This window comes from Hevea brasiliensis, unplaced genomic scaffold, assembly GCF_030052815.1.
Source record: "Hevea brasiliensis isolate MT/VB/25A 57/8 unplaced genomic scaffold, ASM3005281v1 Scaf110, whole genome shotgun sequence".
Lineage (NCBI taxonomy): Eukaryota > Viridiplantae > Streptophyta > Magnoliopsida > Malpighiales > Euphorbiaceae > Hevea > Hevea brasiliensis.
Genome location: NW_026614598.1, coordinates 101,990 through 174,078, shown reverse-complemented (window position 1 = coordinate 174,078; position 72,089 = coordinate 101,990). Strand labels below are relative to the sequence as shown.

Sequence of the window (72,089 nt, the reverse complement as noted above, 5' to 3'; positions counted from 1 at the left end):
AAAACGATTCCAAAATTATTAGACTACGAAAACTTTTTTCAGTTTCAAAGCAATAATCATAACTTCCAAAAATCTCGGCATGGAAATCTTCTTATACTATTTAGACATGTGAGCCTCTGAATGAGTCCACTTTAAATTTTGTAATCTACTTCTTTTCGTTTTTTTCTTCTTTCCAAGAAAGAAAAAACAACAAATGAAGTAGACAAATGTGATATTATTACTATAAGATTATGCAATGAGCTAGCTCATTGGATAATGTGATCTTGGATTTATAAATAAAGAAGTGAAACTCACTGGAGTCGATGCTGTGAATTTTGTGCCCCTTTTTTTCGCTTATAAAAAAAAATCCAAAAAGAAAGAAAAAAAAAAAAAGTTGAAACACTTAACTTTGGTTGTCTAAAGAGAGCAGGTGTAACCAGGAGGAGGTGTCTTGCCACAGGTAACTAGGAGTTGAAGAGCAAGGGGGACAAAGATATTAAGGTTGAGAAGCTTGAGCTTGAGAGTGGTGCACAAGCAGACTGCAGCTTCAAGCTCCACAAGTCCTTGAAGAACTGGGCAGCACTCGTTCACAACTGGGTCGCCAAGGCCAATGTGCACTAACCCACCTAGAAGATCCACGCAGGCACCCAGTTTCACGGTATCAATTGGGCATGTAGCCTTAGCTCCTGGTGGTGGTGGGCATGGAGTACTACCTCCCTTTGGTGGCTTAGTGACCACTGGAGGAACAGTGATAGGAGGAACAGTCACCGGCGGCTTCACAATGGGAGGGATGGTGATTGGTGGCTTGACAATAGGAGGGATGACTGGTGGCAAGTTGATCGGAGGCTTAACAATGGGAGGAATGGTAATGGGACCCCTAGGAGATTTTCCCTTGTGGCCCTTGCGCTTTGGTTTTGGCTTGCCGCAAGAACCACAGCCAAAAATTGGGGTGGCAGAGGAAATGAAGAGCATGCAAATGAGGAGGAGAGCTGAGATCTTGGAGGAGTCCATAACTTCTTGCTTTTTTGTTGGAAGAGAAGAAGAAGAAGTTAGTGACAATAGAGTTTGTGTAGAGTAGTGAAGTGTTATATAGAAAGTTATACAATGATGAAAAAAAAAAAAAGGAAGAAACCTAGAGCACACCACGTGAAGAATGGCTAGGATTAAAAGGCAGCTGCCAAAGTTTGCTAGTTGGCAACTACCTTCCAAATAATACATGAATCCATATCAAACCCCAATATTCTTAATTTATTTATCTCTTACTGCTACCATTAGTTATTTATGGGAGTGGCGAAAAACATAGAAGGTTAGTAATACTAGCTAGCTAGAATGTTTTCTCCATGGTTACCAAGAAAATTTCGAAAAAATCTAGTTGAGCGTATATAAATTAATATTGACTAACCACTAATATATAATATCACTTATAACAATATTGGACAACATTTTTTACTGAATTGTTCGCGTGCTACATGATACCACCCTCCCAAAATAACGTCAGAAAGTCGAAGATATTTTTAACATGGTTAGTCAAAGTAAGAAATACTTTCAAATGTGGCAAACCTGAACAAAGACCCAACGAGCTGAACAAAAAATGACCGAACAATAGTTTTATTCACCCAAAATGGCAAACAGAACTCTTACTTAGCAAACACCCAGTAACGGATATAACCCGAATTCCTCAGACCAAGCAATAATCTCTCATATAATCTGGTAAAAGCATATATTGAGGAGATCCATAAATATCCAACCATAATCACCGCCTTAAATAGAGCAATGACTATTTCCTTTAAAAGTCTATAAATACCAGCCAAAAGGGAGACTGAGGTACATTTTACTATTTGCATTACTCTTTGTTACAAAAGATTTCTCTAGTCTTTCTCTAAAAAGATCAAGATCATTGACCTGAGCGGTGGAGTGGCCCATGAGAAGGCCATCTACCTCATCATTTTTTCTCATTGCAGGTCCACGTTGTCATTTGGGTCAAGATAAAAAACACTACTGGCAACTTGAAGCCTAGAAAATTGTACAAAGATCAGCAAGATACAACATTCTCGATGGATGTTTATACAGACGATCCTGCCTCCAACCGTGGTTAAAATGCATTAGCAGAGAAGACAGACCATTAGTACTCTAGAAATCCATGAAGGATTATGTAGCGCCCACGAAGAAGCAAGAACAATCGCTAAGAAAGCAATCAGACAAAGATATTTTTAGCCCACTGCAGTACAAGATGCCAAGAAATTAGTCCAAAAATGTCAGAAATGCCAACCACACAGTAATATCCCTCGACAACCAGCAGAGTTACTGTCAGCCATCAGTAGCCCCTGGCCCTTCTATCAATGGGGCATAGACATACTTGGCCCATTTCCTAAAGCATTAGGATCACACAAATTCATCATCGTCTCCATCGATCACTTCACCAAATGGCCAGAAGCAGAATCATCACAGCATGTAACAGCTGACCGAGCTATCACCTTTGTTAGAGAGAATATCTTCTGCAGATTCAAAGTTCCCAAAGTTATCATAGCAGATAACGATACATAGTTTGCCAGTGAAAAATTTAAGAGGATATGCACCGAGTGGGGGATAGACCTCCGATTCACTTCAACCTATCACCCTCAAACCAATAGCATGATCGAAGTCACGAACCAAATAATTCTTCATGGACTTAAGAAACGATTAGGAGAAACTAAAGGAGCATGGCTGAACCATTTGCCAAATGTCATGTGCGCCTACCGAACCACACTAAGAACGACAATAGGCGAAACACCGTTCCCACTTGCATATGGATCAGAAGCAGTAATACAGATAGAGATTAACATCCCATCAACTCGAACAGAACAACCCAAAAAGACTTCATAAAAAGATGAACTACGGCTAAACCTTAACGCAACAGAGGAGCTTATAGAGGCAACTTTCATCCGGATGGCACAGTACAGACAAAAAAAGATGAACATTCATAACAAGAAAGTAAAAAACCAAGCATTCATGGTAGGAGACCTAGTGCTTAAATGAGACAATGTCACAAGAGGACTAGCAAAAGCTGGAAAATTAGGATGCAACTGGATCGAACCTTATGTAATTTCAAAAGTCGTATGCCTAGGAGCCTACAAATTAGTAGAAACCAGTGGAAGAATACTCCCCCAAACGTGGAATATATGTAACATTTGGAAATATTATCAATAAATAAGTAATTTTTGTTTTTTAAGATCTTTGCATGGGTGCTTAGCCCATCCACGACGATAGTCCGCTAGGCTAAAACAATTTAAAGGGTGCTTAGCCCATCCACAATGATAGTCTGCCAGGCTAAAACAATCTGCAAGGATAAGTAGACCATCCTCGAAGAAAGCCCACCATGATAAAACAACTCACCTACAAGTCCTAAGTATGTTTCACTCGGAATGATGTGTCTAGGATAACACGATGGCAGTAACTTTATTGGAGGTAAAACGCAATTATTTAATTTCCATTTTTATCTGCACAATTTGAATTGATTATATGATCAGATTACAAAAAAATAAAAAACAAAAATATTGTGCCTATAAAATCAATTCAGCCGGTGGGTTCGAGCGATAGGAACTCAAACATAGAGAATAATGAACAAAAACAACTTCATTTTTTAAAATCTTAATATTCTTTACAAGTTTTTAGGCAGAAGGGCTTACATCATCGCTTTCACCCTCCTACCCGGCGTCTTTATCTTTTACCTCTCCTCCCTTCCCCCAAGTTCCTCTACCCAGGAGAAATCATCTCTCGGGTAGTGCTTTTGCAACTCAATAACCATGTCATTTTGAGACTTGATATAAATATCAGCTATCTGATCATTGGTTGCGGCAAGCTCTCCCTTCAGAACTTCAATCTTCTTATTTAAACTTTATTGCAAAAATTAGTGACTTTTTCGAGTAACAGCTAGTTCATCTTGGAGAGCAATGATTTGAACCCTCATTTGTTGCAGCTTACCCTCTAAGTCCTTGGCTCTCTTCTCGGAAGTAGTCGCAGCGTCTACTAGTAAATAAAACTCTGTCTCCTGTGGACCAACTTGGCAGCGCAAAGCTCGATTTTTCTCGCTCAAAATTTGAGTGCAAGCCAATTGTTCCATAAGAAGTGACATTGAGTGCAGAGCTAGATCGTCATCATGCTCCCCCTTTAGTCTTGCATGATCAAGCAGTAGAGTATATTTCTTCACAAACCAATTGAGCATCTTAAGATTATTGACCATGAATTCATTCGCGAGAGCCCATTCGACCGATTATTTATGCGGTGGAGGAGGGGGAGGAATAGTTTCATTTCTCTCAATCTCTGACTGTGAAGTTTAAGTATCCGGAGGAAGAGCACTTAAAGGCGGGGAAGGAGGTGAGTCATCCCTCACCTGCTTAGGATCCATTGGGGATGCATCCTCAATCGTTCGAGAAGTTTCTTTCTTTTTCCTAATCAGCAACTCTATATTCTTCGCCCAGCTCCCCATATCTGTAAAAAGAAAATAATTTCATTAAGTAAGTAAAAATAAATCAAGAGATATGGCAGAAGTTTTACCCTTCAAAGGCAAGTTATTGAAATGTTCAGCTGCCACAGGATCCCTAGTCACATAAGTCGATTTCCACCATCTGGATTCAGCTTCTAGCAGAGCTTTTATTGATATTTGTCATCCCAAACTAGAGCTTTTATTTTTTTTACTACCACTTTCTCCTCAGCATCCAGCCTTAACTTATCAAAACTTTTGTCCACCAAACAGTTCCATGAAGTCTAGATCCCACCTCTATTTTCATCAACCATGTCCTCCACAAAAAAGAACCTGCCTTTCCACTTCTTTAAAGAAGATGGAAGCCCAGAAAAAAGCCCTATTCCTTTTTGAGCATGGAAATCCCAATACTCTTTGTTCTTTCTAATATTAAACTGAACAAAGCTGAAAAAATATGTGCCAAAGCGTGTAGCCTCTTCCTTCATCATAAAGCTCGGAACCCAGAAAGGAGCTTCCAAGAGTTTGGGTGCATTTGGGAAATCGACACTCGATAGTACTTCAGAATTTCCACGTCTAAAGGATCTAGAGGTAGGCACAAACTAGACCTAAACTATTCTTTATATATTGTTATTCGTACAGGACAAAGATATACACTGTAAGCTCAGCCACCAGCTCCAGGAAGCGAAAGCCAAAACCGTTCGACCGGTATCCCATAAGCCAACACCACTAGAGAAAAAGAAACACTGTCAAATTTTGCAAAAAGAAATAAGGAAGAAAGGAAAGGAAAATAGATAAAAATAGTGAAGGAAGGGCTTTTAAAAGGGAAGAAATTAATGACGTTGAAAAACATACCATTGCCCTTCCAACAACCAAGAAAAATTTAATGACAGCCCACGCCTACCCAAAGGAACTTAAGACAGTTGTCCCCTAACACCAGATGAATCACGCAAATGGTCATGTCCCACTTACAGCAGGACAAGTAAACAAGGCGAACATAAATGTATGCAAGACTGGTGGGGGGACTAATGATACCACCCTCCTAGAATAAAGTCAGAAAGTCAAAGATATTTCTAGCGTGGTTAGTCGAAGTAAGAAATACTTTCAAACATCGCAAACCTGAACAGAGACCCAACAAGTCGAATAAGAAAAGATTGAACAATAGTTTTATTCGCCCAAAATAGCGAACAGAACAGCAAACACCCAGTAACAGATACAACGCGGATTCCTTAGACAGAGCGATAATCTTGCATATAATATAGTAAAAGCATATATCGCGGAGATTCATAAATATCCAACCATAATCATTGCCTTAAATAGAGCAATAGCTATTTCCTTTAAAAGCCTATAAATACCAGCCAAAAGGGAGATTGAGGTACATTTTACTAATTTCATTACTCTCTGTTACAAAAGATTTCTCTAGTCTTTCTCTGAAAAGATAAAGATCATTGACTTGAGCATTGGAGTGGCCCATGAGAAGGCCATCCACCTCATCATTTTTTCTCATTGCAGGTCCACGTTGTCATTTGGGTCAATATAAAAAAGACTACTGGCAGCATCAATACATTTATAAATATAGTATAAGTGATTTTTCTCAATAAGCATATTAGTTTATTAATATATAAAAATCTAGAAAAAACATAGCAAGAGAATATCCAAATTAATTCAGATCAATAGATACACCTAACCAATTAAGTGAAAAAATCTAGAAAGATACAAAATAAACTCCAAGAAAAAAAATAACCAAGGACGAAACAATAAAGGACCAAAGCTCCAACATCCAAGCGTCAAACACAAAATAACAACTAAAGCTAAGATTAGTAACATACTAAAACACGCAAATTAGGTGTGATACATGAGAAAAATACCAAAACACTAGCTCTAAATGTAATAATTATCCTCCAAAATACAAAAGAAAACATACAATTCAGAATGAGGCCATAGAATCATTAGTTCTAAATAACTTTTATTTTGCTAGAGTCAGTAACACTATTAGCTTCATGCAAAACATGATTGAAAAAAATCCTCATAAGGGATCTAAGATAATTTCAAATGGAATTGAGAATTGCATTTAACTTCTAAAGAGCTTTCTCTAGATTAGAGACCCATGATAATGCATTTTTTAAAATAGATTCAATAAAGATATTTTGCAACAAAAGCTACACATTAGGAGAGGAAAGTAATAAATTAAAAGCCTTATGGTTCACCTCTAACTTTGCAATGTTGGAATCATGAATACTAGTGTGATAGAAAAATAAACCAATAAACATTCCTATTGAGTCTCATAAAATACCTCCAATGGCGAAAGGACCAGGCTTGTTAAGCGAGGATCTATCCATATTCCATTTAAGGCAATGTGGAAGAGGAGGAACCCAATGAACAAGTGGGCATCTGAATTGATTGGTTACTCCAACATCTAATAAGTCCAAACTAGAATAAGTAAAGTCCAAATCCAATGCCTTAAGCTTACATCAATGCTTTTTCTACACTTAGAATTTGACTCCAAAGCTATTGTCTCTTGGGTCTTGTTTCCAAACTCTGCCCCTTAGAATTTATCCTTAGTCATCGATGAAATTCTTAAGTTGAAGATGTAACAACGTAAACCAAGAGCTATTGTCGATGCTAGGGATCAGGTTGGCTTAAGGTTGCTAGAACCCGTAGTAAGCCTAAAACGTGTAAAGCATACACACATTTATGTATTTCACCATCTAAATATATTCCAAACAATTACATTTTAGTATTTTCATATATACTTAGACATTCATAACATAAATTTGGTTCAGAATTTGAACCTTAACATACATAATCTCTAAAGCATAATAGTTCGACATGCACACTCCCAAAAAGGGTTAACATAACACATATATCACTACACTTAAAAATATTACATAACTCCAATTTTCTTTAATTACCAGCACAGTACTATTCATTCACATTTTACAGGTTCATCTACCCATAAATCATATATAAAGGAAAATGCTAAAGCTACCCCTGGTGCTCACTCTTTTCAAAGAACTCTTCTAGTCCTACAACCCTGCATCTGGGGATTAGAGGAAGGGGTTAAGCTTACACAAGCTCAATCAGTAAACTAACCAACATTAATTATATCATTTCATTCATACATATGAAATACATCATACACATGGGCTTTCACATCACAAACATTTCATATAGGATGGACTTATCACTAGTAACTCCCCAAGCTTTCACTTTATACATGACATGTGTCATGCACTCAGGGTAACTTACAGATCTCCCCTAATGGGGCATCATATAGATCTCCCTATGGGATTTCATCATGGATCCATATCATACATTATAGTTATAAACATGGGGAGAGTCAGTGGGTTATCCAACATTCATCAATGCACCAATAACAAATTATGCAATTATGCAACATCTTTGTATTCTAGATGCATATATCCTAAATAAATACGACATGATGAATGAGGACGATCATAAATTACCTTTAAATAGTTTCTTTTTTTTTTTTTAAGGTTGGAGTTACTTACCTCTCATCAGTGACCTAACTCAAATGGTAGTTATCCTTGTGTCCTTAACCTTTCGAGTTCCTCAAGCCTGATCCTATAAAATTGGACCCTAGAGTGTTATACAAGGTTCTAAAACTGTATACATATCATAAACATCTTATTCTAGGCCCTTAGGAACCATGAAACCATGTTTTGGAACCTTATGAGAGAAATGAAAAAAAGTCAGGCAGAACCTACTTCGGTTACCAAACCCATGAACTTCAGGTACCGAAGTCTTAGGCTTCAGATAACACTTTTATCCAGTGCTGACTTCAACTGCCAAAGTCTTAGACTTCGACTGCCGAACTTAGAAATTTTCTAGATTTTCCATAAACCCGCATGTTTCGGTTGTTGAACCTTTGGCTTTTGGCAGCCAAACTTGGGAAGTTTTAAAATTTTCAAATTGAAAACCTACAAAATCCTTCTTCCAAAAACCTCAAAGCTTATGCCAAAGTTTAAAACACAATCTAATCACATATACACATCTCTAGGGCCTAAGACAACTTGCAAACATGCCTAATACCCATATATATTGATCAAAACTCAAACCCTAGGTTTTCCCTCAAAACCTAACATACATGGATTTCTTCAAATCCATTAAGGGAAACTAGCCATTTAAGGCTCATAACACTTAAACAAAACTATTCCAACTAGAAAACACATAATTTTAATATAAAATCACAAAAGCTTAACCCTAGCATACATAAACTTTCCAAAACTCAATGTAAAAATAACTTTTCATGAAATTGAAATTAGAGAAACCTAAACCCTCATCAACTTTCTTATATCTACCAATTAGATCAAGAAGAAAGAAACTTACCTCTTTTCTTGAGAAACTTACCTCTTTTCTTGAGAAACTTACCTCTTTTCTTGGAGCTTAGACGTGAGAGAATTAAAATCTCAAAACTTGAATCTAATCTTCCACACTTCTAAATGAAAGAATCCATCTTCAGATCTTCAAAAACTAAAAAAAATCTCTTCGAGGAGCTCCTTATATGCCCCAAAGTTGAGAGAGAGAGAGAGAGAGAGAGAGAAAAGAAGAAAACCCCAAATGTTTTAGGTAGAAAAATGAGCTTTGGTCCCTTTTATATCCTTGATAGTCTAAGGACTTTTGACTATCGGAGTCCATTCTGTCCAAATGGGCATTTGAACCATAAAAAAGACTTTTGTTGCTAAAGGTCTATCCTTCGATTGGTAAAAACTTTGGCTACTGAAGTTCCTTCTACCCAAAAAAACACTTTAAAACTTTTAGGAAATAAAACCTTTAAAACATTTTTCATTCTTAAATATATTTTGAACATATCACACATATATAAACACATTTTCACATCTCACCACCACTCCCTTGTCAGTAAAGTTTTAATTTTCATCAGAATATCCCATTAAGGATAGATATTTCGATATAGGAAAGTGGCAGATATTACAAAATAAATTTTTGCCTCCCATCGCAATATCCCATGCTTATCATGGAGTAAACTTAGTGGCAAACGCTCTAGCTAAACAAGGCCTAAGTCGATCCTCTAATTTTGTAGCAATCCTTTGAGTTGTGATCTATGTTCATCATAAAGTCTTCTGTTTTGTGTCAATTATGCTTGTTATCCTTGTCAACACTATTTTCATTTTGTTTGGTTATTTATGATTTAGTTTTCTTCCTCTTTGTTAGCTTGCCTATGCATTCTGCTCATGTTTGGTTTGTCTTAAGTTTTGTACCTTGTCTCCAGATTTTTTACTTAGTATGTTGTAACACTCCAAAATTTTAAATTTTATTATTTTATGAGCATTTTTGGTATTTTAATTTTATTTAAATTTTAGGAATTTTTTTGATATTTTTTTTCGGATTTTAAAAATCGGGTTCGATTTTCCGAAAATATAAACTTTGATGATTTTTAAAAATTAATTTAAAGACCAAGTGGCAAAACTAAAAATATATTTGGAGTCTACGAATTTTTCTGAGTTTTCTGGAATTTTTTCGGAATTTTTGGACCTCGTTTTCGGTCCCGAGGCAGAGTAAAAATTCAAAATTTTGTATTTCGAATCGAACCGGCCGAATCGAACCGGACTGGATCGGACCGGTCGAATCGGACCGGCTCCCTCCCCTTTTTCTTCCTCCCGTGCTCGTCTCCTCCCCCTTCTCTCTTGCCCCCTTTTTCTCTCTCCTCCGCCTTGACCCACCACGGCCACCTCCTCCCCTCCTCACGGCGTCGACCCCAGTGTCCCAGTACGGCCACGCCCCAAACGTCCGGAAAACGCGCGCGAACTCCCCTCCCTCGCGCGCGCGATGTTTTGACTTCCCGGCCAAAATTCGGTCGATCCGGCCACCAATCGGACCGGGTCTTGTGTCTAAAATCATCTACTCGTCGAGAGCTTTCCATAGACACCAAGAACACCGAAATCCATCGAGCGGTTTGTCCAATTTTTGCCCGAGAAGTTTTAGCCTATTTTGACTTTCTGCCAGATTTCTAAATCGTGAATCCCACGAGAAAACCGAGAGTACCAGAGTGCTCCACTCGTCGAGAGCTTCGCGGCGACATAAATTTTGAATTTTTCCGACACCGTTTTTCGGTGGGTCCCACGGAACTTCGCAGTGTTTTTCCGAGCATTAAATGAGCTTAGAAAATTCTGAAAAATTTATGTACTAACCCCCGTGTTGTGGGCTTCGTGTAGGTATCCTCAATTCGCGGAAATTCGACAGTTGACCGGGTCTGCAAATTTCGGGCCAGACAGACCCGTTACCGAAAAAGTCTCCAAATTGGACCGAGGTTTTGGCTACCCCCCATTGTCAGATGTCCCGAGCGCGTTCCCGAAGTCGGAATCGGCAAAGGTAAACCCGAACCTTGCTTTTTCGTAATTTTCTAGTGCTTAAATAGGATTAAAATTTCATAAAATATTCGTGGTAGCTCAGAAAATTATGATTCTTTTTGTAATAGCCTAGTAATATTGCTAAGGACCGCGGGGCAAAGTTTTAGAATTTTTAGAGCTTGTTTGGGTAGTTTTTGCAAAAATGATCAAATATAAGGACTAAATTGAAATTTTACATATTGTGATGGATGACTGATTTGATGGGCCCAGGAGGGGCTGTGTGATGTGATTGAGTTGTGGATATATGGATTGTGAATATAGAAGTGTGTTTTGAGCCATTTTGCAAGTTGGGTAGGTCCTAGGTATAGGGGAGACTCTGCCGGATTTTCGGCACGACTTAGGACGTATTTGGTCTTTTCTTGATTGTATTGAGTCATTTGTATTAAATAATTATAATGTAATTGTCAGGTGAGCCGATGACCTTCTTCCTCCGCCATGGCCACAGTGACCGTTGTCCAGTCTGTGAGTAAAATATTAATTTTAATTGTAATTTCACTATTATTATATGTTCAAGCATGCCCATGCATCACTTATATGCATATATCTATGTAGATAAACTTTAGGCACGATTTATGTTGCATTCATAACTGTGAAAGTGCCATGTATGTTGCTGTGGTAATTTGGAGCAGTGTGCGTGCGTTGGCGTGCGTGTGATGTGGTGTGGACTATGGATAGGACGGGTAGACACGGCTTGAGATCTTCATTTGGGACCGGTCCTTGGGGTAGACATGGCTTGAGTTCTTCATTGGGACCGATTTGGTTATTAAGTGGAAGTCCGAAATGAGTTCTTCACGTACGATTGGAATTAAGAGAGTCAGATAGGATCGGCTCCCATATATATATGATTGATATTCTTTGAGTGCGTGAGTGCTCCAAATTACCTTTTCTTTGTTATGATGTGAATTTATTGCGATCTTGTATTTCACTCCACAGGGTGCATTAGTTTTAGATAGTTATAGAGATTATGGTTAAAATTGATATTTTACTCTCAGAGTCGAACGCTCACTCCTGTTCAATATTTTTTCAGGCTACAGGAGGATTTTATTGTGATTAACCTACTTTTCTCCTTCACAGGTTGTTTGTCAATATTTGTGTAATTTTATTTACTCCTAGAATTTCCACATGTGTTAGAAGTATTTATTTGATTTTGGTCTGTAATATTATTACCATGTTGGACCTGTAAATGTATGATGATATGCATGTTTGATGGATTGGATGAGGGAGCCGAGCTCCCATATGTTTTTATGATGATATGAGTATGTGGAGGGTGAGCTGAGCTCCCCAATTGAGTATTTACTGTGTTTACAGGTCGGGTGAGTCAAAAACTCCCCGTTGGTAGGTTCATTTTATGGCCGGACTCTGTCCGGTTGATTTCTTGAAATTGGGCCCAAATGGGCCTTAGAGTTGGGTTAAGTGAATAGTTAGGCTTACTACGGGCCTCGGGGGCTTTAGGCTGGCCCAGGCCTTAATGCCGGTCCGGCCCATAGGTTGGGTCGGGACATATGCCTTCTCCTAAGATTGGTGTATTGGAGAGCTTTGCTGACTGGAGTTTAGGTGGAACAGTTCATGCTAAGTTTTCTTGGTAATTTTAGTTAATAAAATTCCATTACTTATAAAAAAAAAAAAAGAAACCTTTATCCCATTAAAGATTTTATTATTCCTCATAATCCATAGAGACCAAACAATGGCATAAAGAAGAGTTAGCCAGAACTTGATTTGAGTTTTACCCACTACCATAAAAGACAAATTAAGGGAATATGAACTCGATGTTGACAAATTTACTAGCCATGGACCAGAAGTTGAATTTATTTTATGATTTTGGAGATGTCATGTAAGTCTTAGTTATCTAATTTTCATTGCTATCTCAAGGAACCAGAATCATGTAACATTATAAGATTACCCAAGATGATTATCGTACTAGAAATTCCTTTATAACTATCCTGAAAGCTTAATCAACGAGGTAATAGCAACTGTGATTATGAAGGCTAGTTTTGTCCATGCCATGGTTAACATTACGACATCTCTTATAGGTTTCGCAAGGGACTAACACCATACAATCTGGAGGTGCTTACACCTTTTTAGATGAGAACAATTTACTAATAAATGTAAATTCTAAGAATAAAGTATAAAATAAATTAGTTTCCTAGAACAAAGCAGAACACAGTAATTATTCTTTACAACAAAAACAATGACATATCCCTTTCTAGCACTAATTTTCTAGCTATTAAGTCTTTTTCTTCACTCCCTTTCTTCCTCTATGTTGTGCTTAGCTCAAGGTGATGATTTTCATGCAGTACTAATGCTACAGGCCATGCTTATAATTAAAAATGGATTAGTTTCTCTTCCTATTCAACAAGTATTATTATATATAACGGCTCACAAAGGTAATCAGTAGAAGGTTATTGATATCTTCGGTGTTGGATATAGTTTTTTTTTTTTAGATAGATGATTGAGTATAACTTTTTCTTATAGCCCTTTGTATTGCAAATGCTTTTGTTTACTGTGTAAAGTTTTGCTAGTATATATCATGCATTGACCTTCAAGTTTTAGCATGGACACAATAAATATTGACCAAAAAAAGAAAATAAGTGTTGATAATCAAAGAGGGGTTAAAAAGTTAGAAGAAGAATAAAATGCAGGAAGAAGAGAGTTAAAGAGAGAAGCCAAAGAAAATGGTTTTTGTTTAAAGGAAGAAGAAAAGTACCAACAAGGCCACATAGATAGGAAATAACTAAAATCACTTGCTTCTTTTCACGTGAAGACACGCTCTATGTTAATTATACATTTTTGTATTTAATTGTAATTTTTTTTAAATTCAAGTATTTAATATATAAGTCATAAAATTAGTTCATGCATATAATAGCCAAAACACAAATAATTCAAGTATGTAATAATATATTTAGCCTTTCAAGTTGAAGTTATAATTAATATAGACAAGATGATTTTAGTCTTTTATACACCTATGCATTTCTTTCCTTTCGTGGATGTGATCAAATAAACTTCAATTTCTCTCATACCTAGGAGAAGATACTTAATTGAGAAGTGGAATGACACCTAGTAAGGTTGTTATTTAGCAAAGAGTAGATTGAAGATAAAACCTACAGGGGAATAGGTTAAAATGCACTTTAGAAACAAATTAATTAGTTACTCCCAAGGGCAGAGAGCTAACGGTGAGCAAAGAGTCGACGGTTGTACGGAGCGGAGAGGGTGGTAGGGTGAAAGGACCACCATTCGAAAGCAAGTGCATTGTACTGTGTGGTCAAGAAAGATTTTTTTCTTTTTAAGAAATATTATTTATCATGGCATCTTAAAGTATTCTTCTATTGCAATATTTATTTATTTATTTACTTTTTGACCACAAAATCAAAAATTCTTTTTAATTCATGGATTACAAATATAAAAGTAAATTTTACTTTTTTTTTTTCCAAATAAAGAGATGTGTACAATCACTATGAGTATCACAAAAGGGCATCCGAAGACAAATAGGAATTATTAAATCCAAAGCCAAGTTGCATTTCATCTTTTTCCTTTTCTTTGGTCTCTCAAATAAACAGATTTCTGGTCTGGAAGAAGAATTTGTGGCCAAGAACTACCGGCAAAAATATAAAATTAAATAGAAATTAAAATCCTTTTGAACTGATATAGCTTATGTACACAGTATTTAAAATTACAAGTTTGAGTTTTTGGGGTTAACATGCTAATTAGTTATTTTCTTTTATATCTAAATTAACCATGCAAAAGCCTATAGTTTGAATTATTTTTTAAAAAAAAATTCACAATATTTGACCATTAGCCATAGCAGAAGTGTGAGAAAATTGATTGTGACTTGAACAAAGTTGTACATTTAATACAAATGATAAATTACCTTTATACTATATAGAATATATAAATGTGAAAAAGGAAAATATTAGTTTTATAAAAAAATGTCCTTTATTTTTTTAATTAATTATAGTTATATTTTTATTATTTAGATTAATTTTAATACTTATATAAATTTAAAATTTGTAATTTTAAAATTTACATAAATTTAAAATTCTTAATACCACTTATACTTAACTTTAATTGAATATAAAATTTTATAAGAAATAATTAATTAAAATAAAAATTATTAAATAAAAAATAAAAAATACAATTAATCTACAATCTATCTATATCTATTTATCTATCTATAATATATATAAATGTGGGAATTTGAGGGGAACATTTTGCTTTGCTAAAAAGATGCTTTTTATTTTTTAAATTAATTATAATTATATTTTTATTATTTATATTAATTTTAATATTTTTATAAATTTAAAATTTTTAATCCTACTTATACTAAACTTTAATTAAATATAAAACTTTATAAAAAATAATTCATTAAAATAAGAAATTAATAAATAAAAAAATTTTAAAAAAAAATCTGCAAGTAATGCATGAAAAACATGAAATTAAAACATTATATGGACTCACACTTAAGAGTTGTTCAACTTGTGGATGTTGATTAATTTTAGGGTGGTTTAGTTTAATTGAGGTTCCAATGGAGCATTTTCCCATCTCTATCTGTGTGGTTATATATAATTGTTACAGAAAATTAAACACATGTCTATATAACAAACATAATAATGTGCAATGCATGTTGCACCAAAAACTAGTAGTATTAAAGTTGTCATTTCAAATTTAAATCGCAGTTAAAACTCATTGTAATATGGCTCATGGGAATAAGAACCACATTGTTAGTGTACAAGAATATTAAAGGACATATAAATATTGACAAATCAAATCAAAATAGCTTAGGTTATTTTGATGACAGAGAGCCTAGTTTCAAGCTTAATTTAGCTTGTAACCTTGCCAATTTCATGATTTACACTGCTGCACCTGTAATGCTTTACATGGTATCAGAGTAGTGAGGTTTAACGACTACAAATGCATGACCCAAAAGCATGATCGTCTAAACCCTTAGCAAATTAGACTCAAGTGGATTTATGGGCCAACCCAGCGAGCTAGACCCTAAAGACAAAGCCGAAAGGAGCCGAGCTAAGTTAGATGAACCACCCAGATAAGGGCAAGTGACAACTAGACTTGTGAGTATGAGAAACCTAGTTGCACGTGAGGGGGAGTATTGAAATATGACATGTGCGAATACGTCTCACATCATCAATGTGCAAGACAATTAAGGGCATATAAGTGTTGACAAACTAAACAAGAAATCGTTTAGACCATTTTGATAATGTAGAGCCAGTTTCAAGTCCAATTTAATTTATAGCCATGTCAATTTCATAATAACCTGTAATTCTCAACAAAACTAAATTAATAAAATAAATTAATTTAAATATCAAGCAACTTGCCATGATAGGAAGCTTGAGTTATTTCTCCCCTCAATACATATTTTTGTGAAACTTTCATTATCATGCATGCAATTTTAAGCTATGTAATTTAGGCATTTCATAGTAATATTGTTAATTAGTTTTTTTTTGCTCACTAATCATTGACTATTAATCATTGAAATTACTTTCTTTTTGCACTGATTAAATTAACAAAACAATTTCCTTAACCAATTCAATTTTAAAGCATTGCATATAAAACTCTAATACGATTGAATTTCTCTCCTGTATTTTACCAATTAAATTTCATCTAATCCTCAAGTTAATGTAAAATCTACGATTTATCATTGTTGTTTTATTTATTATGGAAATATATCCAAACAAATACAACTAATATTAACTCTCAGACTAATTAGGGTCAGTCATATAAATCTTTTTTCATTATTAAGTCATGTTTAAGATTAATTTTGTGTCAATATTTTTTATTTTCAATGTGTGCTACTAATATTTTCTATCAGATAGGGGTAAACATTCGATTAACTGAGCAGAATTTTTAACTAATTAAATAGTTAATCGACTTTAAAAGTATTAACCAAATCAAACTAAAATTGAAAGAAAATTAAAATTAACTGAAATAAAAAATATTAAGCCTGTTATCAGTTATAAAATTATTAACTGAAAAAATAAAATATATGTTTTGCTGGCTTTATGAAAGATGACTACACATTATGTTTTGCATAACCAAATTATTTTTTGGTTATATATAGATAATTTTTTTAAAAGAATAGCTTTCCAATTATTGGCAGAGTTGCATACTATGATGCAGTGTTTGTATAGACAGATAATTGAAAATGTATAGTAGAATGTGAGAGTATGCCAAAAAAAAAAGTTAGATTTAAGATATATTTAGCATTACTATTTGAATTGCTGTTAAAAAAATATTTTTTTTAAATATATTAATTAAAAAATATTAAAAAATAATTTTAATTAAATTTATAAATTTTAATAATAAAATATTAAAATAATAAAATAATTGTTTTATTTTATTTTTTTCAAAAAGGACTAACGTTAGCCAAGCACTTGGATGGATAGAAGCAAGAGGAGGCATGTACAGCAAGGCAAGCATGTGATGTGAGAAGGAGAAGGCATGGTGTTGGTGTGTGATTTTATGTATGTGGATATGAGAGGCTGGATTGTTTTGTTTTCTTGCGCATCCGTGATTCCGCTTTCCTCACTCTGATGTGATTGTTCTCTCTCTCTCTCTCTCCCTCTCTCTCTCTCTCTCTTCTCATCACCAAATTATTGTTCTCTTTTCCAAGTACTGCAATAATACGTATATCCATTATTGAAAAAGATATATTTAATTATGAATATTTTATAATTTAATTTTTAAATTATAGTAAAATAATAATTTTATTTTATTTTTAATAAAAAATAAATTAATTTCTAAAATACATTTCTCTTAACAAAATAATCATTCTACTAAAATTTACTATTACTCAAATATTGATTAAAAAAATCAATTTTAATTTAAAGAATTAAGTTGTTAAAATTATATAAACTAAATTATTATAAAAAAAATGACTCGGACTAAATTATTATATTTTTTATTTGCTAATAGTGAATTTTAACTTAAAAGCTATTTCATTGACAGAAAATATAATTTAGGAATTAACTTACTTGTACTAAGATAATAAAAATATAAATTATGACTTTTATTTTGTATAAAAGACTAAATTATAAATTAGTCTTTAGTTAAATATGCTGCATGATTATATATTTTTTATTATTTATATTTTATAAATTAATGATGAATTTACTATTATGTTTATATAAGTCGTGTATCTTAAAAAAATAAAAAAATCATCACGTTAAACGAGAGGAAGATGAAAAATGATGATTTATTTTGGGAAGAAAATATTGCATTTTCTAAACATATATTTTTTTAAAAGATCGACAAATTTTAATAGAAAATGCTCAATATTATCAACATTTAATGAATGAAAAATAAAAAATTACAGAGAAAGTATATTTAAATTTAACTAAAATCATATTGAAACATAATTAGAATCAATTAATTTGAGTTCTCGGACTACAATTAAATTATTTTCTTTAAAAAAAATCAATGTTAAATTTGATTGAAATCAAAGTAAATCAAATTAAAATTAAAATCAAAATAAGATTCTTTGATTTTATTTTAATTCTCTAACCAATTGAAAAGCTAAACATAATAAATAATTAGCTGTTTGAAAAATAGAGAATAATTAAATTATCAATATAAAAAAATAAAAAAGAGAAATTTTAATAAGCCTTATATTCAATATTTAATAAAAATGAGAAATAAATTTATTTTTAAATATTAAATAAATATATTATTTATAAATAATATATTATTTAATTTTAAAATTTGAAGTTTAATTATTAATAAATATTTATATTATTTTTTAAATTATTTCATATATACCAATTAAAAGATAAAAAATAGAAAAAAGCAAAAAAATAAAAATTTTACAACACTTAAAAGAAATAAAATGAATACAAAAAAAAAAATAAAAGGAAATAGTGATGCATTTTTAAGTTTAACCACGGGATTCTTACGTGGAACGACATGGGCCATCGCATGAGGTACATTATAAGTTTTTGTCGTGTGTGATCTCTGTATTCAGGAACATAAGATAGAAACCAAAATCCAAAGGTTGAGATCTTGTGTCTGAAATGAATTGTCGATAACATCGCTATCGCTGTTGATGAGATCTGATCGAATGGCTGCAGTTTCCTGAGGATCTTGTAGCTAGATGAAGTACATCCACATCTTGTTTGCTGCGATGCCACCATTCTAAACCTTATGGCCTCATGTGCTACATTCATTCAATCATTGCACATGGATTGCACGTGAAAACAGAATGCTTTTATTCTCTGCCAATGTTTTTTAATTTTTATTTTATTAGTTAAAATTCATTATTTAGTACGATATACTATTAAATTACATCTACAATAAATCTTCAATTTTTTATTCTCCATCTCACTTTTAACAATATTCCTTAACGTATTATTAATAATAATTATTAATAAATATTTAATAATATATATAAATTTTATAATTAAAAATTTTTAACAATATGATATTATATATATTATTTATTATTTTATATGTTATTTTGGTAATATTTATTACTTTAACATCATTTTATATTAAAATATTATCTTTTCTTTTTATAAAAATTTTGGCTATTCATTAATAAATATAGAGTCATAACCTTCTTAGATGATATGGGTAGGGGAGAATAACCTAAGTAATTGATTATTTTTTAATTTGGATAATAAAAAAAATCTTTTGCAATATTATTTTTTTTTTAATTTAATTATTACCTTTATGACCCACAAAAAAATTTAAATTACCAAATTTTAATGAAGGAATAGGTCGTATTATTAGGTTTTATTGATAGAAGATTATTACTAATATTTGAATATCCAATGTCTCCAGTCAAAATGAGTCTACGATCCACATTGCATTTTGAATTGTCAAAAAAATCATCAAATACTCTTAAAAAAAATAAGAACAAAATAAAATCCTACTAAGGGAAAACAAGACTCCCAATAATAAAAGAATAAGATCTCGATATTGAATAGAAAATCTCAAATATATTCCTAATAGATATAGATCTAAAAAGATAAATTCATATATGTTTGGAAGTTTAATAAAAAAAAAAACTAAAACCAAATATTAAAAAAAAATTAATTTGGGGTATTTACTAGTGAAAAATTCATCAGTGATTTCTTAAAAAAACAATTTTAAAGAGAAAAAGAAGAAAAAGATGAAGAAAGATTTAAATAAAATAGTGTTGTTAAATCTTCGATTTATTGCAAATTTTTCAGGGGTTTGTTGTAGTTTTTGCTTATCAACAAATTTTTGGAAAATAAGAAAGAGTGCACTTGTCAATTTGTCATATGAATTTGTAAATTTATATAACACTCAGTGATGAAATTACCTGAATTCATTGTATTTCTTAAGCTGAATAATATATTTTCTTTAAAAGAAAAATTAAAAGTTATGTATATACACAGGAGCTAAAGGAAACTTTCCATCTCAATATACAAAATTCCAAATGAAGTTTTAGAATATTAAATGGGCCATTACATTAATTTAAAAAAATAATTATAAAAATTATTTATTAAAAAATTTTATTTAGTAATTATCGACTATTTACTGATAAAAAAAATTTAAGAGAATTAAAATTTAAATTAATTTAACTAAAATACTGATCAATTATTGACAAAAAATTTACGGAGTACATTATTTAATATATAAAAGTGGTGCCAATAAATACTGGCAAAATTAATGATGAATAATAAAAAATATTTAGTTGATAATTATTTACTATAATATTTTCAGTTGGTAAAATTAAATAAAAAATAATAAATAAAATTTTAAAACGCTTAAGAAAATATCGACTACCCAATATAGTTAATAATTATTGATTAAATTATATTTAATAAGTAAAATTAAAACAATAACAAATAAAATTATAAAACACCAAAAAAATATATCGATTACCCGTTATAATTGTTAATTACTGATTATTTCACATTCAGTAGGTAACATCCGTTTAATATTGCTATTGTATCTTATTTTTTTAAAATATATTAATCATAAAATATTAAAAAATAATTTAAAAATAAATTTAATAAATTTTAACCATATTAAAAATACTAAAATAATAAAAACATCTCATTCAATCACAATGTCAAACGGATCGTAGAGCTAACGGCCCAACACTGTATGTATAAGTAGCCTCCAGTCGCGTAAACTTGGCTCGAGTGGGCATCTTGGGTCAAAAGTTGCCAACTCTTCTATGGTGAATTTAGTTTTGCGTTTGATTAACTGGCTATGTTGTAAAAGATTAGACAAGGATTCCATTAATGATGAAACTTCATAGCTGATGTAGATAATCATGTTCTGTGTTTGGCATAAATCACGTCCATGTAATATTAGTAGCTGAAATAATTAAAATGTTGAAAAAAAAAAAATCAATCATGGCTTTGAGTTAGGGTAAGTTAATGAACGCCAACCCTTCCTAAAATCATCTTCCCGGAATCCATCATTGATCATGCATGTTTCAAGAAAGTGAGACCTTGACACCTTGTTCAAAGGGTGAGCCATGAGCCTAATTTCAGAAAAATAAAATTTTATTAAAATGCACTTTGTAATTTTAATTAATCTATCAATTGTGAATATATATATATATATATATTAATTACCATTATAAACTCATCAGGAATAATTAATTATTGTCAAAAATATTTTTATTAATTTTAGATCAGAGATCTATCCTCTTGAAGATGGTTGGCTTGGAAGAGGAGCTTCAACCTTTTACCTTAAAAAGGCTCACCGTTCCAGACGAATGCCAGACGTGATGAAAGTAGCAGTGGGCAGAGGTGATTTTGCAGGAGCGCGCAGCTTCAAGAGTCGCCGGACTCAGCCAAGGGTTTTTAGTTTTGGGCCTCTAGGCTTTGTACTTGAGTTTTTGTAATTAGGCTGCTGATTTATCATGTTGGATTTGTCTATCAGGTTTGGGCCTCACACTATACCTTCAATTTAATGAAACTCCATTTTCAACATCTATAAAAATATATAAATGTGAAAAGGGGAAAGGAAAACATTAGCATTACCTGAAATACCCATTAAAATTTATCAATATGATAATAAAAGGCTTAATTTAATTAATTATTACAAATTAATTTATTTAAACTTTTATTTTTAAATTAATTTTAGAGTTTATATAAATTTAAAATTTTTAATCATACTTATATTTAAATTTTATTTAATTAAATTTTGTATTATAATTTTACTAAATTTAATTAACTTTTAAAATTAATATATTTAAATAAAATAAAAATATCTTAAAATTATTTAATTAATAAAAATATTATTAATTAAAGAATTTTAATATTTTTAACATATTTTCCTTAATAGGTATTCTGTTTTAATTTGAATACTATATAACATATTCCATTTTTTAGTACACATTCAATATGTAAATAATTTTATAATAATTAATTAGTTATAATGGTATCTTTTGATAGAAGCATATTTACCATTTGGAGGAATGAAAAATTTTTAAAAAATCATAATTAAATTTTTTATTGTAATTCTAATAAATTTAATTTACTTTTAAAAAATAATATATTTAAAAAAAATAAAAATATCCTAAAATTATATATGTAACCCGAATATGTTGTTGTTGATGATAATTCTCTTTTCCATTTTTTTGGCTCTTTACATGACCTCAAAGTTGGCGTAGAAGACTTAGTGTCTTAATTGAAGTAAGCGTCATAGTTTTTAATAATATTTTGTATATAATGTTTAAGATGCAAGAAGTTCAATTTTATGATTGATTAATGATATTTCCTAAATAATGGGTAAATTTTATGTTGTACTATTATTTATGGTGATTCTTTAACTTGAAAATATTGCTATATTGAAATTAAATACTTTAACCTAATGATTATTTGAATATGTAAAAGATCTGTCTAGACTTATAGATCATTGATAATAAAACAACCATGGGTTATGAGTATCTTACATCTCTCTCTGGAAAATATGGATTTGAAGCTAACCCAATAAATTTATGTATTTTGCTTTTAAGTCAAAAAGTATAGAATTTTATTACTCTCACTTAAATAATTTAAAATTACTTAATTTTTTTTTATACATTTATTTATTTAGAAATATACATCATATTAGAGAAGTTATAAATAAGAGAAGAAGTGTAAGTATTTTAAGGAGATGACTTGCATTCATTTTTTTTAAGTAAGATATCTGTGTATATTTTCTAAAGATAACTCTTGTAAACAACATTGAAATTTATTTATGATGACAATCAATTAATAATAGGGATGAAATCTCATAAATTATACTATATATTTTCATATTTTATTTTTTGTGTATGCTCTATTCTTGATACAATTCAATTAGAAAAATATTATAGGATGGAAAAAAAAATAAAAATAAAAAACCTCAATATCTTAAAGCCATTGCATATTTAGACTCAAGCATTAGTAAGGCAATTATTTGGATCCAATTTCATTTTTTAAAAACTAATTTTAACGAATCCATCATTTAAGCACAAAGGACATCAATGAACGCCAGAAAACAAGAAAGAAAACTGAGGCAACACCATTGATTTTCATTTTCTTCACCTATAGCCGTAAGTCACTTCAAAATTTAATTGATTGTTTTGATTATATGTTAATTTAAATTTAATTAATGTGTTTTAAAAAATTATGTAATTTTTAATTATTATACTCAAATACTCATAACATAAAAATAAATTTTATTATCAACAAAATATTTTCTAATAAGATATAATTTTAAAGTATAAATTTTAACTCTTTCAATAAATTTATTATTTTTTAAATGTTATATTAGAATTATCATTTATTTTTAATTATTTTTTCTTATCAATTTTACTATCATTATATAATTATTATAATCATTTATTTATATTAAAAAACTATCATTTAATTTTCATTGGGTCATCCTAAAACTTAATTAACGATGAATGAGAGAATTTATAAACTAATCAAATTATTTTTGTATTTTTTAATTTATAATAAATAATAATAATTAATCATTTTATCATAAATATCCTAATTCATAAATAATTTTATTAATAATAAATAATATTATGTAATTTAAAGAATTAGTGTTAGATTTTTTTTTGGAATTTTTAGCATGGTTAGTTTTTTTTTTTTTTTTACCATTTTAACTTAATTTTAAAATTTTTTTAAGCCATGGTCAAAATTAATTTAATTCAACTAGTATATTCTAGTCCAATCAATTGACATATTATATTATCTTTCATTAAATATTTAAAATCTAACTAATTTTTCAAAAATTAAAGAATCAAGTATATTAACAAAAAGTTAAAAAAATAATTTTTTTATTATCAGGATTGATTTAAATTGTTTAAAAATTGTAAATAATAAAAAAAATTGGAAGTAGAAAATAGTATATATATCTAATATAAATATTTCGAATTCTATTTAGATAAAATAAAAGATGTTATTAGTAAATAAGAATACATCTTATTTACTTAAATATATATAACATAATATAAGAAAAATGTATTTTTAAATATTTGCATAGTTTCAATTTATATCCTTATTTTAATTTTCTTGATTTTAAGGTTTATTAATTAATTAATATAAAAATTTATTTAAAATTTTGTATAAAAAAAATTAATTCACTAATAATTATTTAACGAATATAAATAATGCACAATAACACTCGTTGGCTGTGTTCCTTCAGGCTGACCTGTGAAACACAAGTTTCGGAATTCCTTCTGGTCCCATGTCTATTTACTTTTTGATAGATGAATAATTGTTCATACACATAATATTATGCAGCCTTACTTTTTTTTTTTTTTTTAACTGAAAATTATCAAATTGCATCAAGAAGAAAACGAAGCATCCCAATGATGAAAGAACGAGGATCTCTCTTTCCAGAATCCAGATGAGTACAGAAAAATTAGACATAAAAAATAATGTAATTCAATTATGATACTATTGATTTTCCAGGTTTCTGCAAACTACAGTTTAATTTTGTATTGCCATAATTTGAATTCAAGAATCTTGAGATTTGCGACCAATCCTTTCTTTAGTTAACTAGTTAGAAGTCATGGTCATTTGCTACAATGAACAATAGGCTATATATAATCATATAGGCAAGCCAAGAATAAAGTATGAAGTGAATCTAAGTTTTGAGCAAAAATCTCTCAAGAGTGCTTCTTCCGTGATATTCATTTTGGCTTCCAAGTAGAGTAATAATTATGCTGACACAGGACTACAAAAACTTTCTACAATATTAACTGAAGCAATTGCTCTAACAAAAATTCCTGTCGACAAGAAGCATATTGATATTGATTATGAATACATTAGCAATTTGCAGAAGGTAAACAACTTATGATTACACTTTGCTCAAAATAAATTTTTTATTCAAATACTTACTAAGTAAAATAAAATTTTCAATATTTACAAGGATTGAGAGAGACTTCCTCTTACTCGAGCTTATAAGTTTGCAACATCTGTTTTTAACTTCTGAGTTCTGACAATTCAAGAATGCCTCTTACGCGTGCATGCGAACTCCGACATATAATCATTCAGTAAGAGTGACTTCATGAAGACAGAATTCTCAGTTTAAACATGTTTATTAACAGGTTGAATTCCATAAATACAGGAACCAAACGTTGAAAAAAAAAAAAGGAGAAAACTTTACAATGAATCGGTAATAAAAAGTCGCTGGATTCCCTAATCAAAATCATCAACTTTAAGCCAATCATTGGACTCACCATCAGAATCCTTTTCACGGGAAATAGACTGCCTTGCTTTTTGCGGACCACCCCCAGCACCAGAACTTTCATTCAGCTGGACCCAATCAGTGGGTGAAGGAGCCCTGATAATGTCCTGTGCTTGCCTAGAACCGGATAGTCTACTTGATAGACCATTATCATCATCCTCCAAATCACTGAAGGACACATCCTCTTCAATTTCATGTTCCAGCCTTTTCTGTCTATCCAGGATTGTGCCAGTATCAATCTGTGTCTCTTTCAACCATTGATCCGCATTCTCGTAATTGTCAATTTCTAACCTTCCAGTTGCATTTGCAATGTCAGTGACCTCCTTTTCCCTAGATGAGATATTCTCTTCTTCTCTCTCGCGGACTGAGATGCCCTCTTGTGATGTATTATGTGTAGCAGAATTCTCAGAGCTCTCCACCTTCACATTTCTCTTGTTCTGTAGCTGCCGCAGAAGTACGCTTCTTGTTTCAACTATCTGCAAGCCAGCGTTGTAATCAAAAGACTTTAGTCCACATTAATCAGATAGTAGTAGCACTGCACAAAGGAACCAAGTGGAATACAAATTTCTCATGTGACATCTAAATGAATCTCAAGTTCCATAATACATAATCAAATGAAGAATCCAATCAACATTCCACTGATTGACAGTAACAGATATTCAGATTTTAGAACTTCCAAATCTTTCAAACCTGTTTGTAAAAATGAAAAGGGAATGCCTAAAAAACCAGCATTTCACCGCAATTAAGTATAACGGTCAGACTAGCTTACCTAGATTCTTTCAACAAATTATTATTGCGAAGTTGGAGTCGGAGACAAAGTAAATTACCAATTTCCAATTTTTGAGGAAACACAGAGCAAACAGTAAACATCAATTCCATCATGAAGAATGGAGAATACCAAAAGAAAGACCCTCAAAAGAAAGTAAACTTCTATAATTTAAATATGGAAACCTAGCCTTTCACTTTCCCAGGGCTGAGTTAAGATGTAACCAAGCCATGATACCCAATTGACCAAACCACCAAAATGTTTGTGCTCAGAATTCTCCTACCTAACCTTCCCCTGATCTCCCCTCTTCTTTTTCTCTCTTTCTTTTTATTCTTTGCTTTTTTTTTTTTTAATTTCTTTTAACATCCAGTCTGAACCATAAGATCTTCAGTTACGACTTATGATACCCAATGCTGAGATTGAAACTAGTCCCATTACAATAGAACTGGATTTCAAGCTCTAATTATCACTGTAAGTTAGTAAGTGCCACAAAGAAGACTAATCAACGCACAGACAGGAAAATATCCGACTGAAGGAAATAAAGCCGTATTGCACCCAAAAGGGTGATAACTGATTAAGCATATCCTGATCTAACCTTCAATCATCAGTCCAGGCCTCAAGGAGATCAACATCATAATGCTTGAATTTGATAGCTCAGACATCCAAATATGTGATCATACAAACACATAACAGTCAGAAACCATTTAACCTCCATATAAGTTGCTCTTGGCTGACTGCAGCTAAGACTGCATGTAACTAATATAGTATTTCTTGATGCTTGGTAGAACATAACACATGTAGCAAGTTTAAAAACAAATGAATAATAAAATGTAAAATCATCGGGTTGTAATAATAATTCACGTAGGATATTATCATATTCTACAATTCAATTATAACAAGCATCCATAATTGTCTCATTCATATTATGGCCAGAGAAGCTTCATAAGACGCTGTTATTTTTACTCAGATAAAATGATAATTGATCAAATTCATGTGATAAAGTGTGAGGCCAAAAGCAGATTGTTTGCAGGCCTTTACTATACACACACAACAATTTTAGAGGAACAAGAAGAACGCAATGAATGCATTAAAGTAAACAGTAAATAAATAAAGAGAGGAAAAAAATATGAAAATAAAACTCTTGCCTGGGGAGTTGATAGAATCTCAAAGTCATGTTCATTCAGTCTTGGCAGTAACAATATAAAATATATCATCCAAAATTGTTCATCCTCCATATAACTATGAATGTTAGCTCTAAGAGCTGTAAGACCAGGAACCATTTGCTCAACAGTTGAAGCATGTTCTCTCTGAGCATCAGACATTTTAAAATCTGCAATACAACAGACCAAGATTCAATGTCATTCAACTCTTCTACCTTTTTTTTTTTTTTTTACAATGATCAAAGGTATCAGTATCCATGTATCTCTTCCAATTAGAAAAGAAAAAAGATAAACTATGTAATTTGGCCAGATAACTTACATCCACATACACAAAACCCACAAAACCTCAATGGCTACATTTAATTCATTCTCTTTTTCGTTTTACAGAAGGCATAAATGCCCATATATATAGCCATAGAAACAATGTATATATGGTATCCAACTGAAACAATGTATATATGGTATCCTACTAACTCAATCACAATAATACACAACATACACAAAAGGCCAATATGGGATAAATAACCAAAAATCAATACATACTATTAATAGATTTTTCAGATGTCCTTCCAAATATAGTAGATGAACCAGCAGCACTGGCAAACATACAGGAAAGCTCCATATCTTCTCAACCATTCCCCCTTCTCCCCCCACCAACCCCCCAAAAAAAAGTCTTATTGTACTACTTATTATACTATGTGACTGCAATACACTACCCACACGCATTAATGAATTCTTTTATTGCCAAACCTGGAGAATTGTTAAGTTCAAATTTCAAGGAGCAATAAGTTTAAATGATTCTATAAACATGTAGGTGAATTAAATTAAAAAAAAAAAATTACCATTTTCTAGTGACAATGGAAAATCAGTCCAGCATTCAGGTCTCATAGAAATCTCCTGAACAAAACCAATAACGTCCTCTGTAATCCCCGGCACATAATCATCTTCATCTTTTTCCTCATTATTATCACTTTGGAATTGCAAAAAGCTGGAGGTAAATTTGGAGATCTCGCTAACAGCTTTATTGCTGGAGAGTAAAGACAGACCACTCCTTAAGCTACCTCCTATTTCAGCAAGATCATTTCGGATCCCAAGGAGAGCTTGCGACTGTGACGATAGAGAAGAAGAATCATCCGATGGCAGTGACTTATCTAGAGAAGAGGACGACGGCGGTGACGGAGGCGGAGCCAGAAAGTTGGCGACGCCACGCAATTGGCGGCCAACGGACTCCCCGATGACGGAAAAGTCCTGTTTAACTCCTCCGCCACGAATCGTGGGGCTATCATGTGGGTGTGAAGATGATGGAGAAGAAGATGAAGAATCTGGATCGTCGGATTGGAGAGACTTGAAGAACCAATACATATTTTAGGTGGAATTGAATTAGGGATTTGTGAGAGAGGACATCAGAGAGAGATTGATTGCGCGGTGCCCTTCCTGTTTTGGATTTTTAGGTAGCTTTTGGGTTTCTTACTTTGCTTTGATATTTTCTTTTTAATTCTCTTTCAACAATCATTGTTTTCTCTTCTTCTTTTCTTTTTTTTTTTTTTTTTTTTTAATAATTTATTTAATATTTATCTTGCCAATGTGGCTTGATCCTGCCACGTCATCAGCCATGTAATTTGCGATTTTGCTGCTAAATAATCTACCAAATAATTCAATTCATTTAATAAATAAAAATTTTACTCACTTAAAAATTATTTTTTGAATTGTATTTTTATCAATAATTATATATTAATAATGTAAAGAAAATAATACTAATTTTGGAACAATAATAATTTTTATTTAAGAGAAATAGAAAATAAGATAGAATTTATAGTTTAGATCTTAATGTCGTAGATTTTTCACACTAAATTATTAATTAATAAATAATTAGCTATATAAATAAATATAAAGATTTTAATTTATTAATAAAATATATTTATATAATTAAAATAGTTCATATATAAATACACCCCCAAAAAAAATTATATATATATTTTTTATTTTAAATTCAATGACAAGCTTTTCAAACATAAAAAATAAGTACTATGTATAATATTAATTTTATTGAATATATAAGTGAATATTATTATATATTTTCTGAAATAAATATAATAAAATAATTATATATGTTCTGAAAATAAATAAAATATTTGGGTATCGTTGAGATTTAGGATTAGTTGTATGGTTGAGAATTATTATTAACGTGGTGATTGTAATATCTGTATTAGTAATTTTTTTAATTTTAAAATTATTTTTAAATAAATAAAAATATTATTTTATTAAATTAAATAAAATTTTTATTTTGATTAATTTCCCTTCATATATATATATATATTAAAATTACATACCACTTCGGTTATATTATATACACTTATTTTATATTTAAATTATCCAATTTCTTTTATTTGATATTAAATTTAATATGAAATAGTGATAAATATGAGAATTAAAAATATAAATAGAGAAAATATTTTTAAAAAATTAAGGTAAAATAATTAAATATATTATTTATTTATTAAATATTTTTTATCCATTAAAAAAATTATTAAATTATTGTAAATATGAAAAATAATTAAATAAATTAATAAAATTAAAAGAATTGATTAAAACTGATAATAGTGAAAAGATTTGAATTATTCTTATCAATTAATAAATTTAATTATTTCAATTAAATTTATTATTAAAATTAAAAATAATATAAAAGATATAAGATGAAACTGATAAAATCTTTAGATTTGACTAAATCTGAAAATAAAAATTGAAGAATTTAAATTAATTTTTTTATCATTTAAACTTTATAATAATAATAATAATAATAATAATAATAATAATATTATTATTATTATTATTGATCTAGTAAATTTATTTTTATGTATTAATCAAAATTAATAATTTTAAAATATAATATTATTATATTACGAAATATTTTACTTTTTTTAATTTTGTACCTTTTTCACAGTGATAATATAGAACTTAAAAATATAAATTTTGAAATAATAAAATAATGGATATTTTAAGAATTAATCCTTATTTACTTATTATAGATTACAAAGACAATTTTTTATAAATAAAAAGAAAAAAAAAATGAATAGCACCCGAACCATGCATTAAAGCAAATTTAAAAAATAAAAAATAAAATTTCTTTTTATCTCAATTGTGCAAATTAATATTGAGTAAATTCTTCTTAAAATGAGGCAATTAATAAATTGTTTTTTTAAGTAACTTGTGATTGAAAAAAGGGATTAAATTAATTTATTTGGGTAAATGCGATGACGTATCAACATCGCTGCTCTTTTCATCCAATTCGCTGTTCAGTCCTCCAGGACAAGCCATTCTCTCCACAGCTTATTTCTTCAAAAATAAATTAAAAAAAAAAGAAAAAAAAAAGTTTTACATATTGTTAGAAAGTAAAATTTTACAGTGTATAATATAAAAATAATTGGGTAAAGTCAAAATTAACTACTAAGTGATGCAGAAGAGAAATCTATAATAATTAAAATATTAATATAATTCTTATATAATAAAAATTTTTAAACTTTATTAATTTTATAATAATTAAAATTTCTAAATATTATGTTTGCATCGAACTGATTTGATCTTATAAATTTGAATTTGAACGAAAAATATTGTTTAAATATTCTAGGTTTGAATTTAGTTCAAATTTCATATATTCATAATACAAATTTAGATTTAAAATAACTATTTTTAGAATATCAGGTATTTAAATGAAAATTTATTTTACTAGTCAAATAAAAGATATTCACATTTATGAATTTGAAATTCTAAATTTTAAATCAAATTTAAATTTTAAATTCAAAAACAGCCAAATAGAATTCTCCTCATATAGCATCACTTATAGTTATTCTTTTATAACCCTTATACTTTGAAAAATCAAACTCCTTAATTCCTCCATTAAATTTCTATCAAGGAAAATATTAGTTAACTTGTTTAAGCCTTAATCAAAGGAATTAAATAGGATGAATGGTTAAAATTTTATAGACTATGCAGTATAAGTATTTAAGGCTAAAGCAAGGATATAATAATTAGATTTTTAAAAAATAGCAATTAAATAGTTAATTTTCACAAACTAAAAAGACTTAATGATAATTTAGCCTTAATAATTTCTTTCTGGTGGCTAAATGCCTTCATCCACGTAATAATGTGATTAGAAAACAAAGAGATTCCGAGAGCCACAAATCAAACCTGTTGTCTCTTCATTACATTACATTAATGTGGTAATAATCACAAAGATTACAAATCATTTCTATCATCTATGAGTAAAATTTAACAGCGAAAAGAATAACAAGATATAATTCCTGCTTATGTTTAATCAACAACAAAGCAGGTTGATGAAACTTAAGTAGTTTGAAAAGCAAAGCATTATTACTAACCTTCATCAATGTAAATAATCACTAATTCAAAGCTTGCCTCCCGCTCATTATTGAAGAAGAAGAATCTCATTCTAACTGACTACTGAACACATACACAAACATATTGTACACAACTGTCGACTCTTCCCCAATCTCAAAATCTAAAAGTTGATCAATTCGCACATCTTTCTTCCTCATGTTTCCAGATAAAGAATGTGTCTGGCTTGCAAAGCTTCTATCTAAAGCCTGAATATGGATTATAGGCTTGAACAGGTGGCACACCTGAGCCATATGGATGGACACTAGCTCCGTAAGGATTGCCGAAGGGATTTGAAGGCGGCTGTTGTGGGCCCATCATCATCATCATCTGCTGCCGCTGCTGCAACATGAAAGCCTGCTGTTGATTGGTCATTGCAGCCATCTGCACTGAATGTGGTGCAGCTACTGCATTGGAGGCAAAGAAAGGATCATGTGCAGTTGTTTGCATCATGGGATTAACCATTGGGGCTGGCTCCCAAGGATTGTAGCTCACAGGCTGATTGTTTCGTCTAATTGCATCATCGTATAAGCTGTCTAATGTGAGTTTATCTAGCCCTCCCGCCTTGTTAATGGAAATGAATGAGTCGGGTTAGTCAACATAACCACAACAACACAACCACATCTTTTGTGCATATGAGCATTTATTTAAAATAGTCAACATCCAACTGATACTGTTCTACTAAGATATTAAGAAATAGGATAACTAATAGCAGCAGTACCAGTTTGCTAGCAGTTGCAGCACTATCATTCGAACTTGGAGCTGTAACAAGTGCCAGTTCCCATCCTGTGGTACCATTTGCATGACTTGGGATGGTTGTACTTGTTTGGTCAGCTGCAATAGCAGAACCACACAAAAACATTAGAACTTTTTCCACCTGTAAACAAACTATTAATATAGTTTGTCCAATCAAATCTTATTACATGCTCTTAGTTTATTTTTGTTTCTTGATGTTTTGAAGATTTGTTCCTCCTAACATTAACTTTCAAAATATTACTCATAACAAAAATTACATTTGCTGCTTTTATCTCGTTGAATTCCAAAACTAAGGTGAAATATTGAATTTTAGGTCATACTTCAGCATGTAAATTAAGACGGACAGCTAGAAAAACTTACAAACTGGAACAATAGCTAGAGCCAGGGCATTCTTCTCATCCAGTTCTGAAGCAGCTGGAACAGGATCATCCAAGGCCTAGCAGTCAAAAAGAGAGGAAAGAGCAGCATGTAAGGAAACTACAAAATGTTCAGGATGCTCTCACAAGAGGAATACACTCTCCAAGGAAACAGTTCATAAACTTACCAACAAATCAGGTTGTTCAACAACTGGCTCTTCAACTTTTACTGGTTCAGGTGGAGGTGGCGATGGTGGACGTTCCTCCTTCACCTCTGGTTCCTTTTTGTACTCTATAGCTAAGATTTCTTTTGGGGCAGCAATTTTATTATCAGAAACCTGCTCGAGTAATGATTATATTGTCAAGGAATGATTATTGTGAGATCTGGGCAGAACTGCTAACAAATATGGGCAGGTGGACATCTACTAGGAAATAAGAGCTTCACAAATTATTACAAGGCATGGCACATATGCACAACATCACATGACATTAACAACACTTCTACCAATCTCTGATTCATGAAAGTTAGAAAGTGAAGTCAATAACATCACATTACTGACAATGCTCGAATGCCTTGTGCAATATGAACAAACAAAAACGGTATCTTAATCTTTTAAGATATCCTACCATAGACAAGGCTTTTTCTGTATATGACCACAAGCTATTTTGATCAGTTTATATAGTATCCAATGATCAATGATATCTGATGTTATTTTGCTGCTCTGATCTTCCCATCAACAAAAACCCATTAAACATAGTTTCTCTGTACCTGATCTTTGCGAACCGTGGACATCCGTGGAGCTTCTCGCACATACTCTTCCATGGTTTGTAGGAATGATGCAGGAGGCTTTATTAGCAACAATAAAATTAATTAAGAAGTTTTTTGTAGAATAACAAAGAAGCATTAATCCAGAAGACACCAAGAGCGAGAATATGAACCTGCTCAATCTTAATAAATCTTTCTCCACGCCCAATATCCATACTTTTACATATCTCATAAAATTCTGAAAGTCTCTCTGCCTGAATGCATAGATAGTTCAAAAGCATGCCCATCAAAATAGTTTTTTTTTTCCTCACCAACAATAACATATGATCTAACTGTCATTGGCTTGTTGCACAGAATCCCAAAAAATTACCTGCTGACAAGCTCTCCAATATATATCCAAAGCCCTCAAGGAATCATGCCGTTGCATCTCAAAGAACTGCCATCAGTAATATTACAGTAAGTAGATGATTTTCTGAATGGTCCTAGATTCTGCTCTTAAAAACCAAGTTCATTGGTTAGTGATTACCTTGTCAACCAAATTGGCAGTACCATCGCTTATAGCTTGATAGATTTTAACACTTTCAGAAGCAACCTATTGTTGACAGATAATGAGAGGACAAATTATATAACAATTGAATGACATCCCCACATCAATCCAACTAGCACAAAGGACAAGCAAGATTTACAAATTCCACTTACCAATGAAAGTGCTAACTGAATGACAAAGTTATTAACTGCTGCCCCTTGTGGCTGCACCAAAGATATGAGAATTCCTCATTTCAGTTAAAAAAAAAAAAAAACTGATGGAAAACTGAAGATTAAATTTAGGCCTTGTGAGGCTCACTATTTGCATTTAACAATGAGATGCCATTCTATTGCATAAATCCACCAAAATGATTTGTACATATTCAATAATTACCTGACAACCAAGAACACGGAAAAGAAGTTGTTGCAAAGCAGGCAGCTGCTCCAGCAACTCAGCAGTATCCAGATCTTTAGTCCTCTGCATCAAAGTTTTATCAATATATATCCAGAAACAGTTTGTATTCACCAAAAATTTAATGCTAGCAAGCAAACAAATATGTTATCTGAGGATGACAGGAACTGAAATAAAGTTGCAAGAATTACATCTCGACTCAGTAAACCAAAATTTCCCGACTTACAAATGTGCACTTTTGTATGTAAATAAGTAAATGTGATAATATTCAAAAAGGAAAGAAAAAAATTATTGAAATATGCAACTGTAGCAAATGTGAGGTTACAGGCTTGTCTTCCGAACAAATTTTTAATGGTATATGATGCTATGATATAAAACTAAACCCAGCACATGCCAGAGACAGATATTGTAGTGGCTGCTTTAAAAACAAGGCAATTTATTTCACAAAAATGAGTCCAAGTAACAATCTAACTAAAAGCAAATTTTAAACAAATTCATGCATAGAGTTCACTTCAAATTGACTTCCATCCAGCATGGGGTCCTCTCTTTTTTCCTAGATCATAAACTAATATCCAGGAGATTGAAAATCCATATAGCTCATATCAAATCATCAAATTATGATATGGAAACGCAATTAATTCTCCCTGAAAAAAAAAATAAATTGAAAACAATGATAATAGAGGTGCCAGTGAAAATAAATTAAAGTTCTTACAGGTCGATCCGTCTCAACATCATACTTCAGAACACGGAAGCATTCCAGCCTTTCCTCCAAAAATAAGGCATAGGTGCGAACCCAGGCAGAATAATCCCATGCTGCCCAGGATGCAACACTAGATGTTAAACAATCATTTAACAAAATAATCCATTCAAAAAGAACAGAAAAAATTGTAAAAGAAAAAAGATACCATTTGGACTGGAATCATCTTTGAAATGAGACATGCTAAGCATATGACTCCTGCTTCGTCCATAATTAATGAGTTCCTCATGAAATGTGGGGTCCACTTCTCTTAAAGCACGGTGAATAACAATCAAAGTTTTCAATGCAACCTAAGAACCAACCAACAGTCAGGCACACATATTATAGTGAAATGCACAGAGATACATTGACAATGTGCACACATGACAAGATTATACGAACATGAGACCCATTGAAGCATCAATCTCTAAGAATAACAAATAATGAGCAACCAAACCAATGATACACAGGTTTTGATTAATTAACCACATGACTTAAAAATAAAAGAAAATAAACCACTGCTGACATGATCTAAAGTGTTCAAAGCTTCACAACTATTGATATGGACTAATATGCGCCTCACAAGATGATGATAAGTGGCACCGCTAGCTCCCCTGCAGGACATTGATGTTTGACTTGAGAGTTCTACAACAAAGGATGGGAAGGACTCGAGTTGATTTGGTCCCCTACTCCAACTCTCTAGACTTGGATCGGTATTCCTGACTTGGATTCTTGCATCCTTAAAGGACATTGGCCAATCATGACAGACCAAACATCAAGCTCATCAAAACCTACCTCATGTCAGTTCTTAAAAGGTGATCAACCACAAAGAGCAACTCACACTAAGGTAGGAGATTGGCAGCATGTTGACCACTGATTTAACATAAAACATTCTGCAAATAAATGAAACATGCACCAAAGTATGCAAGAAGATATCTCAAACATGGAGTCTAACACAAGTCACTCGGACACTCCAGAGGCACCTAGCAAACCATATCATGCTAACCACTCGACATCTCCATGATTACACCTACTCCTAGCTAGAGAGTGCCACCTGTCTCAATCACCATACTTCTAAGCATATATAAATTCTTCTCCGAGCAGTCTAACAAGGTACAGAAAGTCCTAAAGTAAGAATAACATTCTCATTTACATTAAGCCTAATACAAAATCAAGAGCTCTTACTCAGTCAATTACTAACTTAACTATCGGAGGCTCCACATCAAAGGCCCCTCAAGCGGTCATCTTATAAGAGTTCAAACATCCCTACACCATCAGAGGTCCTTTGCTTCAATCCATCCACAAAGACAACTACTACATGCCACTCTTGAAGGAACATGCCCATTTTTCTATCCCACTTATTTTATGTTTATTTCTAATTTTATATTAAGTTTCTATTATTTTATATTTATTTACTAACATAATCATCAAAGGTCCTGTGACAGGGAGGACCACGCACCGCTTCCTTCTAGCTTGTAGGGTCACACATGGCGAGATCCTAATCGTGATTTTTTGACCCATAACAACTATAATCCTCTATTAAAAATTTAAAATGCTCTGTTTTAGAGCAAGATGGACATGATGACATATGGAAGAAATATCAATCAATTTCATGTACAAATATGATATAACATATCACCAAATTCTTCATTTGTTTGATCATTTGAAAAAGGAAAAACTATTTCCATTCATTCCTAGCAAGGAGAATATAAAATTTCATACAAAATTTGATGGGTATTTTGGCTTGTTTACATCAATCTCTCTAGCCAGGTATGCAATAAAGTCACTCAAATTATTACCCAGAGGCTCCTTTAGAATTCTAATTTCCCATGATTGTCCAGGTCAAGTTTAAGGATAAGAGAAAGTCAAACCACTTGCCAGCATTTATCCATTCACTATACCTGATGTTATTCCAGCATACAGAGCAATTCTGATAAATAGTAGAGTACTTTGAACATGAAAAGAGCACTAATACAGATTCATGGGAGCCTAATTTCCAAGACAAGAATGAGAAAGCAGCAACATAGCTTTCATTTGCTTTTCGTGATTCTATAAATAGCTATTCCATCACAGAATATTATCAATGTGATGCACATACCGCCCAGTTATGTGTTTTTGATAACCTTCTAGCAAGAGCATGAATGCAATAAGCAACATCAGCTCGAGGCCTAGTAGCTGAAACAGCGGCAAAAACAGCTGCAAAAGGAAATATAAAACAAACACGTAAGCTCCCCCATTCATCAATTGTTTAATATACAGTGCACCAAACTTATTACAGGCTCAGTAAATGTGCAGGTTTTATCTTTGATAGGAGCAATCGAGGGGAAGAGAGCATCCACCTCTAATGTGTTTTTCCTTTGCAGGTCGCTCAACATGATTTGTGGCCTTAACTATGGCAATGTCCAATTCCTGAAAAATTAAAAACCAACCAAAATGATGAAAAACATAAAATCAAACTTGTACTGACCTTAGGCACAAGTACATAATCACTCATAACTAAGCCTACCTTGTAATCACTATTTACTTTGGCCAATGAAACAGTGGTTGTGTCCTTAAGGGCCCCAAGTGCTTTCCTTAAGCTTTTCTGCGTACCACCTCCTGACATTCTCTCTCCCTCCCAATCACAAAATTCTGCAAACAACCACCAAATAATCTACATCAGTTTTAAAAAAATCTTCCAGTCCCCCAAAACACAATTCACTCTTCACAACAAAACACCATGGTTTAGACCCTTTGACTTTAAGCTTACCATTGGGTTTTTGCATAACATGAATTTAGATCCAATGGCATAGCCATTCATCAACGAACTCATTAACATCAACACTTAGAAAAACAAACCCCAAATTATCAAGAGATTAAGAGGGTTGATTAATTTCTTTCTATTTTTTTAAAAAATAAAGATCAAGTCATTATATGAGCTCTGAGCTTGACCAATTTCCAGCAAAGTGAAATGAAATAAAGCAGAGAAGAAGCACACAAAATCATCCTATCGAAAAAAACATAAAAACCACGAAATTAAATATCAAAACAAACAACATTAACAAGCACGTAAAAAATTCCATAACTAAGCCACACCAAAATTCCATCTAACATATAGAAAACCTTTCACAAATCACCAAAAGATCTAACCAAAACGACCCACACATAAAAAAAAAATTAAAAACAGAAAAAAGAACGAGAAGAAGAACCTAAGCAATTGAAGGATTGCATTAAGAAACACACCAGCACACTCATATAAACAAAGATAGAGATCAGAGAGCTGATATTACCGGAGGGTGGATTGAAGAGAGAGAGAAGAAGAAGAAGAAGAAGAAGATGATGATGATGATGAAGATGATGAAGAGGAGGTGACCGGTGGAAGTGAAGGAGAAAAGTCGACCAAATGAGTTGAGAGAGTCCGGTTCGGTTGGGTCGTCGGCGTCGTAGGCAATTATATTCTTTTCTTTATTGTTTTTTATTTAAATAATATAAACATTTTTTTGGTTTCTTAATTTTGTGTCAGAATACGGCTCTGTAAGAAGCGGTACTGCCTCCCCTAAGTGGCGATGGGCGAAAATGATGGAATTTTGCTTCTCTACATTCTCTCCTATTTTACACTTGTACTCCTCCTGTCTTCTTCTTTTGCCACGTCATTTTTCTGTTTTCTTCAAAAAGTGTAAATTTTAAATAATTTAACTTTTCTTAAATTTTAATTTTAAAAAAAATCTTTTCATAAAATTTATACTTAATTATACGGGGAAATATCAATTAAAAATTGTTACGTTCTTTTTCTATTTGAAGATTATTATGCTTTTATATATTTTTATTTTAATATTTTAAAAACATTTTTTAAAATATAATTTTTAAAATTTAAATTATTATTTTTTACATTTTAAGGTAAATGTTTAATTTTTTATATAATTAATTTATTGAAATGTATATAAAATTAATTTAAATATATAAAATTAGTGTGTAAATTTATAATTAAATATTTGATATAATGATTATTAAATTTTAATCAAATTTAATATGATATAAAAATTAAAAAAAAAAAGTAAAAATTTGAAATAACAATGGCATGTTAACGAGTTAAAAGTAAATTTGTAACGGTATAAAGAGTGATTGATGGAGATAGAGAAAAGAAAATTTTTTTTGAATTGTAAAAAAAAAAAAAAATATCTCGAATAAGGTCTGCTTTTAAACGATTTTATAAGTATATGATTAATCTCTCATGGAAGAGATCTATTATTAAATCTTAATGAATCTCTAAAAATTAATAAAAATAAATTATTTATCATCGATTCATTCATTTATTATAAATAGAGATAATTTTTAATTTTTAATATCCATACAAAAAGTTAAACTGGGATCAAACACCTTCAAGAATTACTACTGAGCCACCACGCTTTTTGGTGGGATTGGAAATGTTAAGGCTGCTCGACGTCGATGTTTGTATGAAATCTAGAGCAACAATAGAAAGGGCTAGTCGTTTAGAAACCGGAGAGACCGGCACTGCCAGCTAACGGTGAAAGACGCCAATTTTGAATATCTTTTATTGCATTATACCCCTGGTTTTCTACAATATTACCAAAGCAACCTGAAGTTTTCATTTTTTTTTTCCTAAAGAAATCAATTGGACCCACTTTAATGATTGTCATCATCCACGTACAGCTATCATGATTTGAAGGTCCTAGTCTGTGCTTAAATTCGAGTCGAAATTGCCGGTTTAATCAGTCTAAAACTCTAAATATGAACTCAATACGAATTTTAAGAAAAAAAAAAAAGTTTTAAACCGGATTGGTTTTGATTCAGAATTGCTGGTTTAAACTGTCCAGTTCAACCTTAGTCCAAGAAGGAGAGCTCATAATTGATCGTAAACTCTGATTTCTAGTTAATTTAAGGTTCGAAACTGTTCACCGATCAATTGACAAGTTTATATGGACCAGTTTCGGTACAACTCACGGCCGAACTGGCTTTGGGGGTAATTATTTTTTATTATTTACAAATGAAAATATTTTCTATATTTTTAATTATTTTTAATGAAAAATAAAAATTAATTTAAAAAGATAAAGAATTATTTTTCATAAATAAACAAGTCTTTCTTTTTAATTTTGCATTTGAAAATTTTGTACACATGAATATGAATTTCTATTTTTTATTTTTTAAATTTATTTTCAAAAAATTAGTTAAATTTTTTAGAAGTAAACAGACACTTAGTAATTTTATTGAAAATATAGAGAAAGAGAATATGGAATCTAGTTAATTTTGCACAAAGAGAGAATGAAAATGGATTTTTATTTTTATTATTTTTTTTAACATTTCTAATTATTTTTAATATTTTTATTAATTTTAATAAAATAGGATATGATGTGAAGAGAAATAAAAATTGAAGGGTTTAATTATAATTTATCAAGAAATAATAACAAAAATTTGTAAAATTAAGGGGCTTGAAAATAGATTTAGCCATAAATACAATAATAATATGAATATTTTTTTTTCATTAACTTTATTAGTCTGTTTTAATATTCAAAACTTATAACGATTATTATTTTATTTTAATAATTTTATATTAAAGATGATAAATATTATTATTTATAAATAAAAAGATTTAAATTTAAAATTTTTATATTCGTTGCATTTTTAAAACAGTAAAAAATTTAAATATTTAATTTCCTTTACTTTATAAAATATACGATTAATTATTTAATTTTTTTTTATTATACATTAAACACTTTACTAATAAATTAATAGAAAACGGAGGAGTAATTTACCTTATGATAAAATTGCATAATTTATTAATTATTATTTGATTTATTGAATTTTTATTAAATTAAAAAAATAGCGGATAACATAAGTTAGTAATATAGCTTAGATCAAGAGGCAACGGTGTGACATGGTCACATCATAGTAGGTGCCACGTGGAAGACAGCTTCACCTTCCAGATGTGATTCTAAATTAGCCCACATGTGTGCCAGCAATACACCAAAACTACTAACTAAAAGACGATCATACCCTTGACATAAAATAAAGAGGAATAAAAGAAAACAGACAGCTGCCATGTTATTTGTTCAATGATAATTTTTGCAATTTCATACTACATTTATGTGGGTCCCACAGTAAGAGGCAAAGTGGGCTGATATGCGCCACCCACTTCCAAACTGGGGATCACGTGGCGTCGCCGGTACTGTGATTCACGGAATGATAACTCAAGTTGGAGTGCTGATTGTGGGCTCCACTGATGTTCTTACATTACCGTTGGATCACTTTTTGGACGTACAAGATTTGTTTCCGTTGTCTTCAGTGCAAAATTGGCAGCATTATTACACTGGATAGAACTTTGTTTTTTTTCTTAAAAAAAATTATTTAGTGCTAATTGTTTAACTACTTTTTTTCAAAAAATATTAATTAATTTTAATATTTTTATTAACCTCTAATCTCTTAAATCATTTTGAGAATTAGTTTGAATATCATTGAGTTCTTGTACAGTTTTAAATTACAGGTGAAAATATTCTTACCTTTTTCATTATAAAATAAAAGGAGTATAAATTTTAAGAGTTATAGATTATTTTATTACGGTGAATCAATTTATTTAACAATAATTTCTTTCCCACTCGAAGTATCAAATCTATCATTTCTTCGAGATTTATCACGAAAGAATATATACAGACTTTTTGTCTAAATTTATGTGTCCTGTGCTTTACTACAGCAGAGCAGTATATTACTCTTGAGATTCGGCCCCTTTTACCAAAGATACTCGCTTGCATTTTGAAGTTATTTGGATAATCTTGAGTCTTGTTAGCCATGGCTTGGCTTTCTCTTATGAATACTTAATTTCTTTATTATAAAACATGTTATCATCGGAATCTGCATCATATCGACTAATAATTAATTTTATAAAATAAAAAAAAAAAATATATATAATTTTTTTTGGAATAAGAAGAGAGCAAAAGTAAATAGCAAAAATATATATTACTTGAATATGGTGTCTATGAATAATAAAAAATTATAAAATAATGAGTCAAATAGCTACAGCTATATAAGACGTAGAATAATTAAACCGCCCAAATGAAACCACAAATTTCTATTACCTACCCCATAGAGAGATGAAAATCATTGCTGATGTCACCGAGTTGGACGATTACAGCCTAAAAACATACAGTGGAATAACTGATGGTTGAATCTTCTTCTTGACTTGTCTGTTTGTTCAATTTTGAAGCAAGAGATACCTGTCACGCCAACCTCTGTCGTTTACCGCATAAAAAATGTTAATCAATAAATAAATACAGAAAATAAATAAAACAACAATAGTAAATAAAACATGTTAAAATTTTATAATTCACTATAAAATATATATAAATAAATTATTTAATATCGTTGAAATACAGAAAAGTGGTAAAATTCTCAAGAAAATTTGTTCATAAGATAATATCTCATATGGTGGAATAATTTTCCATGTTCTGGAATCTAACAATCAGCAAGTGTTTCAGGCTAAAGATTGATTCTGTTTCTGGCTAGAAGCCAATTCAAACTTAGTCTGTACTTTTGTTGCCAAGTGGAACTGGTTAATATATCTGGACAAATTTTGGAATATAAGAAAACCGCCATTTAACTAATTGTTAATTTAATAGTTTAGTGTACGTCTCATGGTGCACAAGGCCAAGACTCGGAGACTTTTACATCATGTTTCGGAGCACCTTTTTGAAGGCACACTTGACAATGGGCCAGTTTCGGTTCAATTTTTGAATCGGGCCAATTCTGTTTCAAATTCAAGAAAGAAGAAATTGCAACTAGGCTATATCTTGATTTCGAACCGGTTCATGAATTGAAACTGTTGACCTGATATAGTTCATGGTTCGAACCAACAAATGACTGAATCTATTTGGAGATAAGTTATGAATTTTTAAAGTAATAGGCACATGAGTATCTTAAATTGTAGAAAGGTCTTTTTTATTTAAAAGGAGGTTAAGATTTTTAAATATTTTAAATTCTTCAAAACTCCAACTTTTTCAACTCACTAAATTAACAAGTTGAGAAAATTTTAATACCTTATCATACCCTAAAAAAAACTTCCATGCACTCTATCCAAAAATAAGAGATGCCAATAGAACAGCTCACTATATCAAACTTGGTGTATGGATCCCAGGGACATCAAGTCAAAAAAGCATACACAGAGAATAAAGAGATAAATTTAATGCTTAAAGCTTGAATTGCATAGGTTAACTTGTTAGGTTTATCAGCTCCCTTTCCTCCCCACCCCACCTATGAAAAGGGCTCAATGGGACGCGAGAATTAACAATCAATAAACAATGCTTTTTATTTTTTATTTTTATTTTTCATTGCAGATTATGGAATTCATACAAACAATCATTGAGAAAATTAATTGAAAAACAATTACAAATGTTACAGTCGATATTCTGACTAAGATGCCAACCTGTGATCCAAAATTGATGGTAATCTTTGAAATAAACCTTCAAGATCTCTTTACAGCAGTAGCAAAGCAAGGTTGGTGGATGAACTCGAAACCTTCAGTGATGGGTCAAGGCTCCTATCTGGCAAATGATGATTAGCGCAACTCTACTGTGCTCCGTGACCAGCTCCAATCTGCAGAGCTCAGCTATTCTTTTTGGGTCATTGGAAAACTACTTTGATCTCCTTAGCAATATTCTGAGCATCCTTGAACTAATTATACGCGACTCGGGTCAAGAGACAGATAGATCAATTAGGCTTTGCACATAGGATCATGAAACAACAAAAAGTTGAATGTCAAAAGACTACGCACAGAGAGACGAGCATAGAGTGTAGATTCCTTGAATGATGTATATGAAACATGGTCAGGGATGCAAACTTTTTGTAGAAGCTCAAAATGTTGCGTGAACCTCTGGAGAAAATGGTGTATGCTGTTGGAACAAAAGATACATAACTGAGATATAGCATGGTAGCTTCCACAAAGGAAATGGTTAGATTTTGTCAAAGACGAATTAGGCTAATTGTTTTGCCTCTGCAAGTAAATGACTCATTCACAGCAAAGATATATCAACTAATTTCAAAGGGATCAGTTTTCTAGGAAATGAATCCCATATCATGTTATTCATCAGATTCAAACTTTAATCTACAAGAGAAAAATAAAATGTATGTGTGGGCAGTATGCATTCTACCTCATGATCAGAATTAAATGGGCATGGACTCTGTAAAATCATCTGCTCATTCCTCAAAGTAGCAAGCAGCTAGAAAGATTGAAAAATTTGTTAGAGCATTTGAGATGACAATGATGAAGTAAAAAACATAATGTGGAGAATGGGCAGCATCTGTTTCTCACGTTCACCATGTAGGAATATTCACATCAATAAAAATTTGGAAAGCTTTATTTAGAGACCTGCAAATGTAGATTTAAACCAACCACAATCCCAAAGCATGTGAAGTAGCTGGTGTGCAAATTATGCCCACAGCATTCTAATTATGCATTTATCATAGCTCATCAGACACAAACTCAGGGGTTGGGTTGTGCGAAGGGGTGATGGCACAATTACCAGTGTGAGCCCTTCAGCAAGGCATATCTGGCTCTGAAAATAAGACTGCAGGCAGGATGCTACTTTCCCTTAACAGATCCTTTGGAGAATCCTTTCTCTTCTTTCCCTTTAGTTTAGCTGGATGTAAATAAATGAAACAATTTGATTTTGGTGGAAACAGAATGCTAAAAGTATAGAAAATATCACATGCATATTAATTGCAATTTGTTATTTTTCCAACACAGAGTTCAATTACAAAGGAACTGACCAAGGAGTCAAATCCCTTTGGCATGAATCTATCTCAGGATTTGTGTGAACTGAGTTCCTGGCTTACAATGAGAAAGCATCATATTCATGCATACACTCATTGGATGAGAAAGCTTTCTCTGAACATTTCTTTTTTCTCTTTAACCCCTCCAAATTTCCATCCTCAGGAAAAACCAGCAAAGAAGTGATTCAGAAACTTGCAATGTTTTTTTCTTTTTTAAATTTCATTTTAGCTCCTAACTATAAAATAATTCTTAATAAATCGTAACAATCATAAACAAAATATAAATTATAAACATAAAATTCAACTGTTACCCTAATAATGGATATTGAATAAATAAATTCTCACAGATCTAAAAACGTGCCTGATACAAAGTTTAATTGAACCGTGATAATAATTGAGAGAGACCCTTTGATTCAATAAACTGATTTCTCCTCTTTAGTGTTCTCGATTCACACACAAAACTTTAGTGATGAAAAACTTTTTTGAGATGATCCTAATATCTCTGACTTTATGAAAAAGAATATATGTGACCTTATGGGTAGAGAGAGGACCAGCTTATATATTATATTCAAGACTTAATCTGGTATGTCCATCAAGTATCCTTATACAATTAGAATTAGAATTTACTTTAATTAAAGTAATCCTTGTATTATTAGGATTTGTATTAATTAAAGTAAATATCAATTAATATCGGGACACATTAAAGGAATTGATTTTTGCCTATATGGTAATATTAATTACCGGGCAAAAATCATACATTCTCTACTTGGCACGACAATTAAGTGATATAAACTTTAATAATATAAACATTAGGCACGCATGGAATAAACAAATCATTTCTCTAATGTATTTTATAATTACCTTCTTCTAACAAATTATCAAGTGTAGGTTATGGTGGTTGTACATTGTTTAATCACATACTCCCTTACGCTAGCAACTTAGCATAGGAGGTTTATAATTGATATATTTGTATCACATTATGGTCCACAATAATGTCTTGAAAAAACTTTTCTTGTTATCATTTACTCAAAATATTATGTGTATACAATCATGAGAAATAAAAAATACTTTAATGTATATTAGAAATACATCAATGAGCTGAGAGTGTCAAAACTAATACATTATACGTTAATACAACCAAGATATTCTTTAAATGTCTTAGGTTGTGAACACTTAATTAACGGATCTGCTACCATGAGATCAATATTATTATGCTCAATAGACACTCTTCATTTCTGAATTTTCTCCTTAACTATAAAATACTTTAATTCCATATGCTTGGTACCTTTGGCATATTTGTCATTTATGGAGAAATACTATTATAGAATTATCATAATGAATTCTCAGCGGCTTGCTAATGGTATCGACTACCTCAAGTCCTGAGATAAAATTTCGCATCCATCCATAATGCATGAATTATAAATTGAAAACATGCCATAAATTTTGCTTTTGTAACACTCCTATTTGCATAGCCTGGTATATTTTATTGTTCCGCTGACCGGTGTCGGTCTGGACAATTAAGGGGATTAGAACCACATCTAAGACACCTAGATAAGCCCTGAACGCAAATAATTAGTAATTGCCAAATAGTTAAGTATAAATAAGAAAAATAGAACACAAAAAGTTAAATGAGCCGGGAGTCACGGCGATGGGTGACCTTCTCGGGAATGACTGCGAGGTCAATTTAAACTCAAATTTCGAACCGTAAAATATGATGCTGCGGTCCTTAGGACTATTGTGAACACAGTGAAAAAGAGAAAATCACGAAAAAGAATTATTAAGCAGGTCAAATAATTAAGTCAGGGATCTAGAAGAAATATTGAATTACTTGCAAACCGGATCGAACCAGCGAGGGGCAATTTGGTCAATTCAGCCCTAGAGTTGACACTTGACCTAACTGTCCAATAAAATCAGAGAAAAGAAAATTTCAGAATTGGGAATTAAATTAAAGAAACAAAAAAAAAGGAAAAAGAAAATAAAAATAATAAAGTGACATCATCATGCATGACATAATGCATGACAAAATAAAACTATAATTTTAAATTTGAAAAATGGGATAATCATCTACTTGAGTGACCAATTAAAAAAAAAAGAAATTAAATTAAAACAAAAATCATTTTTGTGTCTTCTTCTCCACAATGTGTCATCCCTCTCCCTTGGCCCTCTCTCTCTCATTTTTCTTTCTTGAAATCTCAATGGAAGCTTGACTCAAGCTTCATAAACCCTAATTTAGCCATAATTTTCCTAAGGTTTCTTAAGTAAATCTTGTCTTTGAACCTTAATTCATCTATTGACAATAAAAAAAGAGAGGAAAGAAGTGGAATTTGAGAAGAGAGAAAAGCCACACAAAGAGGTTAGTTATCCATTCTTTGATTTCTCTTTATATTCATGCATATCTACTTGAATTAATTTAGATTTGAGGGAAATCAAACAAAAATAATTGTTGAGGGACCAAATAGAAAATTCGTCTAGCTAGGGTTAGGGTTTGATATGAATGAGTTTGATGATTTTGAATGGTTATTTGAGATGAATTAGGTGTGTGGAACATGAATACATACTTTAAATTGCATTAGATTAAACTTTATGTGTAGCTAGGGTTTTGAACATGTTGAAAAGAGAAAAAAAATTTGAGAATTAGCCAAATGATGTTATTGACCTTATTTGAGTTAAGAAATGGTCAATTGTGACCATTTGTGGTATTTATGAATTGTTGGAAACAAGTTTAAATTCAGATTGGTGAGGGTCAATTTGTAGGCAGCATGACCTAGGTCCCTTTCAGGGACCAAAATTGAAAATTTACCAACCTAATTGGTGTGAGGCCAATTGGAAATGAAACTAGACACAAAATGACACATTTTTCATTTAGGAATCATGCCTAGAAAGTGACCATAACTTAGTGAACAATCAGGTTAAATCCGGATTGGACACACTGACCTGTACAAAAATGACTAAATAAATAGTAGTTACGTAAATAACCATAACATGATCTAGGAAGGTCCAAATACCCTGAATTTTTACCAGTAGAAAGCTGAGACATAGCCCTACAACTTTCATGAAGAAAATAAACTCAAATTTTGATCATAACCTATTTGAAAATCCACCTGCAATCAACCACAAAAATTACCAAAATCCAGAATTTGCCCAGAATTCTGGATAACACCAAATCCGGCCAGCCATGTTCAAATAGCTATAACTTAGGCTAAAAAACTCCAAATGGATTAACTCAAAAAGGGAAATAAAGTTAAGATAATAAGGAACAATTTCTATGAAAAAAACTTAGCCAAATTATCACAGCAACATGACCAATGGAACGGTGCAATACTGAACACCAAAACTGAAAATTTGAAATTTGTGCCTAAGGGACTTGAAGTTTGAGAAAACAACTAAAACCAACAAATTAGGTAACCAAAATGTGGTATGTGGGTGAAATTAGAATTCCTATACCTATTAAGCATTAGAAAGTCAACAAATTCACTTGAATAGTATCGTGAATAGTAACCCCGAAATACAAATTTTAAAGAACGTCAAGTTTGGCATATTAAAGCTTGGTATAAGTAGATTTGAATTCATTTTTGGACTTATGATAAATTGTGATACTGAAACACTGTGAAACTGTGTGTTTCAGTTGAAAAGAATACCGGGAAAGAACCCGAGGCATCGAGTCAAGGCCAAGAGGCAACTCGTATAAGGTTTGTGCACAACATTAATATTCTTTAAAATTCATTTGCAAAGTGCATGAAATGAATTACTTATATTGCAAAATGTGTATTATACTTTTGACTTAAGTTGTTGAAAGTTTACTTGTATGTGTTTGAAATGGTAATAAATGTTTAGTAAATTATTAAGATAGTTTTGAAACCACAATGTCATGACCATATATTTAAATACCTCACTAGCATGACTAGTGGGAAGAAATAGTTTCGAATTTTGATTCTCTCTCTGGCTGAAGTGTTGAGGTGTGTGCTAATAGAGGAAGAAATTGAATGGGTATCCATAGTTTGAGCTAGCTAGCCTTGTGGTTTCTCATAAGCCTTTGGCTATTGAGATGAATATGTTTCGAATGGCATGATATAACTGTGTATTTTTATGAAATTATTTTGAGACTTCCTAAATGAAATTGTTTGGACTAAAAGTTTATAAATCATATTTTGCATCTGTCTTTCATTTTCAGTACTGTATTTGAATAAATGTGATTTGAATTATGCAAAAATGTTATTTTAGTATGTTGTGCACTACTGAGTCCTAGCACTCAGTGATGACTGTTATTGCTGTCACAGATATAGAGACTAAAGGAGCAGCAGAGTGAGCTGCTGAGGATCTTGGAGCCACCTTTCCTGAAGTTTTGTTGGGTATAAATTTGTACCCTGAATGTAATATTTATATTTGTGTATGTAACTGTATGTATATGTAAAAACTGGTCATGAGTAGTTATATAAAGTTGTAATAATATCATTTTTGGATTTGCTAATATAAAGTGGTTGATAAATGTAATTTGTTTTTACTTTAATGAAAAATGAATGGAAATATTGAGTTGTGAATTATTGATTTGAATTTTGGAGTTTGAGAAATGATATTGAAGTTTGTTGTGGTAGTTGTTGAATTGATGAAACAAATTATTGGAAGTGTTTTTTCAGGTATTTGAAAAACTGTTTTATTAAAATACAGACGACATTCTGCCGAAATTTTTCTAAAATTTGCGGACAAATAAAAATGGACAAAAATTTTAATTAGTTTTTAAACTCTAATTAAATGTTTTTAATACCTATTAGAAAATGCTCACCACTTCTAAAAAGTAAGAAAATTATTTTTAAAATCCCTTGTAGAGTACTTAATGAGTTATCGGTAGGTGAAGTTTGGCAGTTCATTAGGTATTCTACGGGATCATATTATGCCTTACAGAGGGGTAAGGTGTGACATGTTTTAGTGGTATCAGAGTGAATTTTTAAAGTATATTTTAACTTGTGAATTTTGTCTTTTCTTTGATAAGTACAACTGCTCAATGTCCTTATTTGTTACATACAATGCATTACATCATAAATATGAACTAACAGAGAGAAATCTCCTTGTGTTATTTGTTCAGGAGATATCCTAACTCCAGACTGAAATGGAAGAAGGGGATCGCTCTGTTGAGCAGTCAATAGAGGCTGACGCCCAAGGGGAAGCCCTAGCTCTCCAAAATATTAGTGGGTCAGTGGCACCAACCCCATAAATGCCACAGTTTCTTACACAGTTTGCCTAGCAGATGGCTGCGATGTTCCAACAAATGGCTGGAAGCATACCTACCTAAGCTCCACTTCAGACACCTGTGGTGCAACCATAGCCTCCAGCCAGGCAGTATGATAAGCTACTTAAGTATGGGGCTACAGAGTTTAAGGGTACAGTGGACCCTTTAGAGGCAGAGCAATGGTTGGAGAGAATGGATAGAGTGTTTAAAAAGCTGCACTACCCAGATGAACTAAAATTTAAATACTTAGTGTCCTTATTGCAAGGGGATGCATATGACTGGTGGAAGATCATCCCCCATAGCTTGGCTGAACTGCCAGTATTGACCTGGGATGACTTCATCAGAGAGTTCAGACAGAAATATATCCCAAATGCATATGTGGATCAAAAACTACAAGAATTTCTGAGTCTGAAGCAAGGCAACAGATCAGTGGTAGAGTATTAGTGGGAGTTCTCCCGTTTAAGCCATTATGCTGAGAGTCTCCTGTTTACTAGCAAGGAAAGGTGCAAGAGATTTGAGACCGGTTTGAAGCCCAGTTTGAGGATGCAAGTAGTGGGATTCAGACACAGTAACTTCTCTGAGCTCATCTCTCAGGCACTTGAGTTGGAAAGGATTGAATTAGAAGCAACCCCAGTGAAAGAAAAATATGAGAAGACTGAAAAATCAGAGAAAGATAAAGGAGAAAAATTAGTAGAGCAAAGTCCCAGTGGTACATCTGGAAAGAAGAAGAAATTTGGGGGACCAAGCAGAGGTAGAGGTGGAAGGTTTGGAAGGGGCAGATTCTCTGGACAGGGACCCCCTAGATCTGGTCAGCAGTCAACCAGGGGTTCACATCCTCCCCGCCCCTGTGAGACTTGTGGCAAGATTCATGGGGGAGAATGTTATTGGGCAACAGAAGCTTGCTTTAACTGTGGAGGCAAAGGCCATCTTGCTAAGGACTACACCAGTGCCCCTAGATTTGGTCCAGCTCCTACTACTGCAGAAGGATCCATTTAGAGTCCTGCTACTAGAGGTTCACAACTAGTTAGTAGAGGAAGAGGCAGAGGTAGAGTCAATGCTTCTGGCAGTCAGGGTACTGTTAGCCAATCAGCACAAGGGAGTGCTCCAGCTAGGGTTTACACGATGAGACAGGGAGAAGAGGCTGAGACTTTTGATGTTGTAGCTGGTACATTCTCTATCTCTGATTAAGATGTATTTGTACTGTTTGATCCGGGCTCTACTCATTCGTATGTTAGTGCTAGTATAGTTAGTTCTCTTGCTATTTCGTGTGCCAAAATGGATTTTGAAGTGCTAGTAACTAGTCCGTTAGGACAAGACATTCGGGTCAATAAAATCTATAGAGATTATCCTTTGGTGATCCAAGAACACACTTTCCTATCAGATTTGATTGAAATGCCCTTCAGAGATTATGATATCATCTTGGGCATGGATTGGTTAGCCAGGCATCATGCCATAATTGACTGTAAATTGAAGACAGTCACTTTTGATCTCCCTCTGTACGGTGATGTGGTAATACATGGGGAGTGGCAGTTACTACCATCAAACATCATTTCGGCTGCACTAGCCAGAAGGATGATCATAAAGGGGTGTGAAGCATACTTGGCACATATGATAGACCCCCAAGTGGGGAGCCTAGCACTGATGGACATCCCTACAGTATGTGACTTTCTGAATGTGTTTCCTGATGAATTGCCAGGATTACCTCCAGAAAGATAAGTGTATTTTAAGATTGATGTTATTCCTGGTGTGGACCTAATCTCTATAACATCATATAGAATGGCACCAGCAGAATTGAAAGAATTGAAAGTGCAGTTACAAGAGCTGCTTGACAAGGGCTTTATCCGCCCTAGTGTGTCACATTGGGGAGTGCCAGTGTTGTTTGTTAAGAAGAAGGATGGCACTCTCCGCTTATGTATTGACTATCAGCAGTTGAATAAGGTGACAATAAAGAATAGATACCTATTGCTCCGCATTGATGACTTGTTTGATTAGTTGAGGGGTGCAGCTGTGTTCTCCAAAATTGACCTGAGATCAGGTTATTATCAGTTGAAAGTATAAGAGCAGAGTATTTCTAAAACTGCCTTTAGAACCCGCTATGGCCATTATGAGTTCTTGGTCATGCCATTCGGGTTAACTAATGCTCCGACTGCTTTTATGGATCTGATGAACACTATCTTCAGACCATACCTCGACCAGTTTGTTATGGTATTCATAGATGATATATTGGTTTATTCGAGGAGTGCAGAGGAGCATGATAGACATCTGCGGATTGTATTGCAGACTTTGAGGGAGAAACAGCTATACGCCAAATTGTCAAAGTGTGAGTTTTGGATGAACGAAATATCCTTCTTGGGACACGTAGTATCAGTAGAGGGCATTAAGGTAGATCCAAGTAAGATAGAATCTGTCCTTAATTAGAGACCACCCAGAAATATCATGGAGATTCGCAGTTTTTTGGCTTTAGCTAGATACTACTGCCGATTTGTGAAAGGGTTCTCCATGTTGGCATCTCCATTAACTAAGCTACTTCGAAAAGATGTGAAATTTCAGTGGATGGATAAATACCAATAGAGTTTTGATGAATTGAAAAAATATTTGACTGAGGCTCCAATCCTGACTTTACCTACTCTGGGTAAAGAATACATAGTTTACAGTGATGCTTCTCACAATGGGTTAGGCTGTGTATTGATGCAAGAGAGGAATGTCATTGCCCATGCATCACGCCAGCTGAAACCGCATGAGAGGAACTATTCGACACATGACTTGGAGCTAGCGGCTATTGTGTTCGCTTTTAAGATCTAGAGACACTATTTGTATGGGGAGAAGTGCTACATCTACACAAATCATAAGAGTTTGAAGTATCTGGGCACTCATGTGACACCCCTTACCCGACTACAGTGTAGCCGAGCAAGTTATGCCACTCAGTGTGCCGGAGCACTCTATTTTATCTGATTTCATTACAGTCCTTGATTTATTTATTCAAAAACTTTATTGAAGATTTAGGCTATTTTTACTTTTATCAAAATCTAACTAAATTGAAAATTTCAAAAATTTTAACGATAATCCGACAAAGTGTCGGCTGTAATTTGGACTAACAGTTCTTCTGAACCTGCCAAAGACAATTTCAATATATACTCAATTTCTCAAACTTAATAGTCTCAAAAATTTTCAAACATAATGTATCTCAATACAAGATTGATTTCTCAGAAATCTCATTAGATTTTCAATATCTCAATATTCACAAGTATAATCTCATTATAACTCAAATTCAATTCACATACTAAAATACTTACTTTGAATAGCTTCCATAATTCATAGGTTAATTACATGAGTTTATTTTGTACAAGATATACAAATAATTTACAATGTGCTAGGAATGAACAATATACATAACATGTATAAAATGAGCCCTATCTACATGCATTCGAGGAGGTGACAATCTTGAACTCTTCCGACACTTCGCAGATCCGACTCCAAAAATCTCGATGAGCCATCTGGTTTTACCTTGATACTGCGTGAGGAAGCAATTCCATCGCGCTAAGCATTTCTGCTTAGTGGTGCAATAATATAACTAAAATAATATATACAAGTAAAGAAAGAAATAAATGATATCAATTTAATTTGGTATGGTATTTCTAGTATCAACGATCTTATATACTAGTTTGTTCCTCTTTGGAAGTGCTTAGTTTATAACTTTTCAATAATACTAGCAGGTATATAATTTATTCTATCTGTATTGTATTTCAAGTCTGTACGGTTCTGCAATTTATATTTTTGTTATGTTTCTTTTGCTAATCTCTTTTGCTTATTCATTCAATACTTAATTTAATTGTACTGGATTTTCATTATACTTAACTTAACTTAGCTGCATGAATTGAATAATACTTTAATTGATCGCCAAGTAACCTATACTAGACGATCGAATCGATAACGGGTCGTTGGCATCGACATCGGTGCCTCGGGCCGTCATACCATGGGACGCAGTAACGCCAACCATATATGCGATCGATGGCTAAAAAGCCATGATATCACATAATCGGGCATAAAAGCCATGAATACGGGCATAAAAGCCATGAATACGCATAAAGCCATGAATACAGCATAAAGCCTTTCGCAAGATCGCTAAAACAATACCCTATTGGCATGCCAAACTATCCAAACCAATCTTGTTAGGTATACTAGGGCATTTGATACTTTAAAATATTAATATATTGTGCTTTATGACTTCATTATTTCATGATAAATTTCAATCATAATTCATACATTCATTTGATCATTTATATGATCACAATTCACATCAATTATCCTTTTATACCATTGTACTCAAAATACTTCTCCTCTTTACAATAATGAGAACTAATGTCTCATTCATACATTAATATGGTTTATTTATCCATTCATTATGTTATTCATATTGATCCCAATTCTAAACAATGGTTCACATGTACCATTGTATTCAAAACATTTTTCCTTTCTCATTTATACATTCAAGAGTCTACTTATGTAATTACAAATTTTATATTTCAAGTTGAGTTACTAATATTTTATGAATTCCATTTGTGATGGGCATATATGCCCTAACTATCTATTCACATCAATTAGGTGACTTATTTTTCATGTTTCAAATAATCCATGAATATTTCATGGATTTCAAATTTATGGCCTAAATTTCTTTTTAACAATTTTGACTAGGATGCATAGTCCATATTTGTCATACAATTCTAAGCATTTAAGCTTAGAATTGGTTCTAGGTCTTCATCTTAATTCACTAATCATTTTGATTACTATTCACCATACTAGTCAACCAAAATGTTGACCTTTTTATACTTAATGTATATATTAATTCTAATTACACCAAGATCCCACATTTTGAGTTTTACATTTACTAGTATTAATTGCCAATTGCAATTTAAAGTCCCCTAGATGCATTTCTAATTTCAAATTTTGAATTTCAAGTTTTGGTGTCACTATTCACCTCATTGGTCAACAAAAATGTTGACTTTTGCATAGACAATAGGTACATTGGTTTTAACACTCCCGATGTACAACATTTTGCATTTAAAACTTATTGGAATCAATTACCAAATCCATTTCCAAGCTTATTTCAAGTTTTCATGTTACTATTCACTTCATTAGTCAACTAAAATGTTGACTTTTGCATAGAAAATATGTACATTGACTTTGGCACTTCCAACATACTACATTTTTCATTTAAAACTTGTTGGTTTTGGTCACTTTCTCAAAGCTTAGGTCATTTTGGCAAAATTGCCAATTTTCGCTTTAGTGCTCAAGTTGCACTGTTTCATTGGTCGATTTACTGTTGGAATTTGACAAAACTTCCTTCATAGAAAATGTTCCTTATTTTGTCTAGTTGAATTTCTTTTTTTGAATCACTCCATTTGGAGTTTTGTAGCTCAAGTTATGGCCAAAATAAGTTTATCTGCTCACGCAATCGCTCATGCTGCTATCATGGGTTCTGGCAGATTTTGATCAAACTTTGGTCAGTAATTTGATCAAGTTAAGTTCCTAATTTGGTCTAACTTTCTTCATATGAAATGTTCTACTATGCCTTAGGTTTCCATCGGTTCAAGAATCGCCTAAATCCGAGTCTTTTAGAGAGAGTTATAGTCCTCCAAACATTGCTGCTCAAATGAAAATTCTGGAAATCTCAGTACAGTAAACTTCACTTTGCTCAATGATTTGATTAGGTTCTGTTCATAATTTGGGGTAGGTTTCTTCATGAAAGTTGTTTGTCTATGTCTTAAATTGTTGCTGTAAAAATGTCAGGTCAATTGACCAAATCTACAGTGAGTTATGGCCAAATGAACATTTACTGTTCATTTGGTCATTTCGCAGTGCTGCAGGTGGTGTCCGGATTGGGGCCAACTTTTGGTCCTCTTGCTTTGGTCTTTTGGGCATAGTTTCTTCAGCAAAAATGTGCCATTATAAGCCTACTTTCATGTCCAATTGGCCAAACACCAATTGGACCAACACAGCCAAAGATATGGCAGTCCAAGTGGACTGAAATTTCAGTCACCCTACTGCACTCATTGGGCAGCCTTCCATTTCAGTTTTGCCATGCATTAACTCACTTCAAATTATGATTAACTTGCCTTAAATGGTCACTAATTGACCACTAGAATGTCCATTAATCATTTCATAAGCCAAGTCAAATTTTCACTCCCTAAACCCTAGCTTCCAATCCATGAATCATGCAACACATCCCAATTAAGGTCATCAATCATTCATATGTCATTATCTAAGCTTGTATTTAGGTTTTAGCCCAATAAAACTCATCAATTCCTCATCCTATAAGTGCTGGCCAAAATTTGCTTCTCAATTTCACACATGATTTTCTTCAATTTCTTAATTATTTATTCATATTCAAACTAAATTTCAATAAGTAAACAAGATTAGGAAGTTAATATGCACTAACCTTATTTGATAAAATTCCCAACTTGTTAAACCTTCACTTTCTTTCCTCTTCTTGGCTGCCAAAAGCTTCCTTAGGGTGTGGATTAATGTTAGTGAAGATAACTTAGGGTTTTGAGGTGAGAAAGGGTGTGGATTCAAGCTTTGTAAGCATGAAAATGGAGAAGGGAAAAGAGAAGCATGAAACGTTTTATTGGGGAAGAAGAGTAGCTGCAGAAAATTCTCTAAAATGGTCTTCTTTTTCTGCCCATTTAGCTATTATAAATGTCTTCCTTTAATTTGATTGGCTAAGGGGTTCTAATTACATCAAGCTTATGTCATTAATGCCTTTTTATTTGATTTTTCTTTCTTCTTTCTTTAACTCATTTCTAATTAAATTTTTACTAATATTTATTCATATTTTAGATCATAATAATTATTTACTCAACTGGACAAGTCGGCCAAAAATCATCTCTGAAGGCGAAATAACCAAAATGCCCTCCGTTTGGCTTAACGGGTCAAAATTGTCTGTACCGATTGAAAAATTTTTCTAAATATTTTCTTGGCATTCTAATGCCATAGGAACCTCAATGACCCTTCTCTGGAGTCCCAAAAATTATTTTATGAATTTTTTTCCTGGTCTAGGGCTCCTCGTTAGAACCGCAACTTCCCTCCAGTTACCCATCGCTTGGGCACCTACCATTTGACTTAGTTGTATTTTATTTCTAAAATTTTTACTAAATTTTTCTTGTTAATATTTGAGTTAATTATGGTTCCTGACTTTAGTTTAAATATTTTTCCGGACGTTCTAGCTGTCCGGACCGACACCGGTCACCGAAACAGTAGAATGTACGGAGTTGCTACCGGGAGGATGTTACAACTCAGAAGGAGTTGAATTTGAGACAGATGAGATGGTTAGAGTTGATAAAAGACTATGATTTTTTGATAGACTATCAGCCAGGGAAAAGCTAATGTGGTGGCTGACAACTTAAGTCGCAAAACTATAGAAAGTCTATGGGTTACTCCTTTGTCTGTGGTACATGAGTTGAGAGTATTGCATGCCAGCTTAGAAATTAATGATGATGGGCAGACAGCAGTTGCATGGCATGTACAACCAGTGTTGATTGATTAGATCAGAATGGCTGAACAGAATGATAAGAAGTATCAGAAGCTGTTAGAAGAAGTCAGACAGGGCAAGAAACCCGAGTTCTCAGTGAGAGATGACGGCCTACTGCTTCACTAGGGCAGAATGTGCATTCCTAATGATATTGATTTAAGGCAGATTATTTTGAAAGAAGCACGAGTCACCTTTTGCTATGCACCCTGGTGGTACAAAAATGTATAGAGGGCTAAAAGAACATTATTGGTGGATGGGTATGAAGAGAAATGTAGCAAAATTTATTTCTAAATGCCTAACTTGTCAGCAGTAAAGGCAGGGCATCAAGTACCAGCTGGTTTGTTACATCCATTACCAGTACCGGAATGGAAATGGGAGAGAATAACTATGAATTTTGTGATGGGACTTCTGAGGATATAAAAGAGTCATGATGCAGTATGGGTTATAGTTGACAGACTAACCAAGTTTGCTCATTTTCTGCTTGTCCGGATGGACTATAGCCTGGAAAGATTAGCCAAGTTGTACATAGATGAGATAGTAAGACTGCATGGAGTGCTAGCATCCATCGTATCTGACAGAGATCCTAGGTTCACTTCTAGATTCTGGGGTAATCTTCAGGGAGCCCTAGGAACTAGATTGAACTTTAGCTTGACATTCCACCCACAGACAGATAGCCAGTCTGAGAGAGTAATACAGATATTGGAGGACATGCTACGGGCTTGTGTGATTGAGTTTGAGAGCAGTTGGGACACACATTTGCCTTTGATTGAGTTTGCTTATAACAACAGCTACCAATCAAGCATTGGAATGCCTCCATATGAAGCTTTGTATGGCAGAAAGTGTAGAACCCCATTGTGTTGGGATGAGGTAGGTGAAAAAAAGATGATTGGGTCAGAAATTATTCAGCAAACTGAAGAGAAAATCAGATTGATCTAAGATCAACTTAAGACTGTATCAGAATGTTAGAAGTCCTGTATTGATCTGAAGAGAAGGGATATTGAGTATGCAGTGGGTGATAAAGTATTCCTCAAGGTTTCCCCTTGGAAAAGAATTATGAGATTCGGCAGAAAGGGGAAACTGAGTCCTCGTTTCATTGGGCCATATGAGGTTTTGGAAAGAGTGGGTCATTTGGCTTATCGTTTGGCACTACCTCCAGAGTTGGAAAAGATACATAATATCTTCCATGTGTCTATGTTGAGGAGGTATAAATTAGACCCATCTCATGTACTATCAGTACAAGAGATTGAGGTGAATCCAGACCTCACATATGAGGAAGAACCCATAGAGATTCTGGCTTATAAGGTGAAACAGCTACGGAACAAGCAAATACCGTTAGTGAAAGTGCTGTGGAACCATCATTCGGGCCAGGAGACTACTTGGGAACGAGAGGAGAACATGAGGAAACAACACCCACAATTGTTCAGAGACTGATTACCAGGTAAAAATTTCGAAACGAAATTTATTTTAAAGGGGAGAGGATTGTAACACCTTTATTTGCATAGCCTGGTATATTTTACTGTTCCGATGACCGGTGTTGGTCTGGACAATTAAGAGGATTAGTACCATATCTAAGACAACTAGATAAGCCCTGAACGCAAATAATTAGTAATTGCCAAATAGTTAAGTATAAATAAGAAAAACAGAACACAAAAAGCTAAATGAGCCGGGAGTCACAGCGATGGGTGACCTTCTCAGGAACGATTGCGAGGTCAATCTAAACTCACATTTCGAATCATAAAATGTGATGCCGCGGTCCTTAGGACTACTATGAATACAGTGGAAAAGAGAAAATCACGAAAAAGAATTATTAAGCAGGTCAAATAATTAGGTCAGGGATCCAAAAGAAATATTGAATTACTTGCAAATCGGATCAAACCAGCGAGGGGCAATTTGGTCAACTCACCCCTAGAGTTGACACCTGACCTAACTGTCTAATAAAATCAGAGAAAAAAAAATTTTGGAATTGTGAATTAAATTAAAGAAACAAAAAAAAAATAAAGGAAAAAGAAAATAAAAATAATAAAGTGACATCATCATGCATGACATAATGCATGACATAATAAAACTATAATTTTAAATTTGAAAAATGGGATAATCATCTACTTAAGTGACCAATTAAAAAAAAAAAGAAATCAAATTAAAAGAAAAATCATTTTTGTGTCTTCTTCTCCACAATGTGCCGTCCCTCTCCCTTGGCCCTCTCTCTCTCATTTTTCTTTCTTGAAATCTCCATGGAAGCTTGACTCAAGCTTCACAAACCCTAATCTAGCCATAATTTCCCTAAGGTTTCTTAAGTAAATCTTGTCCTTAAACCTTGATTCATCTATTGACAATAAAAAAAGAGAGGAAAGAAGTGGAATTTGGGAAGAGAGAAAAGCCACACAAAGAGGTTAGTTATCCATTCTTTGATTTTTCTTTATATTCATGCATATCTACTTGAATTAATTTAGATTTGAGGGAAATCAAACAAAATTAATTGTTGAGGGACCAAATAGAAAATTCATCCAGCTAGGGTTAGGGTCTGATATGAATGAGTTTGATGGTTTTGAATGCTTATTTGAGGTGAATTAGGTGTGTAGAACATGAATACACACTTTAAATTGCATTAGATTGAACTTTGTGTATAGCTAGGGTTTTGAACATGTGAAAAATTGAAAAAAAATTTGAGAATTAGCCAAATGATGTTATTGACCTTATTTGAGTTGAGAAATGGTCAATTGTGACTATTTGTGATATGTATGAATTGTTGGAAAAAAGTTTAAATTCGGATTGGTGAGGGTCAATCTATAGGCAGCATGACCTAGGTCCCTTTGAGGGACCAAAATTGAAAATTTATCAACCCAATTGGTGTGAGGTCAATTGGGAATGAAACTAGACACAAAATGACACATTTTTCATTTATGAATCATACCCAAAAAGTGACTATAACTTAGTGAACAATTAGGTTAAATCCGTATTAGACACACTAACCTGTACAAAAATGATCAAATAAATAGTAGTTACGTAAATGACCATAACTTGGTCTAGGAAGGTCCAAATGACCTGAATTTTTACCAGTAGAAAGCTGAGACATAGCCCTACAACTTTAATGAGGAAAACAAACACAAATTTTGATCATAACCTGTTTGAAAATCCACCTGTAGTCAACCACAAAAATTGCCAAAATCCAGAATTTGCCCAGAATTCTGGGTAACACCAAATCCGGCTAGCTATGTTCAAATGGCTATAACTTAGGCTAAAAAACTCCAAATAGAGTGATTCAAAAAGGAAAATAAAGTTAAGACAATAAGGAATAATTTCTATAGAGAAAACTTAGCCAAATTATCACAGCAACATGACCAATGGAACAGTGTAAAACTAAACACCAAAACTGAAAATTTGAAATTTGTGCCTAAGGGACTTGAAGTTTGAGAAAACAACCAAAACCAACAAATTTAATAACTAAAATATGGTATGTGGGTGAAATTAGAATTTCCATACCTATTAAGCATTAGAAAGTCAATAAATTGACTTGAATAGTATCATGAATAGTAACCCCGAAATACAAATTTTAAAGAACGTCAAGTTTGGCATATTAAAGCTTGGTATAAGTAGATTCAAATTCATTTTTGGACTTATGATAAATTTTGATACTGAAACACTGTGACACTGTGTGTTTTTGTTGAAAAGAATACCAGAAAAGAACTCGAGGTATCGAGTCAAGGCCAAGAGGCAACTCGCATAAGGTTTGTGCACAACATTAATATTCCTTAAAATTCATTTGCAAAGTGCATGAAATGAGTGCATGAAATGAATTACTTATATTGCAAAATGTGTATTATACTTTTGACTTAAGTTGTTGAAAGTTTACTTGTATGTGTTTGAAATAGCAATAAATGTTTAGTAAATTGTTAAGATAGTTTTAAAACCACAGTGTCATGACCATATATTTTAATACCTCACTAACATGACTAGTGGGAAGAAATAGTTTCGAATTTTGATTCCCTCTCTGGCTGAAGTGTTGAGGTGTGTGCCAGTAGAGAAAGAAATTGAATAGGTACCCTGTGGTCGTCTCATAAGTCTCTGGCTATTGAGATGAATATGTTTCGAATGGCATGATATAACTTTGTGTTTTTATGAAATTGTTTTGAGACTTCCTAAATGAAATTGTTTGGACTAAAAGTTTATAAATCATGTTTTGCATCTGTCTTTCATTTTTATTACTGTATTTGAATAAATGTGATTTGAATTATGAATAATGTTATTTTAGTATATTGTACACCACTGAGTCCTAGTACTCAGCGATGACTGTTATTGTTGTCGCAGATATAGAGACTAGAGGAGCAACAGAGTGAGCTGCTAAGGATCTTGGAGCCACCTTTCTTGAAGTTTTATCGGGTATAAATTTATACCCTGAATTTAATGTTTATATTTGTGTATGTAACTGTATGTATATGTAAAAACTGATTATGAGTAGTTGTATAAAGTTATAATAATATCATTTTGGATTTGCTAATGTAAAGTGGTTGATAAATGTAATTTGTTTTTACTTTAATGAAAAATGAATGGAAATATTGAGTTGTGAATTATTGATTTGAATTTTGGAGTTTGAGAAATGATATTGAAGTTTGTTGTGGTAGTTATTGAATTGATGAAACAAATTATTGGAAGTATTTTTTCAGGTATTTGAAGAATTGTTTTATTAAAATACAGACGGCACTCTATCGAAATTTTTCTAAAATTTACGGACAAATAAAAATGGACAAAAATTTCAATTAGTTTTCAAACTCTAATTAAATGTTTTTAATACCTATTAGAAAATACTCACCACTTCTAAAAAGTATGAAAATTATTTTTAAAATCTCTTGTAGGGTACTTAATGTCACACCTTACCCCTCTGTAAGGCATAACATGATCCCGTAGAATACCTAATGAACTATCGAACTTCACCTACTGATAACTCATTAAGTACCCTACAAGAGATTTTAAAACAATTTTCTTACTTTTTATAAGTGGTGAGCATTTTCTAATAAGTATTAAAACATTTAATTAGAGTTTGAAAACTAGTTAAGATTTTTGTCTCATTTTATTTTTTTGCAAATTTTATAAAAATTTCGGCAGAGTGCTGTCTGTATTTTGAGAAAGCAGTTCTTCAAATACCTGTAAAAAGCACTTCCAATGATTTATCTCATCAACTTCATCAATTCAACATCCATCCCAACCAATTTCAACATCATTTCTCAAATTCCAAAATTCAACATCATCAAAAATACTACTAAGTAATTTCATCAATTAAAACAAAATACTTCCATTCATATTTCATTAAAGATAAAGCAATTTATATACATCATTACAAAAATTTACATTACGAAAAATTCAAACTAAAATTTATTATAAGTTTTGTACAACTGCTCATGACCATTTTCTACATTTACATACATCAAAATAATTTTTACAATCAGGGTGTAAAATATGCCCGATGGAACTTCAGGGAAGGTGGCTCCACAATCCTTAGCAGCTCACTCTGCTGCTCCTCTAGTCTCTATATCTGTGATAGCAATAACAGCCATCGCTGAGTACTAGGACTCAGTGGTGCACAACATATTAAAATAACATTTATGCAAAATTTAAATCATACTTGTTCAAAAATTAAACTGAATATGAGAAATAAGTACAAAACATGATTTATATGCATTTAATCCAAACAATTTCATTTCGAAAGTCTCAAAACAAATTTCATAAAAACATACAGTTATATCATGCCATTTGAAATAAATATCATCTCAATAGCCAGAGGCTAAGGAGAAGTCACATCACAAGGCTAGCTAGCTCAATTATATGGGAACCCATTCTTTTTCTTCTTCTACTAGCCCACACCTCAACACTTCAGCTAGAGAAGGAATCAAAATTCGAAACCGATTTCCTCCACTATTCATGCTAGTGAGGTATTCAAATATATGGTCATGACACTGTGGTTTCAAAACTATCTTAACAATTTACTAAACATTTAATGCCATTTCAAATATATACAAGTAAACTTTTAACAATTTAAGTCAAAAGCATAATACACATTTCATGCACTTTGTAAATGAATCTTAAAAAATATTAATGTTGTGCACAAACCTTATATGAGTCGCTTCTTGGCCTTGACTCGATCCCTCGATGTAACACCCTCCCTGTAGCAATTCCGTACATTCTACTGTTCCGGTGATCGGTGTAGGTCCGGACAGCTAGAACATCTGGAAAAATATTTAAACTAAAGTGAGGAACTATAATTAACTCAAATATTAATAAGAAAAATTTAGAAAAAATTTTAGAAATAAAATACAACCAAGTTAAATGAGCCGGTGCCCTAGCGATGGGTAACCTAGTAAGAAGTTGCAGTTCTCGCAACTAGGAGCCTTAGACCAGGGAGAAAAATTATAAAATAATTATTGGGACTCCAGATAAGGGTCATTGAGGTTCCTATAGCATTAGAATGCCAAGAAAATATTTAGAAAGATTTTTCAATCGGTACAGACAATTTTGACCCGTTAAGCCAAACGGAGGGCATTTTGGTCATTTTGTCTTCAGAGATGATTTTTGGCCGACTTGTCCAGTTAATTAAATAATTATTATGATCTAAAATATGAATAAATATTGTTAAAAATTGAATTAAAAATGGGTAGGAGAGAAAAGAAAAGAAATTGAATGAAAACTTGAATTATGACATCATAATGATGTCATCAAAAAGGCCTCCACCAATTACATGTTAACAAGCACTCTTAAACCAATTAAAAAGGAAAGAAATGAGTTAAAAATTTAACAAACTTTCTACTCTTCTTCTCCAAATTTCGGCAGCCCTCTCCCTCACCTCTTTTAACCTCCATGAAAGCTTCCTTGTAAGCTTGATTTCTCCCTTCATCCCACCATAAAACCCTATCTTCCCTTCACAAAAATTGGTCATCACAATTTGTGCAATACTTGGGTAGCAAAAAGAAGTGAAAATAAAGAAGTTTTTCGAGCTTGGATTGGCACACAACAAGGTTAGTGCCCAATTTATTCTCTCTCTCAATCAATTCATGTTTAAGGACATGATTTACGTTGAAATTGCAAGTTTAATGTATAAATTGAACTTTGAGAACTTGGAGACTTGAACAAAATTAGGGTTTTCTCATGAAATGGTATATGAACATTCTAATGGTCAATTAGTGACCATTTGAGGTAAATTGACCACAACTTGGAGTGAATTGTAGCATTAGAAAACTGATTTGGTATGCTGCCTAGTGAAACCAGCAGGTTTGGATGTTAGTCCAGCCTGTTTGGACAGCCATAACTTGGGCTGTGTAGGTTCAATTGGTGTTTGTCCAATTGGACATGAAACTAGACACATAATGGCACAACTTTGGTGAAGAAACCATGCCCATAAGACCAAACCAAGTGTACCAAAAACTTGCCCCAATCCGGGTGTCCTGCAACCAGTTTCTGCAGAATGACCAAATGAACAGTGGTTGTTCATTTGGCCATAACTAAGTGTAGAGTGGCCCAATTGACCTAAAATTTTACCAGCAATAAGCTAAGATATAGACCAACAACTTTCATGAAGAAATCCACCCCAAATTATGACCAGAACCTATCCAACAAGGCAGTTGCAGTCACTGTTCACTGCACTGTAGATATGGTCAGTCCAGAAAAATTTCAATCCGGCCAGTTGTGGTTTTTGGACCATAACTTGAGCTAAGAAACTCCAAATGGAGTGATTCAAAAAAATAAATTCAACTAGACAAAATAAGGAACAACTTTCATGTTTATCATTTTCCCAAATTTCCACTACAACAGCAACTAATGGAACAATAAAGATTGGGTATGAAAACTGAAAATTCTGCTCCATTAATTTTAAGCTTAGAAATGGTATTGTTAACCAATACCAACAAATTTTGAATGCAAAATGTGGTATGTTGGGAGTGTTAAAACCAATGTACCTATTTTCTATGCAAAAGTCAACATTTTTGTTGACTAATGAAGGGAATAGTAACACCAAAACTTGAAATTCAAAAATTGTAAAATTTAAAAGTATCAAATGCCCTAGTATACCTAACAAGATTGGTTTGGATAGTTTGGCATGCCAATAGGGTTCAGTTAGCAGTACTGCACATGGCATTATGCCATTCTGTGATTTCATGGCTTTTAGCCATTCTGACATTGTGTTGAGATTTGGCCTTGTGCCTGATGTTATTACAAATTGTTACTGCTCGCTGCACATCGAGATACATATGTGACCGATGGTGTGACGCCCGAGGTACTTGATACCCAAAGGCGCTGTTGCGTTTATCCATCGATGTCCAAAGATAGGTTACTTGGGCAACAAAAATGAAAGTGGATAAATGTAATGAAATAACGAATATAACCAGTACAAAATAAGTACGACTACAAATACTCAAAGAAAATTTATTTACAATGAGACATTAATACATTCACTACATATTTATTTTCTATTATTTCTTTTTATTTTATTATTGGCACCACTAAGCATTATTGCTTAGCGCGTTGCTTTTGCCACGCGTAGGTTCTGGAGATCCTGACCGAGAGCCCAGTAGACCACAGACTGGGTGAGACCTCCTGCAGCTCTGCATAGTGTCCGTGTCACCTCACCATCTTCAGTGCATTGGTAGGACACTAGGTTTCATTTTGGTATTTAGTAACTAACTTTTATTTTCTTTTGTGTAAATGAAACTTATGTAATGTATTTTGATGTTCATGTAAATAATGAAAATTGTGATTATGAATGAAAAAATTTGAGTATTTACTTATTGTTTATATATGAGTACCAAGAGAAATGAATGATTGAGAAATGGAGATGTTGTTGAAAATAAAAATTATATTGAGATTTTGATATTGGAGTTTGAGAATGATTGAATATGATTATTGGAAGTGTTTTTCACAGGTTCCAAAGAACTATTTTCTCCATTTTTAGCCGGTACTCTGTCGGATTTTCTATAAAATTTTTGGAACCTCAAATAAATTATAATTTCAATAAATGACTTAAATGAATTATATTTCACAAGTTATATTCAAAACTATGATAAAAATTAATTAAGGAAGAATAAAAATAATTAAGATAAAATGGAGTGTTCCGGTACACCGTGTGACATAGCTTACTCGGATATACTGTAGACGGGTAAGGGGTGTCACATTTAGTGATATCAGAGCATAGTTTAGCCGTTTCTGGGCCTAGATTGAGTCCATACCATGCATTGCATTTGTAAGAGTTGAGGTGACACTAATGCAGATCTGTTTGTCTTTGTTATTTTGAATAGGATATGGACCCTACATCTCAGAGGGCAGTTGAGGAGGAAGTGGAGAGTCATGCTCCACCTGTAGCAGCTGAGACTGGGGGTAGGGGAGAACCTGCTCCGCCAGCTCAAGCAGAGCCTGCTCAGCCTCCACAGGCCATGTTCCAGCAAATGGCTGGGGTAATGCCAGCACCACCACCACCACCACCTCCACAGCAGAAATCACACCTGGAAAGACTAAGAAAATTTGGAGCAGTGGACTTCTTTGGCAAGAGAGAAGATGATTACATGCAAATAAAATTGGTTGAACAGGCAGCAGAGTTTTAAAACAACTCCACTGCACTCCTGAACAAAATCTAGAAGCTGCTGTATCTCTGTTACAAGATGATGCATATTAATGGTGGGATACAGTGTCCAGTGAAGTATAGCCAGAAGTAATAACTTGGGACTTCTTCCTCTCTGAATTTAAGAAGAAATACATGGGTAGTGTATACCTGGAAGAGAGAAGAAGAGAGTTCATTAACTTGAGGAGAGGCAGATGGCTTAGTATGAAAAGGAATTCGTCAGATTGAGCCTCTACGGAAGGGAGATAGTCCCTAATGAGGCCGAAAAGTGTAAGAGATTTGAAGAGGGATTAAATGACAACATAAATATCATGATCACTACCTTGGGAATCACCGACTTCACCAAGTTAGTGGAAACTGCAATAAAAGTTGAAAAAGTAAGAATAAGTGAGCAGACCAGAAGAGAGAGACAGCAGAAGAGGGGCCCAGGTCAGTCTAGTTCATCTCCTGTATTTGGGAAGAAGTTCAAGGGTCCACTTGCACAGAGTTCAGGTCAATCACAAGGTCAGGGTCCGTCTTAGGGGCCCAGGCCACAGTTTACCCCTAGGAGAGGTCAGTCCACACCATCAGTGGGCAGCTCTCCAGGGATGGGGTTCGGGGGACCAGCCCCAGCATCTTCTGCATGTCCACATTGCCTGAAGTGGCATAAGGGGGAGTGTTGGAGAGTGACTGGTGCCTGCTTAAGGTGTGGGTCAACAGAGCATTAGTTGAGGAACCGCCCACACGCAGAACTACTACAATGCTCCAACACAAGCAGCATGCACCTACTCCCGCACCACAAAGGGGTAGAAAACTGCAAATCTAAGGCAAGGTGGGACCATCACGAGGCCTGCTCGAGCCGAGCCAGAGAGGCCTGTGTGACACCCTTACCCGCCTACATGTAGGCGAGCAAGCTATGCCACACTGTACAAGACACTCTATTTTACCTTAATTAATTTTTGTCAAAGTTTTGAATATAGTTTGTGAAATATAGTTCCTTTATTGAAATTATAATTTATTTGAGGTTCAAAATTTTAAAGAAAATCCATGAGTACTGGCTAAAAATGGAGAAAAGCTTCTTGAACTCGTTAAAAACACTTCCAATAAACAAATTCAATCATTCTCAATTCCAATATCAAGATCTCAACATTTCAATTTCAACTCTCATTCATCATTCACATGTAATGATCACATATAAATCACAAGTAAACATTTACTTTTCCATTAACAAATACAATTTTCATAATTTACATAAACATCAATATACATTACACAAGTTTAATTACATATGAAGAAAAATCAAAATTAAGTTACAAAATGTCAAAATGACACCTAGTGTCCTACCAAGGCACAGCAGAAGTTGAGGTGACACGGACACTGAGCAGAACTGCCGGATGGACTCACCCAGTCTATGGTCTACTAGGCTCACAATCGGGATCTCCAGTACCTACGCGTGGCAAAAGCAACGCGCTAAGCAATAATGCTTAGTGGTGCAATAATATAATAGAAGAAAATAGCAAGAAAATGAATGTGTATAGAATGTGTATGCTTTCTTTGTTTGGTATAGATATATTCATTGTTTCATTAACGTTATTCACTTTTATTCATTTGGTTGCCCCAAGTAACCTACACTAGATGACTGGACTGGATAACGGGTAAACTGGCACTGGGTACCTAGTACCTCGGGCCACACACCATCGGTCACATATGCATCTCCCGGTAAATGTAACTAACAATGTCAGAATAATATCGTGCACAAGGCCAAGTCTCAATATAAAGTCGAATGGCTAAAAGCCATGAAATCACGGAATGGCATATTGCCATATGCGATCGCTAACTGAACCCTATTGGCATGACAAACTATCCAAACCAATCTTGTTAGGTATACTAGGGCATTTGAAACTTTTAAATTCTTCAATTTGTGAATTTCATGTTTTGGTGTTACTATTCACCTCATTGGTCAACAAAAATGTTGACTTTTGGATAGAAAATATGTACATTGACTTTGGCACTCCCAACATACCACATTTGGTGTTTAAAACTTGTTGGCATTAAGTGTTAATACTATTTCAAAGTGTAAACCCACACAAGCAGAATTTTCAGTTTTGGTGAGTCAACTTCACTGTTCCATTGGACACTGTTACTGTGGGAATTTGAAGAAATGTAAAACATGAAAATTGTTCCTTGTTTTGTCTAGTTGAATTTCCTTTTTTGAATCACTCCATTTGGAGTTTTGTAGCTCCAGATATGGCTCAAAAACTCAAGCTGGCCGGATTGCCAATCTGCAGAAATTACCATATCTACAGTAACATGAATAGTGACTGCCACTGCCATTTGGGTTAGGTTCTGTCCATAATTTGGGGTAGGTTTCTTCATGAAAGTTTTTTTTCTATGTCTTAACTTGTTTCTGTAAAAATTTTAGGTCAATTGACCATATCTACAGTGAGTTATGGCCAAATGAATTCTGTAGAATCAGTTGCAGGGTGTCCGGATTGGGGCCAAGTTTTGGTCCTCTTGCTTTGGTCTTTTGGGCATGGTTTCTTCAGCAAAAATGTGCCATTATAAGCTTAGTTTCATGTCCAATTGGCCAAACACCAATTGGACCAACACAGCCAAAGTTATGGCTGTGTAATTGGACTGAAATCTCAGTCCATTGCTGCTGTCCTAGGGCAGATTTCACCTTCACTTTACCATACTATTTTTCAGTTCTAATTATGGTCAACTTACCTAAAATGGTCACTAATTAACCATTAAAATGTGCTCTAATAATTTCCCAAGCCAAGCCAATTTTTCACTCTTCAAAACCCTAGTTCCATTATAGGTTTTCACAACACCTTAATTATTAGCTCCTTCAATAATCACATACACACATGGTTTAAACTTGATCTATAGCCCACTTTAAGTACATCAAAACAATCAAAATAATTCCTTCACAAGGGCTGCCAAAAATTCATAGTATGTGTACACAAAATTCTTATTCATTTTAGTTACAATTCTTACTCAATTCAAGTTGCAAATCATGAAAACAAGGAGTTTTAAGTATCTAATGCACTAAGCTTGATTAGGGCAGATTTTTCCCAAGCAATTCCTTCACTTTCTTGGCTTTTCTTGGCTGCCAAACACTCCAACAAGGTGTGGGGGTAATTTTTATTGAAGGGATCTAGGGTTTTTGGTGCAAGATAAGCAAGGTTTCAAAGCTTGGAAGCTTGAACTATGGTGGAAACCCTCTCTTTTCTCTCTCTACGTTTTTGGCTGGTTTTGGGGAAGGAGATGGCTGCTGGATCTTTGATGAATTTAGTCTTCAATTTGTCTCTTTATTAGTTAGTCAAATAAGGGCTTAATTGTGATTGGTTGGTAATTATAAATGACATCACCATGATGTCATAAATAGCCCTTTTTCCTCAATTTCTTTTCTTTCCTCCACTACTCAATTTCAATTTAATTTCTAGTAATGTTTATTCATATTTTATGTCATATTAATTATTTACTCAACTGGACAAGTCGGCCAAAAATTACCTCTGAAGGCGAAATGACCAAAATGCCCTCCGTTTGGCTTAACGGGTCAAAATTGTCTGTACCGATTGAAAAATTTTTCTAGGTATTTTCTTGGCATTCTAATGCCATGGGAACCTCAATAACCCTTCTCTGGAGTCCCAAAAATTATTTTATAATTTTTCTCCCGGTCTAGGGCTCCTCGCTAGAACCGCAACTTCCCTCGTTACCCATCGCAGGCACTACTGCTTAACTCGGTTGTATTTTATTCCTAAAATTTTTACTAAATTTTTCTTATTAATATTTGAGTTAATTATGGTTCCTGACTTTAGTTTAAATATTTTTCCAGGACATTCTAGGCCGTCAGGGCCACCGAATCCAGGAGGATGTATGGAGTGGTTATCGGGAGGGTGTTACACGATAATGACCACCCGCGAGCTTATGCCATGAGAGCTCAGGAGGAGCAAGATGCCCCGGATGTCATCAGGGGTACGTTCTCCCTCTACAATACATCTGTGCATGCATTAGTGGATCCAGGATCCACTCATTCATACTTCTGCATCAACTTACCCGTAGAAAGGGGGATACTAGTAGGGGAGAGTGACCAAGATATTCTGATCACTAATCCATTGGGCCACAGTGTAGTGGTGAACAAAGTGTACAAGGGTTGCCCGTTAAGGATTCAGGGGTATGAATTCTCGTCAGATCTAATTGAGTTGCCCTTCCATGAGTTTGACGTGATTTTGGGAATGGACTAGTTGTCACGTCATCAGGCAATAGTTGATTGTAAACTGAAGAAGATTTCTTTGAAAACTCCTGAGGGTAATGAGATCACTGTTGTGGGTGAAAGGATAGATTTCCTGTCCAATGTTATCTCAGCCACAGTTGCAAGAAGAATGATGAGAAAAGGCTGTGAAGCTTACCTAGCACACGTGGTTGATACTAGGCAAGTTAAGCCAAACCTGAGTGATATACACAGTAAGAGACTTCCCAGAGGTATTTCCTGAAGAGTTGCCTAGTTTGCCACCAGAAAGGGAAGTTGAATTTGCTATTGAGACACTGCCGGGTACAGCACCAATATCTATTGCTCCTTATAGGATGGCACCCACAGAATTAAAGGAACTGAAAATCCAGTTACAGGAGTTGCTGGATAAGGGGTTCATA

At 33.0% G+C, this 72,089-nt stretch overlaps 3 protein-coding genes and 1 long non-coding RNA gene across 5 annotated transcripts in view; all 4 read right to left on the bottom strand.

The window, feature by feature from the left end:
* Window positions 1-1,089, bottom strand: part of LOC131176439 (36.4 kDa proline-rich protein-like) — a 1,626-nt gene extending 537 nt beyond the window's left edge. The window contains exon 1 of the mRNA XM_058141495.1: window positions 388-1,089. Coding sequence (XP_057997478.1) covers window positions 397-990 — 594 coding nt within the window. The 5' untranslated portion in view covers window positions 991-1,089 and the 3' untranslated portion in view covers window positions 388-396. The remainder of the gene's footprint in view (window positions 1-387) is intronic.
* A 24,080-nt stretch (window positions 1,090-25,169) lies between these two features.
* Window positions 25,170-28,925, bottom strand: LOC110648222 (uncharacterized). Its single transcript, XM_021802386.2, has 3 exons — window positions 28,254-28,925; window positions 27,397-27,581; window positions 25,170-25,961 (listed from the first exon to the last, which is right to left on the bottom strand). Exons 1-3 carry the CDS (start codon window positions 28,771-28,773, stop codon window positions 25,437-25,439), a joined length of 1,230 nt encoding a protein of 409 aa, XP_021658078.2. The 5' UTR covers window positions 28,774-28,925; the 3' UTR covers window positions 25,170-25,436.
* Window positions 28,926-31,574: 2,649 nt separating this feature from the next.
* Window positions 31,575-38,826, bottom strand: LOC110648221 (putative clathrin assembly protein At5g35200). Of its 2 annotated transcripts, none has more exons than XM_021802385.2 (16): window positions 38,621-38,826; window positions 37,858-37,982; window positions 37,691-37,760; window positions 37,450-37,547; window positions 35,521-35,662; window positions 35,328-35,428; window positions 34,598-34,681; window positions 34,378-34,428; window positions 34,205-34,270; window positions 34,049-34,114; window positions 33,852-33,932; window positions 33,682-33,759; window positions 33,101-33,250; window positions 32,917-32,992; window positions 32,522-32,634; window positions 31,575-32,364 (listed from the first exon to the last, which is right to left on the bottom strand). In XM_021802385.2, the coding sequence occupies exons 2-16, from the start codon at window positions 37,954-37,956 to the stop codon at window positions 31,999-32,001; spliced, it is 1,641 nt and encodes a 546-aa protein (XP_021658077.1). In that variant the 5' UTR covers window positions 37,957-37,982; window positions 38,621-38,826; the 3' UTR covers window positions 31,575-31,998. The 2 variants fall into 2 exon arrangements, with proteins under 2 accessions (XP_021658077.1, XP_021658076.1); XM_021802384.2 differs by lacking the exon at window positions 38,621-38,826 and adding an exon at window positions 38,101-38,385.
* Window positions 38,827-42,319: 3,493 nt separating this feature from the next.
* On the bottom strand, window positions 42,320-43,979 carry LOC131176440 (uncharacterized). The gene is made up of 2 exons (XR_009146515.1): window positions 43,762-43,979; window positions 42,320-42,571 (listed from the first exon to the last, which is right to left on the bottom strand). It is a non-coding gene; the product is annotated as an uncharacterized LOC131176440 (long non-coding RNA).
* Window positions 43,980-72,089: the final 28,110 nt, after the last annotated feature.

Excerpts from the sequence above, each read along its gene's own strand:
- LOC110648222 (XM_021802386.2), bottom strand. The coding sequence starts at position 28,773 with ATGTATTGGTTCTTCAAGTCTCTCCAATCCGACGATCCAGATTCTTCA. Across the intron at positions 27,582-28,253 it reads TCCATTGTCACTAGAAAATG|ATTTTAAAATGTCTGATGCT; the intron begins GTAATTTTTTTT and ends GTTGTATTGCAG. Across the intron at positions 25,962-27,396 it reads AGATTCTATCAACTCCCCAG|ATAGTTGAAACAAGAAGCGT; the intron begins GCAAGAGTTTTA and ends GCTGGCTTGCAG.
- LOC110648221 (XM_021802384.2), bottom strand. Across the intron at positions 34,429-34,597 it reads TCCGTGTTCTTGGTTGTCAG|CCACAAGGGGCAGCAGTTAA; the intron begins GTAATTATTGAA and ends TCTTTGGTGCAG. Across the intron at positions 34,271-34,377 it reads TTCAGTTAGCACTTTCATTG|GTTGCTTCTGAAAGTGTTAA; the intron begins GTAAGTGGAATT and ends TGTCAACAATAG.